This window comes from Ictalurus furcatus, chromosome 4 (genome assembly GCF_023375685.1).
Source record: "Ictalurus furcatus strain D&B chromosome 4, Billie_1.0, whole genome shotgun sequence".
Classification (NCBI taxonomy): domain Eukaryota; kingdom Metazoa; phylum Chordata; class Actinopteri; order Siluriformes; family Ictaluridae; genus Ictalurus; species Ictalurus furcatus.
The window spans coordinates 28,073,603-28,145,691 of record NC_071258.1 but is presented as its reverse complement, the minus strand read 5'-3'; the positions used below and the strand labels follow the sequence as shown (position 1 = coordinate 28,145,691).

Sequence of the window (72,089 nt, the reverse complement as noted above, 5' to 3'; positions counted from 1 at the left end):
TTGAAAGATTAGCTAAATGGGGGGGTTTCCTCTGAAGTACTGTATATGGTAGCTGGATAGCCATAAAAGGATGGTGTGCATGGAGGCTTTCCATTAGGATGAGGTAGATATCGGCTTTACATCGAAGAATGGGTTAGATGAGGGATCTCAGACTGTGCATAGAAATGTATGGGCTACAGTCAGCAATTATTGAATATACATACAAAGTGACCTACTGTACTGTATATGAGTCAAGCTTGACGTATGTGTGTGAATATCATTGGACTTTATTCATTAAAAAGTATTTTGCATCAATAATTCAAGTGGACTTGATACAGTATCCAAAAGACAAATTACTCAGAATGTAAAGCATAAAATTGAATGCTTTCCACGTTACCTTGGATTACAATGAATGTTGATTGCCTTTATTTAGCCGAGAGTGACTCATAGAGCGGAGTTGCAGCTGCTTACTGGGTCACACTGTCAAGTAAAACCATGCTACCAATCTCACCATAGATGGGTTACTTTTAGCTCAGCTCAGCTCTCTGTCTTGTTCCTATGGTAATTTGTCTTATCAATTTGGCAAAGCTCCCACTATTCTGCCAAACTAATGGACTTCATGGGCATATGTCTAAAGGCTAGATTGTGAAAAATGTGCTCAGCCACTCAAAATCAATTTCTCTCTATCCATATTACGTTAATAATAAAAGGTTTTCTTTAAGTCATATGTAACCTATTGCTGGTTCAGAGCTTGCGCATCATATTTAATGTGACAAATATATGCAATGAAATTTCATTATGACAGTGCTTTTAATAATGTCATTTATTTATCCACTTGTTTCTGTCGCAAATTGTTTCTGTAGAGCCATGTTAAGTGTAGACATGACACATACACTCACCTACCACTTTAATAGGAACACCTGTTTACTTGATCACCATGCAGGTATAGGTCCAGAGCTTCAAGTAATGTATACCACAAACCAAAATCAGAATGGGGAAAAATGTGATCTCAGTGACATTGACCATGGCATTTTGTTGGTGCCAGACGAGCTGGTTTGAGAATTTCAGAAACCGCTGATCTCCTGGAATTTTCATTCAAACACAAAAGTTTACATTTTCATTCAAACACAAGAGTTTCATTCAAACTAAGAGTTTGTTTCTTGTGTGACACCTTGGTAATGAAAAGCCTTTTTATAGACCATCAATTTACTAACCCAGCTGATATTAATTTGCATAGATAGGGGGTATAATTACTTATGGATTTCAGCTGGTTCTTTACCTTACCTTGCCTTGGAGAACTGCTTTTTCTTAGCATGTTCAATACTTTTTTCGTGTGTCACTCCACTTTAATACACATAACTTTATTTATGTACTTTAATGTTGTGAGTTCTTTATATTTTCAGATTTCTTGAGTTAATACTGATGTCTGGTGAAAATTTCATATGAATAGCCTCATTGGAAATATATTTACTGAAAAAAATGTTGACATGTCCAATACTTATTTCCCCTGAACAATACTTGAATTCGAAGCTCCAGATTGGTGAAATATGCACCTTGCTGAGCAAGACTTACGTAACACCTACAGTGAGGGAAAAAAGTATTTGATCCCCTGCTGATTTTGTATGTTTGCCCACTGACAAAGAAATGATCAGTCTATAATTTTAATGGTAGATTTATTTGAACAGTGAGAGACAGAATACCAACAAAAAAATCCAGAAAAACGCATGTCAAAAATGTTATAAATTGATTTGCATTTTAATAAGGGAAATATGTATTTGACCCCTCTGCAAAACATGACTTAGTACTTGGTGGCAAAACCCTTGTTGGCAATTACAGAGGTCAGACGTTTCTTGTAGTTGGCCACCAGGTTTGCATACATCTCAGGAGGGATTTTGTCCCACTCCTCTTTGCAGATCTTCTCCAAGTCATTAAGGTTTCGAGGCTGACGTTTGGAAACTCGAACCTTCAGCTCCCTCCACAGATTTTCTATGGGATTAAGGTCTGGAGACTGGCTAGGCCACTCCAGGACCTTAATGTGCTTCTTCTTGAGCCACTCCTTTGTTGCCTTGGCTGTGTGTTTTGGGTCATTGTCATGCTGGAATACCCATCCACGACTCATTTTCAATGCCCTGGCTGAGGGAAGGAGGTTTTCACCCAAGATTTGACGGTACATGGCCCCGTCCATCGTCCCTTTGATGTGGTGAAATTGTCCTGTCCCCTTAGCAGAAAAACACCCCCAAAGCATAATGTTTCCACCTCCATGTTTGACGGTGGGGATGGTGTTCTTGCGGTCATAGGCAGCATTCCTCCTCCTCCAAACACGGCGAGTTGAGTTGATGCCAAAGAGCTCCATTTTGGTCTCATCTGACCACAACACTTTCACCCAGTTGTCCTCTGAATCATTCAGATGTTCATTGGCAAACTTCAGACGGGCATGTATATGTGCTTTCTTGAGCAGGGGGACCTTGCGGGCGCTGCAGGATTTCAGTCCTTCACGGCGTAGTGTGTTTCCAATTGTTTTCTTGGTGACTATGGTCCCAGCTGCCTTGAGATCATTGACAAGATCCTCCCGTGTAGTTCTGGGCTGATTCCTCACTGTTCTCATGATCATTGCAACTCCACGAGGTGAGATCTTGCATGGAGCCCCAGGCCGAGGGAGATTGACAGTTCTTACGTGTTTCTTCCATTTGCGAATAATCGCACCAACTGTTGTCACCTTCTCACCAAGCTGCTTGGCAATGGTCTTGTAGCCCATTCCAGACTTATGTAGGTCTACAATCTTGTCCCTGACATCCTTGGAGAGCTCTTTGGTCTTGGCCATGGTGGAGAGTTTGGAATCTGATTGATTGATTGCTTCTGTGGACAGGTGTCTTTTATACAGGTAACAAGCTGAGATTAGGAGCACTCCCTTTAAGAGTGTGCTCCTAATCTCAGCTCGTTACCTGTATAAAAGACACCTGGGAACCAGAAATCTTTCTGATTGAGAGGGGGTCAAATATTTATTTCCCTCATTAAAATGCAAATCAATTTATAACATTTTTGACATGTGTTTTTCTGGATTTTCTTGTTGTTATTCCGTCTCTCACTGTTCAAATAAGCCTACCATTAAAATTATAGACTGATCATTTCTTTGTCAGTGGGCAAACGTACAAAATCAGCAGGGGATCAAATACTTTTTTCCCTCACTGTATCAAAGTAGAGGTTTTGTTTTCTGTCCATTTCCAAGGGTAAAAACAAATAATAAAAAAAAGTCAGCTTTGGATTCATCTGTGCAGTAAAGATAAACAGACACCATATTGAAAGATCCGTCTGTCAGCACAAAGGCGACTCATTCCATTTGCTGTTCAGTTATATAAGCTGGATTCAACAAAATTATAAGCCATGATTAAGAAAATAAATTTAACGAAAAAACAAAAGCCACTGGCATCCAGAATAATGTACTAGCTAGCCTGACAGTGGTAAACCATCCAAACCTTTCTTCACATAAAATGGGTATTAATATAAAGTAAATATTATGGGGAATCTTTAGGTATAACTAACCTTTAATACAGCTTCTATGTTAGCTGTGCCGGAACTCTATCAATTAAATGAATTTATCTTCACCAGCTCAAGCTGAGAGCTGCAACATTTTGAGTCAAGTTTTTTTTTGATTGTTTTGCAGTTTGTTGAAACAATTTAGCATAATTTTTAGCAAGTTTCTTTCTGAAAGTAAACTGAAGGCCTTGCTTTGGCTTTCAGTTCTTGCAAAAACTTCCAAAACAGAATTATGTTTTGTTGTATCCGATGAGGGGGCATGGCAGCTTAGGAGTTAGCATGTTTGTCTTGCACCTCTGGGGTTGGGGGTTGAATCCTGCCTCCACCCTGTGTATGCGGAGTTGCATGTTCTCCCCATGCTTCAGGGGTTTCCTCCGAGTATTCTGGTTTCCTCCACCAGTCTAGAGACATGCGGTGTAGGCTGATTGGCATTTCCAAATTGTCTGTAATGTGTGAATGTGTGATTGTGCCCTGCAATGGGTTGGCACCCCCTGCCTTGTGCACTGAGTTCCCTTGGATAGGCTCCAGACGTCCCTGTGTAGGATAAGCTGTATGTAAAATGGATCGATGGTATCCCATGACGCCATAGCAGCCATGACCAAACCTTGGTGGTGCTTGGGATTGATCCATTTTATCAATTTATCCATATGTACAATGGGGCATTTTAGTTTATTGTTATTGGTTAGAAACAGAGTTACGGAAATTTCTATATTTTGAGGTTTGTTTTGGAACAGGATAATTAGAAAACTTGCTTATTTATTTATTTATTTATTTATTCAATCAATCACCCATTGCCCCATTCTGGCCAGTGTGCAGGACTATAACCTGAATGGGACACCAGTCCACCACAGGGCATCACACACCCACACTTTTGCATTATAATTTACAGCTTGAGGCAATTTAGTGAAGCCAACCCACTTGCATGTTTTTGGCAGGTGAGAGGAAACCCACACAGACACATGGAGAACCCAAGCTTAGGATTATTCCCCAGAAACAGGAGCTGTGCTGCCTCTTATAATTATTATAATGACTATTATTTTTATTATTTGGAATGAGCAAATCCAAATTCCTGAATAATGCAATTAATTTATTTTCTTAGGAAACTAACTTACATTAAACATAGTAATTTGTGATGAAAACATTTAGTGTATCCAGGATGGTCTCTTTTTCATGCTAATGGAGCTTGTTTTCATTTTAATGTACAATATTTTGCATAGCAGTCAACCTGAGACACAAAGGACACAGTTCACACTGCAAGGATCCCTAAAGAGTGCTCCGCTCATTCAGAGGCTTAAAGAGGACAACTCCAGTCTGCACTCATCCTCTTACAGACTCCAAGGCCATTTGATCTGCTTACATAACACAACACACACACACACACACACACACACACACACACACACACACACACACACACACACAAACACACACACACACACACACACACATACACAGAGTCATCCAAGCTAGTTAATGTTCTAGAGAAAGTTTCACCTAAATTCATGTTTCTTGCCCCATCTCTTGCTCATTGGCTCTCACAGACATTAGTGTGTGAGCCCACAATTTCTCACCCACCAGAAACACTACAAAAAACAAAGTAAGGGCGTTTAATGGTGGCTGTTTCTTGGGAAAAGCTGCACAGCAACTAATTAATCATTAAACCTGAAATTAGCATACTGTGTCCTGCCTGTGCTGGCTGAATCACACAAGGAGAGGCAATATAGGAAGGAAATAGAAGAAAACGAGGGAGAGCATAATGAGAAGAGGGAAAGAGGGATACTGGGGGATGGGAATAGGCAGGGGAACTGAGATATATACAGATGCAACCTCAAATCTAAATCTGTACCCTCCACTCCTACTTACATTGAGAGGCTGACTCCATATGATGATGTACATGTCGCAATATCACCTTAGCTTTACTAGATATTGCGCAGGAAGTATGTCAGGACACATTTTAATGTTACAGTTATGGTTTTATTTATCAGACATCATTAAAAAAAAAAAAAAAGAAAAAAGAAAAAAGAATGGACTGATTGAGTAAAGGCGTGAACATTTGAAATGGGAATCCAACAACTTTTCAAGCATTAGGATGTGCCTGTCTCTGCATATCGTTTGATTAGAGAGCTGGGAGGGAGATTTTTTTCCCCTCAGAAATATGAAAAAGGACCCAATTTTGATACCAGCACAGCCTTTGAGCTTATGTAAAATAAAATGTAATGAACTGACAGAGTTCAACATCTATGACAGTCTTACATAAGTTGGCTGTTTATACATTTGATGACAGTGGAAATGGTTAAATGGAGAACACAGTGAAATAAGGGGGAAAACAAGACAGATGTAAGGTAAAGCGACTGGAGTTGGAAGTGAGGATAGAGAAGACAGGGCAGCTGAGACTGATATTTCCTCATGTATAATGAATTAATCCTTGAATGCAGGAAAACATGCTTGCTGTGTCAGCTAATTGGAGTGTGGATTAATTTTGGCACATACAAAAACACATAAACCCCACTGCACTTAAAGCATGCATGCCTCAGTGATTCTACCTAAACTCTCTTGGCCTTAAAATAGGCAAGAGATAATGGCTGGAAGTAATCATTTTGACACATCATTCAATGAATAAAGTAAATGAACAAAAATGGATAAAAAAGGATTGGATAACACACTCCCTTCACCAATATAAGGATGTATGGAATTTGCTTTATTCAACATGTGCTCTTAAAAATATGACATTGTTTATCTCTGCCACAATAATGAGGCTTAAAACTGACTTTGTGTCTGAAAAGTGGGAACAGCATAGCAACTTTTTTACCCTAATCCAAGTTTTGCATTGATATTATCATTGCATTAGACAGACTATGTTGCATTGGTGATGGGCATGGACTTACTGTTCTGCATCACTCAAACTACAGGCTCAAAACAAACTATTTAACATTATCTATGATGAGATGCTAAATGTGAATAAGGTATTAAAACAAACAAACAGACAAAAAAAAAACTAATATACAGTATCTCACAAAAGTGAGTACACCCCTCACATTTTTGTAAATATTTGATTATATCTTTCCATGTGACAACACTGAAGAAATGACACTTTGCTACAATGTAAAGTAGTGAGTGTACAGCTTGTGTAACAGTGTAAATTTGCTGTCCCCTCAAAAAAACTCAACACACAGCCATTAATGTCTAAACCGCTGGCAACAAAAGTGAGGACACCCCTAAGTGAAAATGTCCAAATTGGGCCCAAAGTGTCAATATTTTGTGTGGCCACCATTATTTTCCAGCACTGCCTTAACCCTCTTGGGCATGGAGTTCACCAGAGCTTCACAGGTTGCTTCACAGCTTCACATGACGACATCACGGAGCTGGTGGATGTTAGAGACCTAGTGCTCCTCCACCTTCCCTTTGAGGATGCCCCACAGATGCTCAATAGGGTTTAGGTCTGGAGACATGCTTGGCCAGTCCATCACCTTCACCCTCAGCTTCTATAGCAAGACAGTGGTCGTCTTGAAGGTGTGTTTGGGGTCGTTATCATGCTGGAATACTGCATACTGATCATGCTCTGCTTCAGTATGTCACAGTACATGTTGGCCTTCATGGTTCCCTCAATGAACTGTATCTCCCCAGTGCTGGCAGCACTCATGCAGCCCCAGACCATGACACTCCCACCACCATGCTTGACTGTAGGCAAGACACACTTGTCTTTGTAATCCTCACCTGGTTGCAGCCACACACACTTGACACCATCTGAACCAAATAAGTTTATCTTGGTCTCATCAGACCACAGGACATGGTTCCAGTAATCCATGTCCTTAGTCTGCTTGTCTTCAGCAAACTGTTTGCGGGCTTTCTTGTGCATCATCTTTAGAAGAGGCTTCCTTCTGGGGATGACAGCCATGCAGACCAATTTGATGCAGTGTGCGGCGTATGGTCTGAGCACTTACAGGCTGACCCCCCACCCCTTCAACCTCTGCAGCAATGCTGGCAGCACTCATACATCTATTTCCCAAAGACAACCTCTGGATATGATGCTGAGCACGTGCACTCAACTTCTTTGGTTGACCATGGCGAGGCCTGTTCTGAGTGGAACCTGTCCTATTAAACCGTTGTATGGTCTTGGCCACCGTGCTGCAGCTCAGTGTCAGGGTCTTGGTAATCTTCTTATAGCCTAGGCCATCTTTATGTAGAGCAACAATTCTTTTTTTCAGATCTTCAGTGAGTTCTTTGCCATGAGGTGCCATGTTGAACTTCCAGTGACCAGTATGAGGGAGTGTGAGAGCGATGACACCAAATTTAACACACCTGCTCCCCATTCACACCTGAGACCTTGTAACACTAACAAGTCACATGACACCGGGGAGGGAAAATGGCTACTTGGGCCCAATTTGGACATTTTCACTTTTTCACATTTTCACAGGGGTGTACTCACTTTTGTAGCCAGCGGTTTAGACATTAATGACTGTGTATTGAGTTATTTTGAGGGGACAGCAAATTTACACTGTTGCACAAGCTGTACACTCACTACTTTACATCGTAGCAAAGTGTCATTTCTTCAGTGTTGTCACATGAAAAGATATAATCAAATATTTACAAAAATGTGAGGGGTGTACTCACTTTTGTGAGATACTGTATATATACAGTATATATATATATATATATATATATATATATATATATATATATATATACAGTTGTGCCTAAAAGTTTGCATACCCCTTGCTGTATCTGCTAAATCTTAACAATGTTAACAAAATAAGAGGGATCATATCTACATATCTAGGAAACCAGCAAAAAGAAATAAACACATTTTTTTAAAAAGGTGGACTGGATATCTGAGAAAAAAGAATGATTTCATTTAATTCTGTGCCAAATTGAAAAGATTGGAATTTTATTTAGAAAAGGATTTTTTAGAACTGGAAATTTTTACATAAGGAGATTTGATTGTATTTTTGTCAGAATTTATGTTTATTATATTTATACTTTATCATTTATTATATTTATTATATTTGCAGTCTCATTCACGGTAGCAGAGCTGCCATGCAAGGCGCTAACTTGCTATCGGGAGCAACTTGTTGTTCAAAGGACACTTCAGCACGTGGCGTCATGTGGGCCGGGAATCGAACGGCCAACCCTATGATTAATGGACAACCTGCTCTACCAGCTGAGCCACAGCTGCCCCTTTTATAGCTTAGTACACTCAAAAAATAAATTATGGCTGCTGTTGGTCCATAGAATGTAAACTAAGTTTAAACTAAATAATGCACTTGTGTTTGTGCATTAAAATCAAAACAGCTGTGTTGAAAAAAATTCGAAAAAGTAATAATTCAAATTTACACAGCTCACTTAAGTTAAATGAATAACATAGTTATGTTGCTTCTGCAGTACTACAGGTTGGTCAACAGGTAGTGCAACATTTGCACATGAGCAAATGGAAAGCAGTTTCAACTCCTGCTTTAGCTCTTTTTAGTCTGATGCCATTTTGTGTGAATCAAATCTCACAAAAATCATTGTGCAAATGGGGACACATGCAAAGTTTTATCATTATCAGGACACACAGGTGAGATATTTTCCATCCTTATACATTAATATTGTGGCTGTCAGTTTATTAGAATAGTTAACCTTGGATTCTATTTTTTTTTTTTTTTTTTTTTTTTTGCTGTTTTATTGATGTTGCCATATTCCTCAGGTGTTTGTTTTTCACATTGTTGTTAGTTATGTTGATTTTTTTTTCACTTTATTTGATATTTTATACTTGTTGAACATTTGATAATAATTTAATTCCCCCATACAAAGACATCAAATGACTATAACTCTATTAAATTGCTAGTTTAGAAGAGCTTCTCCAGGGCTGTTAGCTGGACTGTTAATCATCCAGGGCTGAGCCCAGATTCTTCTAAATAAAAAGAATCTTTTAAAAACGTATTTATAAATAAACTGTTTCCATGCATTTTTTTTCTTGCATGTGAGGGATAATTGCTCAATAGAAGAAGGATGGATTTGTTTTGCCACATAATCTGCACATGAATAATCTAGCCACTCGAATTTCTTAGCTGTCAGTGTATTACATGTATACCATAAACTTGCCTCGGGTGTTATCACTGTTTGCAGGACTACCAGACCGATAAAACATAAAACTTTTTGGCTACACCAAACAGGCTAAAATAGTTTGGTGTCGCGATCCAAGTGGAGGCGCAACTAAGCTACAGTATCACTGTATGGGTTTAGCTGCTACAGTGCCATGTAAAGTAGGTTAGCTGTCCTTATGCTTTGCTCATATCATCTTCATGTAACTCATATAGACATTTACACACCTTGTTATCCTGCTCAGCATCCGAGGATATTACTGTTTCAGTTTTCAGAAAATCAATTTATATAAATTTTCCCTCACACTAACTTACTGTGTGAGCTAGCAAACTAATGTACGCTTGTTGGTTAGGCAATTCATCATAATTTTAACAAATTTAGTAGTTAGCAGTCTGGAAGTATTTCCTTTATTATTCTTTGGTGTAGCTGAATAACATCTTCATTTTAAAAAATATTTCTAACAGAGTTTTGGATTCCTGCCTTACATGTGGCTGTGTGGAGATCTTCACAGACATCCAGATCAAAACTTTTTGAAAGAACTTCAGGTTGGTACATAAACCCTATGGCCACAGACACACACATCCATGTGCATATTCTTACTGCCCACTTGTAAAAATTGGACTACTTGGATGGTTATTGTATGTAAATCCAAATTATGAATTGACATACTTTAGATGTAATTCAGGTTTATGTTCATCTGTGTATAAGTTCTGGTAAAGAAATACTGTAAGCACTGGTATGTGATGATATTGTAAGGATTGTCACGAATTTATCAGCAACCAACCAGGTTTGTCATTTAAAAGTTTTATTAGGTATATCAACCCAGCTCCACAGAATTTTCAAAAGAAAGGAGGAACAGGGGCACAGAAGATCACAAGCATCTAGTCAGTTGTGGATCAGTTACGTTCTTCTGAATTCATGGTCATTTAATTCTGACAATAATTCACAATAGATTAAAGGAATATTTCACCCCAAAATGAAAATGTATTCATCATTCATTCACCCTCATGTCGTTCAAACCCCCATACGTCTTTTTTTGTGTGTGTGTGTGAATTTTGGCTAGTTTGTCCTGCTCGTTTCTGTCCATACAATGACAGTCAATGGTGAGTTCCTCTTCTGAAGCTTCAAAAGCACAAAAAAGCATCATCACAACTCCACGTGGATCCTGCTGTATAATCAGTGTTCTGAAGGCATACAAATGGGTATGGTGAGAAACCATCTGAAGTAGTGTGTTTTTTTTTGTTTTGTTTTGTTTTGTTTTGTTTTGTTTTTGGGTGAATGCGTCCTGAAAGCACTTGCTGTTTACCCGAATGTAGAACCTCATGAAGGAGTACATGGTAAGTTATTTAAGTTGTTTTAAACCTTTTGCATGTTTCCTTAAAACAAACTCCCCCTTTCACCCCTGATATGTTGTTAATTATTTCTTTTTTTATTTGATTTTTTTAGTATGTTTCACATGATGAAGGCCGAACTTCTATGCACAAGACCACTCTTGTAACAAGGAGAGATGTGAATGCAGTCTTTATAGAGTACAAATTTTTCTGACTATTTGCCCTAAATGCATGTTAAACCTACTCAGTGAATCCATTACCTGCTCATACATCATACTCAGTGAATGTTTATTGAATGCATTATTTGTTTAATAAACTCTCATCAATGAAACTGGATTAGTTGTTTTGGTTGAAGGTAAAAATATTAATTTTAGGATAATTGGACTTAATTAACCAAAAGGTTTCGGACAAAATTAAGACAATTAACCTGATTCAACTAAACAGAGTTGGATTAACCTTATGAAATTAACTTAAATTTATTTAAATAAATAATGATACTCATATGTAAATTAACTGTTACATGGAGCCTGTTGACATAACAAAGTTACATAAATCCAACATTTAATTTTCTTGAGTAGTTATAATTATCAATATCGGGAAAAGAAAAATGTGGTATTGTGGTTTCAGTATCTAGATATCACACTTTCAAATTTTATTGTCATTTGCATAAAGAATGCTGTAAGCATCCTATATACAATGAAGTTCTAGTGCTATAGGCAGTCATGGCCAGAGGGGTGGCATTGGACACGCCTGACATCCCACTGGCCATCCCAACATTGTATTTGCTACTGACAGTTGCTGATGCTGATTGACACATCATTTCACCTCTTGTCAGGAGAAGAGTTTTTTTTTTTTATGTTTGCCAGCAAAGCAAGGACGAGCTGAGGACAAGAAAATATGATTGCAGGATACAGTACAATAAGAAAACATCATATTTGAAGTAAGTTATTAAGGTTTAGCATCAGGTTTGTTTGCTGAATAACTGTGTGAATTAATAAGGCTCCAGTAGGCTACCTGTAATGTTAGGATGGGACATATAAATGAGGCGATACAAGCGTGGATCCATTTAGTTCCTTTTATTAAACAACATCCAACAGCCTTTAACAACATCTGTGCTCCAACAGCTTCATCTCTGTGTCTCCGCTGATTCACCACCGCACTATCCCTATTAGCTACGCATATCACAAACAGTATACATGGTACTCTCTGTATTACCAAATATAACCATGCATGTCCTTATGCTACCATTCCACTACCAGTTCATCAGATTAGAGAGATCGGTTTGCAACTTAGCATAACAATACTTATGCTTACATCTGTGCTAGTAATACGTGCATATACCATGCAGTGTGTAAGTTACAGTATACAGATGTTTAGTAAATGTGGGGAAGTAGGCTACAACTGTCAGTGTTCAGCGAGTTAACATTTAGCAGTGTGACATCGATTAGCTAGCTCAGTTACTGTAGTTCAGATGAGAGATAGCAATGATCAAACTGATCAAACTTAGACTGGTAGGTGATTTTAATGTACAGTTATGAAAATGAGGATTTGTAATTAAGATAAAAATGTTGGTAATTGGATGACAAGATGTAACCATAGACTGTCATATTTTCACTCAGGATCAATTAAACATGAAAAGAAAGGGAGAGATATCGGAGTTATTTTTAAAGAAGCACAAACAGGCAGATCAGGTGCAAACAGCCCTGTCTGCTTGATGCATGCTATATATAATTGCAGTGTGTGTTTTTTGGGTTTGTTGTTTTTTTGGGGATTTTTTGTAAATGTGAGTTTATTTTTAAATAAACTCAGCAGTTCATGTTCAAGCATCTCCTTGGTACTTAAGCTTTATTTTCTGAAAATATTTTGGACGTTCAACACTTATAGACACAAACAGGGTGACCCAATTCTTTCCACTACTGTATGTGAGTACTGTGTGTGTGGGTGGGTGTGGGTGTGTATGTGTGCGTTATTACTATCAATACCAGAAATTTTTGGTCCCCAAGTGGAAAACAGCTTATAAATCATACTAAATCATACATACTACATTTTATAAAATGTAAACATGCATTTTTGTGATGTTTGGGCGATCGAAAATATAGTTTATACAGTATAAAAATCATGGAAATTCCCCATGAAACATGGAAACCCAGCATGGCCACCCCATGTATAAAACTCCACTAAAAAAGCCATAAAAAGCCAGTCCACTGGCTATAGGTGCACACCTACAAAGACACAGTATAAGAAGTATAAATAAATTTCAAACAAATACAAATAATAACAAATTGTAAACACTAAAAGATGGTGCAAAATTATAAATGTACTCTAAACTAGTGAAAATAGTAATAAACTGGAAACATTGCAAACATTGTATGCTATCAAAAAGTGACACAGTGGAGGATATTGCATATATATATCCATCCATCTTTTACCACTTACTCCTTCTTCAGGGTTGCGGGGGAACCTGGAGCCTATCCCAGGGAGCATCGGGCTCAAGGCGGGGTACACCCTGGACAGGGTGCCAGTCCATCGCAGGGCACACTCACATACACACTCATTCATACACTATGGACACTTTAGACACGCCAATCAGCCTACCATGCATGTCTTTGGACTGGGGGAGGAAACCGGAGTACCCGGAGGAAACCCCCGCAGCACGGGGAGAACATGCAAACTCTGCACACACATGGCCCTGGCAGGAATCGAACCCCGGACCCTGGAGGTGAACGTGCTAACCACTAAGCCACTGTGCTCCCTTACATATATATATATATATATATATATATATATATATATATATATATATATATATATAAATATATAAATATATATATATATATATATATATATATATATATATATATGCAGTGAACAAATCAAACAAAAGCAATTGAAATAGTTCAACACAACGAATGCCTCAAATGGTTTTCCCAAATTCAATTGAAAATGCAACTTATAATGACTTCTCCAGTTTCAAAATGATTCAACCCCCTGATTAGAATCCCCCACAGCAGCACAAATATGCAAAACAGGTTTTGTCTCAGACACACCTGATGCAACTAATCAAGGGCTTCATTGGTTGCACCAGGTGTGCTTGAGCTGTAACACATGAAATACCTGAGATGGCTAGGGGCGTAAAATTCATGAAATACCTGGACGGGGCAGAAAAAAGAAGTTATCAATGGCTGCAACCAGATTTCTGAGGAGGAAGGTTGTGAAAAACCCTCAAGTGATTGCAAAAGACTTGCAGCAAGACTTGGTGGCAACAGGCACTGAGGTTTCAGTGAGCACAGTATGGCTCATACTAAACACAGACGGTTTCCATACCAGAACTCCAAGACATACACCACTACTGACCCAAAAGCACAAGAAAATCGGCCCTCATTTGAGAGGTCACCATGTGTTAGACAATACAGCGGTGGTCTCATATATCGACCACCAGGGAGGATTATGTTCATGCCCCCTGTTCATGCAGGCTCAACTAATTCTTCTCTGGCAGAGGAGAAGTTTTGTCAGTGCGTGCAATGTACATTCCGGGCAATCTCACAGACATCCTGTCGATGCAGGGGCTGAGGCCTGGGGATTGGAGGCTCCATCCACAAGTGGGTGAGTCCATATGGCGGAGGTTCGGCCAAGTGGAATGGACGTGTTTGCCTCCAAGGAGACAACATGGTTTGCCCTCACTCCTACCACACCAAAAAAACAAAAAACAAAGGTCAGGGCTGGATGCCATGGTACACATGTGGCCGAGGTCATATCTGTACACCTTTCCCCCGATTGCTCTGCTCCCACAGGCTCTAGTAAGAGTTTGCCAAGATTGTGCTATGTCTGCTGCTAGTAGCACCTTATTGGCCATCTCAAATATGGTTCTCAGTGATAATATCCATGCTAGACAGCACTTCCTGGGAGATTCCCATTCGCAGGGATCTATTGTCTCAAGCCAGAGGGTTGATCTATCACCCTTGGGCAGAACCACGGAAACTGTGAGTCTGGCCCCTGAGGGGCACCAACTCCTAGATTCTGGTCTCTCAACCAAGGTTGTAGAGACCATGTTAAATGCTAGGAATGTCAGTGTGACCCAGTAAACTGTGCAATGGCTACAGTCCCAGAGTTCTTATCGGAACGTTTCTCAGCAAGGTTGGCTCCCTCTACAATTAGTGTCTATGTGGCCACAATTTCGGCCAGCCACGCCCCTATTGAAGGAGCATCTGTGACAGGCCATACCCTCCCTTTGAAAGGGAACGTCTGGGTTATGATAAGGGAATGAGACATTATGTAGATTTGTCATACTGGGGCATGACTGTGAATCATGTCTTTGCTTTAGATAATAGAGGCTGATGATGTGGTTTACAGGCTCCGTTTTATAGTCACACAACGTGTGAATGCCACATCACCTGACCACAGCAAGCCTATAAATAGGCTTGATTTAACACAGATTTCAGATACCAGTCTGTGTGAAGTGTGAAGCTCACGCAACATCTCATTCCCTTCTCAGGGAACAGGTTACATGCATAACCCAGAAGTTTTCCACTACAGCTTTCTGACTACATTTTTTTTTTATGTCTTATTGACCTCAAGAGAGACTGCTGTTTATAACTGTTATGGTTTAAGTGATAACAGAAACTAGTTAATTTCTGGAAATTCCACAACATGAAATTTAACTACAAACAGATGTGGATTTTTGAATTAATAAAAGTGTTAACATTGGCAAACTAATGTGGTATAAGAGGAATAAAACACTTCTGGACATTCTGTTAATGGAAAATAATCAAATTCAGGGTGGTGCACTGGGCTATATCACAGCATATATCCTATAGCAGCACCCCTCCCAGTATATTATTCTATACCTATATTTAAATATAAAGTTGATACTGGGAGAAGGAGTGGGTAATTCAAAGAATGAGTGTACCCCTGTCTGTGCATCATTTGAGGTCAAGCAGAGCAGAGTTGGGCTGTGCTGAGTGGCAACCAAAGCAGGAAAGTGTGTTTGTTTCTGTTACTTTTGAGTTGATGTGTGTGTAGTATGTGCAAACTGTGCAATGGTGTAGGTTATCTGAGAGAAAATTGCAATGTGGGGGTTGGAAAATGGGGATTACTGCTGTTGTGAGGAGTTCAGAATGTTAACTGCAGAGGGGATGAAGCTGTTCCTTAGAGGGTCAGGACAAAGTGGAGTGCCGTGGTGATGGCATCCTCTGTTGGGGCAGTAGGTGAACTGATACAGTTCCAGTGTTGAGGACAGACAGGATTTCAGATGACCAGCCAAGGCCCAGCCACTCAAAACACTTGGTGATGATGTGTGTGAATGCAACAGGATGGAAGCTGTTAAATGTTGTGCCATTTTTTCAGAAGTGGCACAATGGTTTCTGTCTTGAAGTGGGTGGGAACCACTGCTTAGGCTAGGGACTGGTTGAAAATATCTGTGAAGACCTTAGCCAGTTGTTCTATACAGGCCTTTCGCACACTGCCTGGAATGCCATCAGGGCCAGCAGCTTTGTGTGTGTTTACTCTGCTCAGGGTGGAGCACACATCGTTGGTGGAAAATATCCCTCAGAACACTGGAGGGAAGCTTGGCTTTGATGTGCCTGTGATCTGCATCTCCCTGATCAGAGAAGATGTTGAGCTCTTCAGGGAGGGAATCATTACTTATTGAAAGGGCAGTGTTGATCTGTTTGTAGTCAGTGAATGTTTGGATGCAATGCCACATGTGGCGAAGGTCAGGGTTGTTGATGTTGTTCTCTATCCACATTTTATACTTGTATTTGTCTTCCATTCTTCCCCTTCTTAGGTTGATACTGGATGAGGTGTAGGTTTCCTGGTCTCCAGACCTGAAATGAGCATTGCCTGTCTTCAGTAAGAGGTGGATTTCCTTGTTCTTCCATGCCTTCTGACTGGGAAAAGTTTTAAGTTTGTGTAGATGTTAATGTCACTGTGGGAGTTTTGGAAGCAAACACGCTCCTGGATGTGTATTAGAACTGGTGCTGTAGTGAAGAGACTGCTCCCTGTAGACACACTTTTAGAATTTTCACTGAGGGCTTGACACATTTGGTAATGGGTGTATTTAAAAGCAGGAATAGATGATCAGATTGGGTGGGAGAGTGGAACGGCTCTACAGGCTTCAGTAATATTGGTGTAGACATGATCCAAGGTATTGTCTCCTCTTGTGGGTCAGGATACCTTCTGGTGGATTTTGGGGAGAACAGTCCTTAAATTGGTATGATTAAAATCACCAGTGATGATAATATGCTCCATATGGGTGTGCAGTTTGTAGCTTGCCAATAGCAGCACAAAGTTCTTTCATGGCTGATTTGAAATCAGCATCTGGAGGGGCATAGAAGGCCGTGATTATGGTACATGTGAATTGACAGGGATGGTAGAAGTAGAAGTGCTAGAACACTTGATAATGCAGAGCTCAATATCAGCAGAACAGGGGGTCTCAGAAATAACAGTGTCCATGCACCAACCCTTGTTTACGATGATACAAACACCCCCACCTTTTCCTTTACTGGAGTCCAAAACAGTTCTATAATCCCTGAAAATGTTACAAGCTCAATAGTTCTGTTCGGCATACTGCTGTTGAACCAAGCAATGTTTTCACAAATAATGCTTATATCCAGGAGAGCATGTTGGCTGTATAAATTTTTCACAAAGATGTAAAGAACAAATTAACTGAAAAATGCTGGAGAGAAAATCTCTAATTTGCAAAACCTGGAAACACTCAGCCTTGCATTGTGCATGTGCCGCTATCTTGGTCTTGAACATACATACATAAATACATACATACATACATACATACTGTACATACATAAACAAATGAACTTCATCATGAGTCATTTGACCAAAAATTGGCCAGAAGTTTGCTTCAGCTCACAGATACATACAGCATATATAGTGTATATAGAAAATATACAGCATATATAGTATTTATGCTTTATACAGTGTTCCCATTCTTCTATTCTATTGCTTTTAGTAGCATTCCTAGAAACAGAGATACCCCAAAATCGCTCTCCTCATAGGGATCCACTTACATTTACCAGTAAAAGGTCAGCAGCTGTGCAAAGCTACACCTAATTACAGGTAAGTGAAAAATAGAACACTGAAGACAGACAATTCCTAACTGAACACAGCAACCTAATACACTATCATTGTTGCACTTACCTACAGGTGTCCAAATGCACACACATCATGCTTGTGCACACACACATACTTTCATGAGTAAACTATGATGACCAAAAGCATCTTGAGATCACCTCAATCAAATCTGAATAGACAATTACAGGGACACTAGATGATCATCAGAGACCAGTGAGACATCTAGCTTATCATATATACAGTTCAGTATGCTTGTGTGTAATATTACTTAATTTCATGTTCATATTACACCAGGCATCTGAGTTTCTTTAATCTCTATCTTCTCTCATGCATCAGTGTCTGTGAATCCCTGAAACTCACAGTCCTGTCAACATTGAGTTCATCACCCAACTGATAACCTTTACCTTTGGAACAAAGGGGAGAAGAGACTATGCTGGATGACTGACTAGCTGAAAACATGCACAAAACTCAACTGCAGTGCCAAACCAAATAAACACTCCCTAAAGCACATGACAAGTTGCTTAGCTTTATTGGATGCCAGATATAGCACAGCAGTAGGGAACATCCCCTCAGGATGAGGCTGGAATGGATGGAGTGGTGTTTGACCCTCATACTGATCCATGGATTTACATGCAATAGGACAGGGCCTGTAGCCTGAAGGATGGTGTGGAGAGATAGAGAGAGGAAAGGGTAAAGGGTATTTCCTTTGCATAGAAGATTCTGAAATTTTCAGATCCAAATGAGCAAAAAAAAGCTAAGTAGCTGACAGGATAGAGACTGTGAAAGGAAACTAGGTTGAGATCTTTTAGATATGTAGTTCCCCAGAGTGAGAAAAGCCCCCTAGACCTGGTAAGGAGAAGAATAGGAAGGGGAAAAGGCAAGGAAAAGACTGAGCTAAGCTAACAACATATTATTATCAGACTAATCTAAAAGGCACTACTGGAAAATATCAGCACCATCCTTATAAGTATACCATTAGTTGTTAAAAAAAGGTTCTTTAACCCTCACAGGAACTTGGGATATGAAGCGTGAGGCAGGGCAAGGACGGGCCAAATGAGATGTGACAGTGTGTGAGTAAGACGGAGGGCTGGTGGGACAGCAGGGAGAGCAGGACAACCATATGCCCTGTCCCTCTGGGGCTTCTGAGAAGAAAGAGATGAGGTGACACACTACACCCTCTCTACTCTGCAGGAACACTGGAGCATGATCAACAATTTCGAACAAACACAAATAAAAAACAGCCGCAGGAGAGGCATTCCTCACCTCACACAGATACATACAGTCAAATAAATGGGTATGGGATATTGAAATATTACAGTGGCTTAAGAAAATTGCTCATGCTAAAATGGGTTTAATTTATTCCATTTACTTTATACTTCTTTATCATGCCTTAAGTAAAATGCAGTATTATGCAAAACTAACTGTGGCAATGATTAGATTAAAACAGCTAGAATGCAAACAAATAAATATTTAGATTTCTCTCTGCATGTTTCTGCTCATTTTATGTGCAATTCTGCACAAATTATTAAGCTGTCATTAGAATTCTGTTATGATACACCAGCACACAAAAACACACATAAGTGAATAAGTGAAATCCGCTAGCAGTGAGCAAGTCATTCTCTTAGATCATAGGTTAATGTCTGGCCTCATTAGTGCTGATTAAGTCCATTAGCTGTTTGTGTACTGTTATAGGAGGACCACAGACTCTGCATCTCTGACTTGCCTCCACATCTTCTCCCCCTCTCCCCACTTTGATTAAATAATAAATGATCAATATCCACATGGCAATCGGTGCTGTGACTTAGTGCATTCATCGATCGAGTCTGGGAGCCGTGATGAAAAAGGGCCAGTGTGACAGGCTGCATCGTCATGCATCAGCCCCCCCACCCCACACTCCCCACCTTCACCTTCAGGGAGCCACTCGGGAACATCAGCAGCCATTAGTAGCTCAATGCGGCAGCTCTCTCATTGCATTCAACCAGGTGTATGGGTGCTCAAGTGTGTCTCCAGGGAATTCTGCATTTTTCTGGTGAAAATGTTGGTTCTACACATGGATGGGCCTAAAGGGTGAAGAGATTAGGATTTGGTCTAATGGTTGGTGATGTCTGATTGATGTGATTTTTATTTTGGTAACACTGAGGCCCAGGAAAAAAAATTAATCTGTTTTTTTTTTTTCTTGCTCTTTCTTAGTTCGTCCTTGACAACATGTTGTGAATGGCAGACTATCATTTCATATTCTTTGCTGCATCCCTCTTCAATGGCTGATTGATTTCAGACATATTTATCTTAAAATCCTCTCATCTGGCCATGATTGATTAACAGTTGATTGAAGCACAGTGATGAAGTCGACACACGAACTGAACACACGAGAGATATGGAGATATACACATTCTACTGATTACAATCTGTCACTCTCTCTTCCTCTTTCTTTCTCTTCTCTCTGATATACATACAGGCAGCAACAGAAAATCATCTCACCATACATACACTAGCTAAGATGTATAAAAACACTCTGAGGAGGCTTAATATTAAAGTCAAACTTGACGCAATAATTACACAAATTTCTCCTAAACGGAAAAACTTTTGTTTAAATTTTTTTTAATCACGCATCCATAAAAATGTGTCCGGTGTAAAATCTAGCATAATTCTAGCATTTATCATTATTTTGTACTTTAACATACATTTTTATAATTTCATTGTTCCCTATGCTGATTCATCCTTCTATACATTTCTTAGAATTAATGTGAGTCTGGAAATTAAACTGCATCACGTTTAACATAAAGGCTTATAGGATACTGCAGAATTATTGTCACTCCTCATTAAAAATTAATTAATAAAAAGTGATTCATAAAAACACTGTATATGTGCCTTTATTTTATTCAAAATTTTTCAAGTGGTGCATTTCTTTCTGCAAAACCCTGCTTTCACAATTAACAGCACACCAAACCGCCTCTCTTGTTGTAATGTCCAACAAGGATGGAGACTTTTAGAGAATCCACACAAAACATTCATAGGTTTGCACAATTCTCCTCAATTCAGCTTTTCAAAAAACAAACAAACAAACAAAAAAATAGCACATTTCCATGTCCCATAATTATTTCTGTGTTGCTCATATGTCCATCTCCTGGTATTTTTTCTAATAGTTCCAGATTTTTTAAATTTTTAAATCCTGAGTATGGTTAATGGTATTTTTGACTGTATTATATAAATTAGTTCATTTCCAGGTAAACAATTTCTGTTTTTTGTGCTTGTTGAAAGTTCTTTGGGTTTCCCCAAGGTAATGGATGACAAATTGATTTTACCTGTGCAGCCATATAATTATAACCCATGAAACAGACTGTGCTCAAAGCCAGCAACAGAGTTCCTGTAGAACTCTGCAATTTGTACATGTTTTGAGGAAGACAGTTCCAACTGATTAGTCAGTTTTTCATTGTGAAGTATATTCTTTAGCACTACAATAAATTATTGATTACCTAAAATAAAACTAATAGGAAATGTATGTTGTTATAAAATAATTTACGTCTGGCCACTGGCTTTGTCTTTGGATCTCAACAGGTTAGTTCCCTTTCAAAGGAAACTCAATGTTGTGTGAGCTTCACGCTGTGGGAAGCGCCATCTCGCATGACCGGCATCTGAAGCTTGTGTAACATCATGCCTATATATAGGCCTGCCATGATCAGTTGACGTGGCAATTAGGTGTGCCGCATGATATAAAAATGGCACCTGTGAACCATGCCGTCAGCCTTATTATCTTCAGCAAGACTGTATTTCGGTCATTTGTGTAGCACTCACAAAAAGACTCTTCATTTCCTCTTAATTTCATCTTTTAAAAAAAATAAAGAAAAATCTCCTTACTTTTCTGTCCCTATGTATTAAAGTATGCGTGAGAGAGAATTCAGGAAATGTGTCACGCCTTGCTCCCTTTTCATCATTGAGGGGGGTACTCATTTTCTGTTTGAAGTGTCTAAGGGTGGAACAGGTCAGGGCAGCCCTCGAGAGGTCTGTCTGTGTGCATTGTGAACCTGTTACAATTAGGCAGCTCTGCTCACAGCTCACTCTCTTCTTGGCCAAAAGGAGTTGGGTTTCAGAGCCTTGCGGATCTGGTCCTGGGGATCTTGTATGGATCTGGAAGAGGAGCCGGAGATGAGCGCTGATCTATTTTTTGCTCTGTCTTCTGGGTCCGACTCTCCGCTGGATTTTGGTGTTCACGTCGTGACTCCTCTTTCTGCTATGGAAAGCCAAAACACCCTCTCTGACTCCAAGAAGCCAGTAGGGGGTACCGTTGCACCAAAAATGGAGAGCAGCTCTCAAGCATATAAAGAGCTGCTTGAAGTAATTGCTAGGGCAGTTGAAAAGCTAAATCTAGACTGGGCCGGGTAAGAGGAAATGTCCCTCGCACTGTGGAAAACTCTCCTTTTTTTCAAGAAGTGGATGATGAAATATCACACTTCTGGGGAAAACCATACACTAGCCATATTTATAACCCAAGGACATTATAAATTCGGCCATCGTGGGGAATGAACGGCATGGCTATTTAGCTATGCCGAAGGTGGAGGAGGCGCTTGCGAGCTACCTCTCTCCACCGACAACAGGTAATTTAGGAGGAACAGCTTTGCCTTCCAAGCCACATAAGGCCACCTCGCCATTGATGTGCAAGGCCTATGTGGCAGCGGGTCTCACTTGTGGGTCACTGCAAACAATGGCAGTGTTGCAGGCCTACCAAGCAGACCTGCTGAGTGAGGTCCACATTGTGGAGGGAATTGGGCCCGAGGTAGTACCAGAGCTTCACCACACCATGGATTTGTCTCTCCGGGCGACCAAGCAAATGGCTTGTCATATCGGCCATTCAATGGGTAGCTTGGTTGCAGTGAAGAGGTGCCTACGGCGCAATTTCTCAAGATAAGGTCTCCCTGCTGGATGCCCCTGTTGAACCTTCCGGCCTGCTCGGTGGTGTGGTTAATTCCATTGCTGACAGGTTTCGCGAGTCAAAACAGCAAACAGTGGCGTTCAGCCAGTTCTTTTCTTGTTGTGTTGAGTTCGCCCAGGCATCCACGAGTGGAGCCCGGGCCAGTGTTAGTGCGAGGGAGGCACAGAAGGTAAGAGTGGCAGTCCGGCTCCCCTCACAGAGAGCCAGTGTGACCGGGCAGCTACAGTCGCAGCCTGCTAATAGGCCTGATCTGAGAATGATCAGAAGGCCAAGCAGACAAGGAAGGAGCGGACCTGTTGGGCCATGGAGGGATGTATAAGGGGATATGAGGTTGTTAGGGAGGTTAGCCCCCAGTACTACTGTAGGGCCTCCCCTAGGCTGTACCAAGTCTTCTTTGGTCAGCGAGCTGTCACAGGCAAGAAAAATCTGATGCATCATTAAAAGACCATCTGGCAGCATGAAAACTACTGCTAAATGTATCTCCATGAGTTATGTTTACCATAGAAAACGGTTACCGGGTCCAGATCAGAGCTCCACCACCCCCAGTTCAGAGGTGTGCTCACCAAAGTAGTCAACACAGGGCAGAGCCCAATGTTAGCACAGGAAGTAAGATCCCTCTTGGACAAAGGGACCATAGAATGTGTACCCTGTTTCCTGAGGGACAAAGGTATTTACAGCCATTATTTCCTGGTCTGCAAAAAAAAAGATGGGAGTATGCGGCCAATTTTAGATCTGCATCATCTGAACTTTACTCTTCTGATATACAGGTTCAAGATGCTGACGCTCAAACTTATCAATCCACAGGTTCAGTTCGAGGTCTGGTTTGTTACAATAGATCTAAAAGACGCATATTTCCACATAGAAATATCGCCCAGTCACAGGAGGTTCCTGAGGTTAGCGTTTGGAGGCAATGTATACCAATATCGGGTTATTCCCTTTGGGCTAGCTTTATCCCCTCACGCCTTCACAAAGTGCATGGATGGTGCACTTGCTCCTGTGTGACTCCAGGGCATCCATGTACTAAATTACCTGGACAACTGGTTAATTCTAGCATGATCCAGGGAACTGGTGATTCAACAGTGGAGGAGCTTGGGGCTCAGGTTGAACCTCAAGAAAAGTATGCTTTCTCCAGGGGACAACTTTTCTAGGGGTTATATTGGATTCTACAATTATGAGGGTGTTTCTATCCACAACACATGTAGGGTCAATCCTATCGACAGTGAGCAAGATAAAGCTGGGTCTTGGCATCTGCTCCAGTCTCTACAAGAGACAGTGGGCAGTGGTGGCTTAGCGGTTAAGGCTCTGGGTTACTGATTGGAAGCACTGCCAAGCTGCCACCACTGGGCCCTTGAGCAAGGCCCTTAACCCTCTCTGCTCCAGGGGCACCGTATCATGGCTGACCCTGGTCTCTGACCCAAGCTTCCTGACAGGCTCAGGTATGCGAAGAAAAGAATTTCATTGTGCTCTACTGTATATGTGACCAATAAAGCAGCAGCAGCCAACATCATACCGTTGCACCTATTGCACATGAGACTGTTCAGTGGTGGCTGAAAAGTTGGGGGTTTCCGCTGAGGAGGAAACCTCTGAGAGGAAACCTCTGAGAATAATCGGCGATGCCTATGGGCTCTGAGAATTTGGAAGTGTCCCCGGTTCACAGTCTAGGGGTGTCTCCTTATCGCAAGACGGTAATGACAAACACCTCCCTCACAGGCTGGGGCGCTGTCTTAGATGACTATCCAGCTCACAGTTTCTGGAGTGGCCCTCATCTGGAGTGACATATAAAGACTGAGGTTCAGCCATGCGGGAGTGGATGTGTTCGCCTACAAGAGACAACACACTGCCTGCTGTGGTTCGCCCTTACACCACCTGCACCATTATGGCTGGATGCCATGGTGCACACATGGCTGAGGTCACATCTGTACACTTCTACCCGATCGCTCTGCTCCCACAAGTTCTAGCGAGAGTTGCCCCTGAGGGGCATCAGCTTATAGACACTGGTCTCACAACTGAGGTTGTACAGACCATGTTGAACGCTAGAGCACCATCCACGAGGAAATTGTATGCACTCAAGTGGCAACTTTTTGTCTCGTGGTGTGAGGAATGTCAGCTAGGCCCAGTGAACTGCACAATAGCTACAGTCCTGGAGTTCTTACAAGGATGTTTCTCAGTGGCGTTGGCTCCTTCTACAGTCAGGGTTTATGTGGTTGCCATTTCAGCCAGCCATGCCCCTATTGATGGAGCCTCTGTGGGGCAACATTCTCTAACAAGGCCTTCCTATATCCTAGGCCGGATTATATTCCTAAAGTGCCTACGTTTGCTGCCCAGCCAGTAGTTTTTCAGGCTTTCTGCCCTCCTCCTTACATTCCACCCTGGGCTGGAGTATCTTGCAGTGACTATCAGGCATGGACCTTTTGAACAGCCCATGCCCTCAGCATGATGGAGTGGCTATTCTCCTTCCCACAGTGTGAAGCTCACACAACGTTGTTCTCAGGGAACATCTAGGTTATGCATGTAACCCTTTTCCGTGAGAAGTGAACGAGACATTGCGTAGCTTTGTCATACTGGGGCATGCCTGTGAACTGCATATTGACTTCATATAATAGAGGCTGACGGCGCGGTTCACTGGTGCAGTTTTTATATCATGCGATGTGCTTAATTGCCATGTCACCTGATCATGGCAGGCCTATAAATAGGCATGGTAGAGTATAGAGTATCATTTACTTACTATATTGCCACCACTGACTGCCAAAAACTGAGCGGTGCAGGACCCAAATCAGTTGGAGGTGCAAGACCCAAGTCAGTTGAAAATATTGACTGCAGAAGTGCAATCAGTGCTAAAGAAACAGATAATGGAATAACTGAATAGCAATCTATCAGTACATTCAAAATGAAAGCTTTGTGGCTAGTTTTGCACCCTTTCCAGCGTGATGTACATCACTCTGTCTGGTATTGTAGGACTCTAGTTGCTAGATTTTTATGCTGAGCCATGCACACATTTTGTGAGTGCAGATCACAACTGCAACTAAATGACATGAACAGTGAATGTAGAACTGTAAGAAGGTGGGCTGGAATTCTGGGCTGCTTCTTATTTGCTGTAAATGACCCTTCCTGTCTGTTCAATCCCCCAAAAGTCAGCAAGTATGAAGAGGTATGGCACCCATAAGTTGAAGGTTTGCCTGACTCAACCTGATTTTGGCAGGTCAAAATTAAGGTAGTTCAGTAATTTAAGGATCGATAAAATCCATTTTCCCTTAAGCTAGCAAAAGAAGGTGAGGAATATTGTTGAAGAGAAGGTGGATTTAGCATGGCCAGGGAAGGAAGAGTTACTTCAGAGTGCTTCTATAACAGAATTGTCCTGAAAATGTCCTACAGTATATATACTACATAGCCAAACGTCTATGGACACTTGACCATCACACCCATATGTGCTTTTTGAACATCCCATTTCAGATTCAGTCCCACTTTTCTGTTATAATAACCTCCACTCTTCTGGGAAGGCTTTCCAATGGATTTTGGAGCATGGTTGTGGGGATTTGCCCATTCAACCACGAGAGGAATTGTGAGGTCAGACAGTGATGTCAGGCAAGAATGCCTGGATTGTGGTTGCTATTCCCATTCATCCCGAAGGTGTTTAGTGGGGTTCAGGTCAGGGCTCTGCACATGCCACTCAAGAGCTTCCACTGCAAACTTCATGGCCTTTGCTTTGTGGGCAGTGGTGGCTCAATGGTGAAGGCTGGGTTCATTGATCAGAAGGTTGGGACTGCCTAAGGGGTGCTGTATCATGGCTGACTTTAGCTTCCTAACAAACTGGGATATGCAAACAAAGGAATTTCACTGGGCTGTAATTTACATGTGACAAAATAAAGGATGCTGCTTCAATTTGTCAATTGTGCACAGGGGCATTGCCATGCTGCAACAGGTTGGGGCCCCTTTGCTCAAATGATGGGAAATTGTAATGCCTATACAATGGTGCACCTCCTACTTTGTGGCAACAGTTTGGGGAAGGCCCACATATGGGGATAATGGTCCACAAACCTTTGGTGATGTAGTGTATCACACTGCCTTAACCAACAGTAAGTAAGTTTGGTGCAACAGAGGCAAGGAAAAAAACCTAAGGGAAAGGAGGTTGGAATAAATAGTGAAGACTGGGATGAAGTAGAATGGTTACCATTATTTAGAAAAAGAGTCTGCAATCCTAGAGCATGACAAAGAGAAAGGGTGTCCTTGAGGGAGACAGTGAGAGTGTCTGTGATCCTTGGGAGTGAAAGCATGTCTGTGATCCTTAGGAGAAAGTGTCTGTGATGCTTCAGAAAGAAAGTGTCTGCAATCCTTCAGAGAGAGGGATAGAGAGTGTGTCTGCAATGTTTCAGTGGAAGGACAAGAAAAGGGACATCTGCAATGTTTGAGCAGGAGAAAGATGGCATCTACAATGCTTCAGGTGAAGAGAGAGGGTGTTTGTGAGGCTTCAGAGGGAGCAAGAGATCATCTGTGATGCTTCAGGCAGAAAGTGAGTGCATCTAATGTTTCAAGGTAGAGAGGGGTGTGTGCAGAGCTCCAGGGGAAGCAGTAGGGTATGAACAATGCTTCAGGTGGTTCTTGTATGCAGATCTCCCAAGGTATGCTCTGTTTTTGTTTTTCTTCTTAAAGGGGTCATATCATGATTTTTAAACATTTTTAAACATTAATTATCTTGTTTATTTGGTGTAATAGAATAGGTTGACATGTTTTAATATTCAAAAAAGGCATTATTTGTCACATACTGTAAATTATTGCAGTACTTCTATTCCCAGGCTGCGTGAAACGCTTCAATTTCTCCAAAGCCCCTCCTTCCAAAAAGCCCAGAATGTTCTGATTGGCCAGCTGACCCGTTTCGTTGAGATTTGCCAAAAAAACTCAAGCATGTGTCAGAAATGTAATGGCCTTTGGGATAGCTTCAGCCGAAAAAAAAAGGCTTCTAAAATGCAATTCTAAGCTCCTAAGCAACATGTCATCGATTTTACTGTACCAGTTTTATCCAGTTTTAGATTCAGAAAATGCTGATGATCAAGCAGAACCAACATTGCAAACATGACTTCAGCAGAACGTTCACAGTGATAGGTTTTTATTTTGTAACTTTCAGATATGATGTAAATTCCGATGCCCTGCCAGCAGGCCGGCATGTTGTTAAGTGCAAAACTATGCTATGTACACAGCTTCTGTGTATACATAGGTACTCCTGCGATATATTATTGGTGCACTTATATACCTTTGGAAAGCTAAGATTCTAAGATTCTTGTGATTCGATTGATGTAAATTGTTTCAAGATACAATCACAACAGCAGCTAAAGTCAATGTCTCTGTCAGACCACTGACATACAAACAAGCACTTAAAAAACTGAGACATCTTAGCAAACTTTAGCTAGCACATTAGCAGAGGTCTACAACTGAACCCTGGGCCACAACACAAAACTCTGCATTGGAACAGTCAGTAGAAGCTACTTCATAAAATAATCAAGCATACTTACAGGTTCTGGTTCATAAGCAGAGGATTGTCCGAGCAAAGTGGGAATTGCCCAACTTTTCAGAAGTAGCCATTGTGTGTAGCCTGCCTTGTACTCGCCAGGTTCAGGAAGCTTTCATCCGTATATTGCTCTGTGCACAAGCAAATATTTGGGTTGTACTGCTCAGGAACAGCATTATAAATAAACAATAACCACTGATTCCAATGAAACAATGAACTAGACATAGAAGTCATCCCCTTGATATGGTCTGTGTGGTGATGATGTCTTACAGCGGGCATTTTCGTGCAGTGGTGCTTTCACACTATGTGGTGGACCTATACTTGTTTAGGTTGTGCTAAAATGACTCATTTAAAAATATTTGTACACATTTTTGTTTGTGTGTACAACATTCAAGAGGAATTCCCTGATTCTTTAAACATCTGTGGTGGTTCAGTTGGAAATGCAGGTAGAAGAGTACTGGAATGGGGAAGCAGGTGAATGGACCAGGGCAGCTTTTGAGAGCACAGTTTCCCGATAAGGTGCACAAAGTGGTAGCTGTTTACTGCAGACTGAAACATGGTGCAGTGAGAGGATATCAAATGGAGCAATAGCAAAGTACCAGTGGCTGGAAAGCTCTTCATCTGATGCGTAGATTTTCGAGGTAAGCAGGAAAAGTTTATTATGAACAGATGTGTATTTGGTGTAGTCATCACAAAGATCTATCATGAGGAAGCTTTTTCATTAGTAGAGACAGAGAGCGAGATGGACATTTAAAGGAAGTTAACTAGAAGCTAAACGCATGGTCTTTTGCCAAAACTTCGGTTCAATTTGCACAAAACAACTGTGGATATTTTTTAAAATCACAGTTTCCTTACAGTTGAATAGATGCCTTTCAGATGAGCACAATCTCTAAATTAGTTATTAAGGCAGCATGCTATGATCCAAAATTATTAAAGTAATTCATAAGTAGTTCACTGCTGTACTGCATATACATAATTACACAAATAAAGAGCAATGTGACTGGGTGCGTTTTGCTTAAACTCTGGTAAGTGAATAAGTACCAGTGACCAGAAGATGATTGTTTTTCTAGACTTACTGAAAATTCTTCATCATATGTAAGCATTAAACTGTAATGTTATGTAGGAGGTGACATAAAAAACCACAGCAGTGCAGAAACAGAAAGAGACACTGATGAGAAATTAGAACAATATAAAGAGTGATGTGATTAGGGTTGAGGTGAAGTACATTTGAACACTTACTCTGAAGTAGAATTGGATCTGGTGACTAAAACCATCTCATCATCTTTTAGACAGCTGAAGGTGTGACAGACAGACAAGGAAATGAATACAGAGATAATTAAAGTTTGCTGGTGCTTCCTGCAAGCAGAACTTTCTGTGCTCTCAATCAGACACCACATCCTGACAGCTTAACAACTGCACAAATTAATCCATTTCACTACATAGCAACATACTTTTTGAATTCAAGATTCAACCACCAAATCTCATGTGATAGTAAATTCAATTAGCTTTGAAAAGTCTGAGTCCATTATTGAGTGGACTGTTGGTATTTTTGCATTTATTAATGTTTTTAAAAGATAACTGAGTATGTTTTTTTTTTTTTCATAGTTAATGGTTCTGGCTTTCTTAATGGGTTTTACCTATTGACATTTTCAGGGATGTTTCCAAGTGGAAAGTAGGGTTTGGCTTCTTCATTAAGGATATGGTGAATAGGAAGTCAAAGGTTTTCTTTCTACCCCCATTAAGTACATTAAATATCAGATCCCTCTGCATATTTGCATCTGGATTATGGTTATCTTAGTCAGGAATCTTGGGTATTGCTGAATACAAGATAAAACAGAACTGGAGAAACCAGTTTGATGAAGTAGAAATAATTTAGTGGAGGGTTTAATAATTAAATAATTTAGTGGAGCATAGCCAGAAATATACATTTGTGTGCCTATAGAGAAACAAAGTAATAAAAACTCTATGTAAATCTAAGAAAATACACACTTGTTAATGCTTAGAGTAAACAGTGAACTGGGTAATCCTGATATATTTTCAAGTTTGGCTAAGATTAACCATCCATCGATCCATTTTCCATACCGCTTATCCTACACAGTGTCACAAGTCAGTCTGGAGCCTATCCCAGGGAACTCAGGGCACAACGTGGGGACACCCTGGATGTGGTGCCAAACCATTGCAGGGCACAACTGCACAATCATTCACACACTATGGACAATTTGGAAATGCCAATCAGCCTACAATACAAGTATTTGGACTGGGGGAGGAAACTGGAGTACCTGTAAGAAACCCCCAAAGCAAAGGGGAGAACATGCATACTCCATAACACACAGGACAGTGGCAGGATCTCAACCCCCAACCCTGGAGGTGCGAGGCGGCAAAAATTAATTTATGTATAAAATGGACTATTCCACAAATAGTCCATATGATTCTTATACACATAAAACCAATGCATTTTTTTTTTATCTGTCACACTTTTCGATGAACCACCTGCAGATTAAGTGGCCCAGGCAAGTGACTAAACTAGTGGGGGGGACTAGGAGGATTAGAGAGGATTTGAATATTTATGCAGTTTTACATGTCCTTTATGGAGTAAAAAAAATAATATGACTAATTTATGTAAATATGTTTGTTTCCAATTCAAAGTTTTTTGTTTGTTTGTTTGTTTGTTTGTTTGTTTTTTGCCGAGACATTTTCAGCATAATAGAAAAAACATACTGCCAAAAACAAGACTCTAGGAAATGTACATTCTGCACACTTTGTTAAATTTTCCTAGGCAGAATCAGTAGTGAGACATTATGTAAGGTGTTCTTAAACCTAATTGTATATCTAACTGACTCCATAGACCCATAGAACCCTCATTAGCTTTGCTCATGCCATAATAAAAATACATTAACCAAGAGGGTACTATTAGATTTTATTCTACAGCTCTGGAGCACTACAAAGGATGTTGTGCTTTATAATCTAAGGACAGCAACTTTATATAGTAATAATCCAAGAAGGATTACTTCACTAAATGTCAAGGTCAGTGTATATGCAGCTGAAACAAAAACTCAACACAGTGTAATTTTTACTGACTGGATGTTGAACATTTTTTTCAGTTAATTTCAGTAGCTTTTTTTTTCTACAAACCTTGTCACAATGCAGAGTGATTAATGGCACCTTTCCACCATGACTTCCCTGTCAGCTTGTTCATGTGGACAGTAGCAGGTTAGAAGTACCAACAATGGCTTTCATAGAGTTGACATGTAGCAGACAGAGCAAAGGCTGCAATGTGAATTGGATATTCACTGAAGGACAGAATCATTGATGGAATGGAGTAATTCAGAGACAGATCCCAGCAGCAGCCCATTCATACAGCCATATTAAAGCTACGCACAGGGACCCGACTTGGCTTTTACTTAGCCCTGAGAGTTCTGCAACCACAGGCCAACATAATAATCAAGGTCTCCTTTTGTAATCTTTATGCCACCGCACCACTTATCTTAGATGCTTAATCAGTTCTAGTACTGAAAACACTCTAGTTCCATAAACCTGATGAAACCCTTCAGATAAGTGGTGATACATTTTCAACATTATTATAACGCATGCCCTGCAAATTTCCATGACTAGACAATGAAATTTCAACTGGAAGGTATTTCTTCTATTTCTTTCTAAATACTATTTTAAGAGCTTTTCCTACTGTAAATTTTTGAATTCCAAAGTACTTTTTTCTGCCATTTTACCAAATCACAGGATCCAATTAAATTCATAACAATTTATATAGATCTAACAACAAAGGAAGCCTTATGCCAATGGCCTTATAGTAAGTCCTCATAGATAGTGTCAGGAATCTGTTGTGAAGGTGGATACAAGCCAGGCTTTTAATTCAATTAACAAATAAGACACAAACAAATAACCCGAACAAGACTTTAACATGTTCAACTAATATGGTACAAACCATACCATGGGTGATATACAACAACAAACAATAAAGCTAGATAATGAGTGCTCTACAAGATGTGACATATTAGTGCTCATTAAACATAAACGTGAATCAGGTGCCATCATGTGATGTAAGTGTCGTGATCATGTGATGTGCTGTGGCTAATGAGTAGTATAGTTCAGTGCCATTATCGACACTACATTGACAGATGGAAACAGTTTCTGAACTACCACTGCTAATATAACATCATAGACAAATTGTTATTAACCCTTAAAATACATACAGTATATCCTGAAAGTATTCACAGTGCTTCACTTTTTCCACATTTTATGTTACAGCTTTATTCCAGTATGGGTTAAATTAATTATTTTTCTCAAAATTCTACAAACAATACCCCATAATGTCAACGTAAAAGAAGCTTTTTTGAAGTCTTTGCAAATTTATTAAAAATAAAAAACGAAAAAAGCACATGTACATAAGTATTCACAGCCTTTGCCATGACACTGAAAATTGAGCTCAGGTGCACTGATCATCCTTGAGATGTTTCTACAACTCGATTGGAGTCCACCTGTAGTAAATTTAAAAAAAAAAAAAAAAATGGCACACTTATATAGTGCTTTTATCCAAAGCACTTTACACTGTCTCATTCACCCATTCACACACCAATTGTAGCAGAGCTGCCATGCAAGGCGCTAACTTGCCATCGGGAGCAACTTGGGGTTCAGTGTCTTGCCCAAGGACACTTCGGCATGTGGAGTCACGCGGGCCGGGAATCGAACCACCAACCCTACGATTAGTGGACAACCCGCTCTACCACCTGAGTCACAGCTGCCAAATTAAAAATAATAAATATTTTCCAGTGCATCCGGAATATTTTCCGGATGCACTGTACCTCGGGTCATTGGCGACCGTGGACATTATTCAGTACCCTCCCCCTCGTTAATTTGTACACATTAGACCTCCACCTTCTTAGTATTCCTCAATCTAATTATTATCAACAATATAACATGAAAAAATATAACATTATTGAATAATATCTGTTTTATAATTAATTTATTGTAAAAAGTTTATAGGGTCGCTACTTACCAGAGGTATATAATAGTGTAAATATATATTTCTGTGCAAAAATACTGAATCTCTCATGGCTCAATAAGTGCAGTTCTCTTTTATTCCTCAAGATGGGAATGTTTGGAAACAATGATGATGTAACGTATATCATAATGACCCCAGACATAAAATAACATTACAAAACTTGACATGGCTCAGCGATTTACTGCAGAACAAGTTTCTAATCAAATATTAGTGTCGTTTGATGGTGGATGTGATGATGAATATCAGAGAACAAAATATTGATTTTGATGATTATGATCACGGTAATACCCTATTGAGAGTAACATATTGAATGATATAGATCCCGAATATAGCACAGAAGGTGCCACATTTGCCTATCATAATATTACTTGATAATATTGTTTTTAGGCAGGGGCGTAACCTGGCCTGAGCATTCAGGGCTGTAGCCCTAAAGATTTTTTCTTTAGCCCCGAATAATTCTCCACTTAAAGCTGTTTGTCACTATGTAACTGAACGTCAGTAGAAGAAGACGACATGTTGTAATTTTAAGTTACCTTCAATGAACGGAGGCGAGACCAGTCATCCAGGATTTATATGGAAGCACTTGTGTCTTATTGGCTGACAGCTCTTAATTCTGCCAAAGGCTAGCTCACACAGTCTCTGTGAGGAAAAATTTATATACGGCACTGATTTAGACCAGTGATATACACCAATTATTTGTTTTGAAACACTAACATCCTCTCTTTCTGAGCAGGAAAACAAGGTGTGTAAATGTCTATATGAGTTCCAGTTTACACAATACATGATATGAGCAGAGCATAGGGCAAGATAATGTACTTTGCATGGAACTGTAGCAGCTTAGTTGTGCCTCCCCTTGGCTAATGACACCAAACTAGCCTAGTTAGAAAAGTTATATATTTTATTGTTCTGGTAGTCCTACAAACAGTGACAACACCCGAGGCAAGTTTTATAATAAATCCAACTTTTTCTGATCATGTCATACATTGACAGCTACATTACCTCAGCTTCCATAAAACAAAACTTAGGCTACTATCTGAGCTGGAAAAAATGCATGAAGAGGAATCTGGGCTCCAGCTAACACCCCTGTTTTTAGCCATGAAAATTATATGTGATAAAATTTGTTTCATTACGAAAATATTAAATATTGTAATTATTTTAATTTTGTTATGGTGATTGAAACGATTGAATGAAAATGCTACAATGCTTTTACTATTTCAGCGCATGAATTATAAGTGTGTAATTTTAACGGTGAATATATTTTTATATGTTTATTGACAAATAAAATGTCAAAATATAATGAAATATGCTGTATTTTATTATTTAGTAATTGTTAATAAAATATTAGGGCAGTTTTATACTATTGGGGCAGTTTAGAGATCCATCCGCGTTAGATATATACTCCGGGTCGCTAACGACCGGAATATGTAATAATGATTGGCAAAACATGTATGCATTTAAGGATTAAGAAAATAATGCAAAAGGAAGGCAACTAGAAATTGTTAGACAAGTAATATGGAAGTTGGGTGGCACAGTGGCACAGTGGGTAGCAGTGCTGCCTCACAGCACCAGAGTCCTGGGTTTTATTCTGATCTCAGATTACAGTTTGTGCACATGTTTCATATGTACACAAACTGCACAAACATTTTTTCACATGTTCTCCCTGTATTCTCATAGGTTTCCTTTGGGTTCTCCCAGTGTCAAAAAACATAGGCACATATGCGGATTGGCTATGCTAAATTTCCCCTAGGTGTGAATGACTGTGTGAACTTGTGTGTGTGTATGTGCCATGCAATGGACTTGTGAACCTGATCAGGATAAAGTTGTTCATGAAGATGAATGAATGAATGAATGAATGAATGAGAAAAAAATAACACCAGCTGGCAAACATGGTCTATCAATTTTATCAGCTCGACCTGTGTTTTGGCAGCTGGTAAACATCAGACCATGCTGGAATTTTTAGAAGAGATATAAGCATCTTATATAATATCAGATAGAAGGTAGAAATATCATGCAAGAGTTTAAATGCTAATGGGAAAATTTTGTATTATAATCAATATAAAACAGGAAGCCAATGTAACTCATAAAGTCTGAATTTCATTTATTTTAAACAGGAATCCAGCACTAATGAAAAATGTACTTATTTGTGTATTCATAAAAGTTCTAGCAGCTGAATTTTGAACATAATTAAATTGATTTAAAGCTCTTGCCAGAATATCAATAAGGAGGGAATTACAATATTCAGGATGAAATCTTATAAATAATTGAAAAATTTGGGGGTCTTTTAAATTTAGCAGAGGGCAAAGATGTGCAGTATTCTGAATACGGAAGAAAAGCTCTTAGTGAGCACCTTAGGTCTAACATGAATTTTAAAATTAGAGTGGGGTCAGAAAATACACTAAAATTCTTGTATAACAGGAGCTTTACAAAAAACATATTTAATATCAATAGCAAAACCTGAGTGCCTTCAAAATAGTGTTTGACCACCAGCTGCAAAGGTTTGTGTTTTGTCAGGGCAGCACATTCACACATAGTGACATGTACAGATTAAATACACACAGGCCTGACAATAACCACATCCACTAACCTACCTGAACTAACAGATTCTCCATGCATGTCAAGGACAAAGAGAATATTCGAGGTAGAGAGAGGGAACACAAATCTCCAGTTCCCATAGTGATCTGGTTGCATTAGGTTTGGTGCAGTATGACAGCCAGGCCTCAAAGCTGACCCCAAAGCTGTCAAAGCTTATTACCATTTCACTCATTCCGGAGTAATGCGAGGTCAGCGTGCCCTGGAGCCCTTTCCCCTGTCAGGGAGAGCAGGCTAGTGTTGCAGCGCACAGCACTGTAGGACTTGAACTATAATTACTGTTGAAGAAGTGTTAACTGTGGAGAAAGAGGGGAGAAGGTTGGTGTGCAGATGAGCAGAGCACTGATGTTCGTGCTTAGTGATTTATTTATTTATTTTATGGTGGTGAATGGAGCTCGCCTACCTGTAAGTTTGAACAGCATGGGGTCACCTCAGTGCAGAGTCAGTGGATAAAATCTCAGTGGATGATGTGAGAAAGATTAATGGACTAGGGGGGCACATGGTGCTAAAGTTCATAACTGGGTGTAATAGCAAAAATTCAATTCAAGTTTCTTTTTGCACTCTTTCTTTTCATTGCTTACCGAGTTTTACTTGTATGTTTATACTTTATTCAGTAGGCACACTGTCAGAAAAAATGGTACTAAACTACACCTTTCCTTGTCACTCAGGTGGTACCCTCCAGGATAAATCTTTTATACAATTATTATTTATATTTTATCTAGAAAGCTGCATGTAGTGTAGCTTTAAGGTTTTACTCTAAAGACTACATTAAAGGTACAAAAGATGTACACTTGAGGGTACCACCCCAATGACACACAAAAGAACAGTTTATTAGTACTATTTCTCCTGAGTCTATCAATAATATTTTTTTTTCTACCTCACACTTCCTTTAACCATAATGGTGTTTTCACGACTTAGCAATACACATCCCACAGAAACTAGGATAATATGTGAATATTGCAATATATAGCAATTTTGTGAAATGCTAATTTTCTTGTTAAAAACAAGAACATTTTCACCAAGTTGAATCATTGACAATATAATATGTTACCTAACATTAGCTTGCTTACTCAAGTGGTTTTATTTACACAGTCAACTTGTTCAGGTTGACCAACATGGATTCAACTGTGTAATTACACAATAAAATAAGTATCCTAATATTAGCTAAATTTCTAGGAAACTACTAGCCAACTAATAATGCTAATGCATAAAGAATGGAAATGGAATCATTGAAATAGACTTATAAACACCTTTATATTATGGATTGTAAAAAAAAATATATCTGGACATTATCTCTATAAGGGGGAACTATAAGTTCAAATTTGCAGAGGAAATGTCAAATCCAAATTCAGTTAAGACATTATATAGCTCTCATTCACCTGAGTACCGACTGCACTTGTTTCCTGTGTACCTTCACTCAAGTCAGTGTATTTATGCTGAGTTTCACTTAACTCAGACTTGGGACTCAGAATTATGCCTTTAAGTTGAGGGGGCATTTTTGTTGGTTATTCCTATTCGGTCAGAGTTATTATTATTTCAAAGTTTTAGTCAAACACAACATTAAACCCGTTCACTCAGCACCATTCTACCCAGTGTGTAATTTGCTCTGTTGCTATCTCCAGTTTGAAGTTTGATTCTTCCCTTGATTTAGGTAGCCTGGATCATTTGACCCTTGCCTGAATTTTGACCAGTGCCTATATCAACTGATTTTGATTTTGATTAAACTTGCATTTACATCTGCCTAGCTCTGCTTCATGAGAGGAAAAAAAAAGATTTTTCATTTTCTTTAAAGACGTGATGCCAAGTAGATAATGTCATGTCAGATTTATTTGTTTTTGAGTACTTTTCTGTTTTTAATAACTTACTACAGAGTCAAAGTGTGAAATCTTACTGTGTCATGAGAAAAACAATTATGTAATAAGATGCTCTCTGTATCAAAGTTCACAATCCTTATATCAGGGCAGTTTTCAATATTTTGAAACCTTCCATTTTAGACTTGGTCATGCGCCTAAAATGCAACTTAATAAGTTCTAATTTTATGGTTTTAATATTGAGAATGTTTATCAGTCTAACATTTTTGTGGCAAAACCATACAAGTTTAATACTTTTAATATACAAGCCATACAGCAAATGCCTACAGTGTGAAATAAAATGCCAACTGTAATTGGTCATTATGCAAAGTTTTTAGTAAGAAGAATCTGTGTCTCCAATTTTGGGAGCAGGAATTGCCCCTCAATCTGCTCACTGTTTACATTTTTAAATCCAGTAGTGATTGCTTTGGGTTGTTAAATGTGATGGCTGCCCATGATATTAGATGAGATGGCTAAAATCCTAATATATATCAATAGCTTGACATTGAAACTGTTAGTGTTCAGAAATGTGTTATATTGTATAACGAGGTCGCATTGATGGCATAATAAGTATTATCTGGGGCAACCTATTACACACACACTTAAAGAGAGCTATAATCTATAATGTCCTGCTTGCTTCATGCTATCTATGCTTAATATACATTGATAAATCTAAGCTAAAATATATTTGTAGTTTAATGCATGACAATTATGAGTGGCATATAATATAAGGGGTCAACCAAACCAATTTTACTGAAGTTGACATACATGCATGAAAACTCACACCTACACAAACAGACATTACATTGCAAAGCACCATGAATTGTGACCTCTAGTCAGTCATAGTTAATATTGAGAAGGGAAGGACAACATGACACAAACATTAACCTCTTTGCCTTAAATCTTCTTTGATGAAGTGTCTCTTCATGACCCAAGATTATTGTGCACAAAAAACGGTTTCCCTCACCCTCTGTGATGTTAATTCCTTCATATTGTATCAATATCTTTAAAAAAAAACAAAAAAAAAACACTGTCGTAAGACCTTTTCAAACAGTTACAGTATACATGATTGTTTACACTCTACTAAGATTTTTGGCAAAGATCCAATTAATGCACACTTACAGCTTGAGTGCAAGGACACCTCCTTCTTAATCAAACTGCCTCTTGCTGTACACCTGTGCTGCATTGTTGTTGTTGTTTTTTGCAGAATCACCATGTTGTCTCTGTTAAAGCTGTCTGATAACATTATTAGTGTTTTCAGATAACAGAGGGCAACTCCAGGTTGGAAAACATCACCTTTGTGCTTAAGAAAACATTTCTGTTTCATATCCCAGTTCTGCCCTCACTGTCTGTCATTTTCCTGCTGCCCGCTCTCTGTTGATAAGCACTCCCAGCTCAGATGAATTAATGGTGCAGCCATTTTGCAATCTCGATTTTTCATCCTTCTCTCCCTGTCCCATTCATACTACACTCGACTCCAGTCGGTTTTGAAAGGATACACGCACCAAGAAGCCTATATTTTGCAGGAACATTAAATTCTATGGTTCATTGCAAACTCCCACATGTTGATAGCTGGCTCTATCTGTCTCTCTCTCTCTCTCTCTCTCTCTCTCTCTCTCTCTCTCTCTCTCTCTCGCTCTCTGTCTCTCTTTCTTCCTCCCCCTTTCTGTTTATCTCTCTGGTAATGAAATGATGAGTTGGTCATTCTCATTCACACAATATTAAGTGACTATTTGCAGCAAGATGACCTTATGACATCCATCACCTGGCCCTCATCTCCATGATGATCAGCCTCTAAAGCACAGGCATGACTACTATAACCCAAAAAGCTGAACTGCACACATTTCACCTGCCTTGATTATTTGATGATCAATAGCATTGTAGATGTTTTCAAGTATGGATTTTTCAGTTCTCATCCTCAGACATAGGGCACCAGAAAACATAAAAGGGCATTGAGTGGACTTGCAGGGGGAAAAAAAGGAGAATCCAATATAATGTCAATTGGAATGGGAATGGCAATGATAGTGGTGGTGATGAATTCGATAAAAGTAGAGAGATGATGATGATGATAATGATGTTTCCATCTCAGTGCTGCCTATATGTGGTCAAAATAGTCATGGTTGCACAGTGCACTGGACTTTAATTATTCCCTCGCTCTTTTAGTATGCTCCATAAGTGTTCATGCAGCCTGATCCAGATGGTCACCACATGTTTAGGGTGGTTGCAGGTTAACTACTTGTCTTCAATATAAACAGCCACTGAGAGCCACAGCTCTTCACATTAGGCTCAATATCTCCTATTTAACACATCTGTCCTCTGCTCAAATGAATCTGCTTCTGCAGTGTACTGCCTGCAGTCCCAGAGTTCAGCATGCTGATTAAAATCAAAGCAGAGCAAAACATCACACAGGCTACACACAAACACACACACTTGAATGGTGGATAGAAAGATGAAAGTAGGTTGATCACTCCCATCCACCGGAGATTAGGTTAGGCTTGAGGCTGGATATAGACAGAGCAGGACTGATCATTTTGGATTTTTCCCCGCATTGGCCAATCAGTTCATCAAATTGGAGGCTCTCTTTGTTCCTGTATCAGTAGCACCACCCAGTGGCTGTTGGTTGATTCAACACTTCAAAACCAGTCATCAGATTTCTACAGGTTCTTGATGGAAGAGCTGAGCTAATTAGGTCGGCTGGTTGCTCTCTTGCGTTGTCCGGCCCTGAAGACCAATAAAACCTTAAAGCCATAGTCAGGATGTGCTGAACACAGAGGAAGAGCCCAACACTAATCCATACCAGGAGACTGCAGCCATGCTCAGCCCCTTCTCTTGCTCCTCTTGCCATAAAAGTCCAGCTTAACACCTCCACTTTATGAGCAAACTCGCTGGAGAAACAGGTCAGCGCTTTTCAAAAGTGGTTTTATTCAGCCCTCGGGAGCTGTTTGCAGTTGCTTTCAGGAAATGGTGCATTCAGCACCCCAAAATAAAGCCCAAACTAGCCTCTATAACACTGTGAAATTGTTTTTCTTCCACTTTGAGTCTATAGGATTATGAACTTATCTTCTTTATTACTCAAGAAACTGGCAGGTTACCAACAACTAGAATTCAAAAGCACCAGAGTGCATTGCATCCAATTCATAGTTTTGTGCTATTGGGTGGTGCTTCTTACCCAGAGCTAACAATCAAATAATTAAAATCATTAACATGTGTCTATTTATGCCTAGCACAAAAAGGAAAAATAAAAACGTTCCTTTTCTCCAGCACACCAACATCAACCAACATCTCCAACAAGCCCGTAAAGATCTTATAGACTCTGCCAAGTCTCATATAAATCTGCCTCCCTGGTAGGGTTTAAAGAGAGTAAAATACAGCAGGGCAAAGCAGTTTTTGCCCATCAGGAGAGCAGAGGCCTGAGTGAGGGTCTGAAATAAAACACTGAAATTGGTAGGGCTACATTTAAAGGCATCTGATCAGCAGCTTCCACTTCCCTGTCAAAATTATTTTAAATTCTGGACAGGTAATACTGTAGGTTCGGGATTTTGAAACACTGCAAGCAATTTTCTTTATTTCTCCAGAAGGTGATATTGTAACATACCTTCATTAAAATGTTTTAAGCATGAAGGGCAGGGTTTTAACAGAACCCCATATCTCTAAGATAAACTCAGTAGCCCAGTACCCAGTTAGATCTAATGTGTAATAAACATATTAGACTCTGAGTGAGTTGCCATACAATTTATGCAAACCAAGGACTTCTGAAATCAAGACTCTGCTCTGCAAAGAGAGCACAGATAATACAACACCAATTCCAAAAAAGTTGGGATGGTGTGTAAAATGTAAATACAAACAGAATGCAATGATTTGCAAATCTCATAAACCCATATGTTATTCACAATAGCACATAGAAAACATATCAAATGTTTAAATCGAGTAAATGTGCTATTTTAAGAGAAAAATAAGGTCATTTAGAATTTAATGGGTGCAACACGTGCGCAAGGGACAAGGGTGGAACTCAATATTGCATGCCCGTGATCTTTGGGCCCTCAACTGCATTAAAAACTGCATTAAAAACAGGCATGATTCTGTAATGGAAATCAATGCATGGGCTCAGAAACACTTCCAGAACTCATTGCCTGTGAATACAGTTTGCCGTGCCATCCATAAATGCTGGTTAAAGCTCTTCTCTGGACCAAATCTCATTTAAAATGGACTGAGGCAAAGTGGAAAACTGTTCTGTGGTCAGATGAATCGAAATTTAAATTTTTTTTTGGAAACCATGGATGCTGCATCCTCTAAACTAAAGAGGACTAAAGAGGAGAGGGACCATCCAGCGTTTTATATCAGCATTCAGTTCAAAAGCCTGCATCTTTGATGGTATGGGGGTGCATTAGTGTCTATGGAATGGAATGGGCAGTTTGCACATCTGGAAAGGCACCATCAATGCTGAGAGAGGTATAAACAGGTTTTAGAGCAACATATGCTTCCATCCAGATTCCATCCCATCTTCACTTCTGAGAGAATCTGTTTCTCTAAGATACTCTTTTTATACCCAGTCATGTTACTGACCTGTTACCAATTAACCTAATTAGTTGCAAAATGTTCCTCCAGCTGTTTCTTTTTAGTAACTCTTACTTTTCCAGCCTTTTGTTGCCCCGTCCCAACTTTTTTGAGACGTGTTGCAGCCATCAAATTAAAAATTACCTTATTTCTTCCTTAAAATGGTACATTTCTTCAGTTTAAACATTTGATATGTTTTCTATGTTCTCTTGTGAATAACATATGGGTTTATGAGATTTGGGGTTGTAATAATAATAATAATAATAATAGATAACTACCTACAGTATGATTACCCAAAACTGAGATGTGGCTGACATCAGCTTGTTGAGATATCTGCCTGACAAGTATGAGAAATCTTTACTGGACTATTTTTTTAGTGCAATGGCTTCTATAAACCAAATTTATGGAGATACCACATATGGAGCATCATTTAAATCTTTTCTCGCAGCATCTGCCGTGTAAATTTGCGTTGGAAAGAAATGACAGTCATCATTATGTTCACATCATTCCTATCAATTACATTCTGCATTGCGTTTGTAGAAGTTACTTAAGCAGAAGTTGTGGAAGTTACTTAACTCCTGTGCGTCAATTAAAAAAAGTTACATGTAGGTCCATAGAGGACAAAAATGTCCATGTCCAAAAACTCTCATAAAAATATTATATTAATACTTTTTTCCACTTCCTCTGACATCGTTTTTCTTTTTCTTTTTTACCAGCATCAGTTCTAAAAAGAAAAATAGTAATTATTTTCCATATACTAAATACAAAACAGAATTTTTAGAATTTGATTATTACACTCTTTGATTTGTCAATGATTAACAACAACATTAATTTTGATGCATTCATATATTTTATGTCAGATTTAAAAAAAAAAAAAAAAAAAAATACCATACCACTCAGGTCCATAAAGGACAAAAATGTCCATGTCAAAAAACAGTCACAGAAATATTACATAATATTTTTTCCACTTTCACTGACTTCCATTTTTTATCAGAATCAGTTCTGATCATAACTACCAAACATGCATTCATTTTCAGAATGTTAACCCTTTAAATGCTGGTTTCTTTACATAATGCAAATAATTTCAAAACTCAGTAACCTTCTTTGACTCATATACATGGGGTGGGATTTGTGATTTCCAGTACAATATAATTTCTTTCTTTCTAACTGTTCACACACACACATAAAATTTTCAGTACACACATACAAACCACAACTCTGACAGCCATACAAACACACCCACACAATTATAGCTGCATCATTTATTCAGTTGGTCTGCAGTGCTCTATACTACAGCAGAATCAGAAAAAAGGAAAAGCATGTGTTTTCCCCATAGGCTAAAACTGAGAAAATAGTACATATTTCAGAATTTAAAAAAAAAAAAAAAAAAAAAAATCAATGTTTTGAAACCTTGTCAACAAAATAAAAGCCTATTAACACAGAATGCATGATTTTATGCTTCATGCATTCTGTCCTTAAGGTCCTGAGTGTAACTATTTTGTGTACCTAGTTTAAAATAGATTTCTGAAAGCAAATGAGGATGAAATATTAAAATTCCAATAAAAATACACACCTTTTGTAAAAGTTACGCTGTTTAACACAGATAAAATGATATTTTAAAAAAATGTAAAAGACAAAAAAGTCCATATGGATGGACAATGGTTAAGCAGACTTCAGTTTTACTACCTAACTACTAAACAGAATTTACTATTAAATATGATTGTCCAGTTATAGAATTCTCCAGGTTAGAATCTCAAACTGATCCCTACACTCTATATAAGTACACTATATATGAAATAATATACACCCCTCTACACTATTTAGTGCACTTTGGGAGTCAATCAATAGATTTTTACTGTACTATTATGTTCAAAGATATGGAAACAATTTATGTAGGATAATTATAACACAATTATCCTACATAGCTAACAGTTGAATGAATGGATGAACAAATGAATGAACGAATAAATATATACCGTACATTCAGTATTCATATTCTTGAAGGCGGGGCTAACAAGGTAAAAATCTGTTCCACCACAAGAGGGAGTTATGGATTTGTCTGAGACTAGCGTGAACAATTTGGTAGGCAAAAATGTACTGTACAAACTGGCTCATTTTGTTTAATAACATTTTATTTTTAATTTCAGACATGGTAAACATGGTAAAGGCACATAAAGGAGTCCTAATGAACACACAATGTAAGCGGATAAATACAGCTGTCAAGCTAATTCAGCATGAACCATACAATACAGGGGAATAATAAATTGAATATGAATATCTCCATTCTAGGAGTGTATGTATGCTGTACACAGATGACATTTACAACCTTCTATTGTAAATAGCAGCACTGTACATTCATAAAGGTGACACATTTACATCAAAAAATAAAATAATAAAATAAACAACATTAAATTCCTAATGAAAACTGCAGAGCTGGTTGACTTATATAGGTCACCTCAGTGTAAATAATTCTACATTACATACCAAGTTTGCACAGAGAAACTCAATAGTTTGGTATGGAATCAATCAGCAAGTCTTATGGTCTAAATATGGAAAGAGATAAATCTTATAATCATAAAGTTATCACAGAGTAAGATGTTTACATGGTTTGTCTTGACTGTTTTTCAGCTCATGCTGAACATTCCTGGTATTGCCTAATATAAAGATCTCTGCCTTTGGACTCATACAAATTAAAATCATCCTTCATATAAACCAACATTAATGAGTATCAGGAGTGCTCGGAAAGCAAGCACTTAGGAGCCATCTTTCAGCATGGTATTTGCTTAAGCTGACATGGTTAGGGGGGTAATATTCCAAGCTGATTGTTGTTGGATGCAGTCCAGAGTGAGAGGTCAGGAACGAAAAACTTGCATTCAGAGCAAACCATGGCCACACACAACAACAGACTCTGATGGACGGGTTTCATATTTTTGCCCAACTAGGTATGTTTCTCCACTAGATCAAAGAAGATTTATGTTGGCTTCTTTGTTCATGGACCCCCCCCACACACACAAACATTAGTCATATTATCCTTATGACCTTCCACAGACAGTCAGGACCTTCCACAGACATAGTTATTAATGCAGCTAGTTAATGCTATTCCTACACTTAAATCTTACCCTAACCTTAAATTCAGTAACCAAAATAAAACATTTTGACTGTTGAAGCTGTGGTTTTTAAAAAATAAAACAGTTTGACAAAACTGTCAAATATTTCTATCATTCTGGGGATCTGCCTAGTGTTTCCACAGGGTCAAAAGTCATATATATTTTATATTTGTGACCAAGATATAAACACACACACACACACACACACACACACACACACACAAAACTCTCTGTCCTGCAGAGCTGCATCCTGCCAACAGCATTGCTGACAAACAACGAATTATGCCACACACACACATGGTCCAGCACACTACACTCTTGAGAAGGTTAACTGATAATAACGACAGAATAGAACTAAATTTAGCATCAACTCTCTTTTTGATCCCAGCTTGCTTTCAACATTTTTTATTGGCAATAATGTCTAGTGATCAAGATTATGCCAAAAAAAAAAAAAAAAGAAAAAACATAATATTTTACAACCTCCATAAAAGGTCTATGAGACCTACCCAAGCATCGGGAGTGATGACTACAGTATTTACAACGCATAACCCTTCTACGGCTTCTGATAATAATTCAAACACAGCATATGTTGGGGATACATTTACATGTTATAACATCTACAGAGTTCACTGAACATGACATACACACCTGCATAAAGCAAACTGAACCTTCAATACATGACATGAGGAAGTGCTGTTGGAGCAGACAGTGTTTTGTTGCATGAGTGTGTATTCAAGTATTATCAGGAGCATAAAAGTAAAAAAAAAAAAACCTTCAATTAATACTACTATACACATATTTTACACATATACTATACACAACTTTCTGTAACATATAATACTGCAGGGTATGTCTGGAGCCAAGATGACTATATGAATGTGTAAATTGACAAGTCTTTGTTTTGTCCATGTATTTGTTTGACAGGAAAAAGAAAGAATATTTTCTTGATACTTTGTGCCAAAGTTTCTACAATTGCTACAATCACTAGATGCAGATCCTTATCTTTCCTTATAATCCAAATAAATTCTCAGAGATACAGTTTCTCTGCTCTTCTTTCTACAATTCTAGTGTACACAACATTCACAAATCATCCACAGATTTTGGGATTTCTTTTTCCCCAAAACAAGGTCTCGTGCTTCAAATTTATAACAATTTCCACAATCTATATAAAGAGTTACAAAGCTTGTCCTTGATCAGGGTTTAGGCAGCTGGCCTTCGTACCTTTTCTTTCAACTTTTCTAACAATACACATGGAATTGAATGAAATCCAGCCATATCACCTTCACTTTTTCATGAAATCAGAACATTCTACGTAGTTTTCATAAACTTTGAATGTATGTAAGTCACTAATGTGGGGCACCTTGATTTTGTCTCTAATGTTTTGGATCCTCAGGACTGCTCACTTCCAGGTTCTCTCTTATTGAAGCTCAGCTTTAATAATTATAGTCTGAATATGGGTATGTTTTGAACACCTTGTGTATCCATCCTGTATACTGGGCCACGCTGACGAAGATACCTGGCCGGTTGTGTCGGGCGCATCCTCTGCCATGGATACTCACTCCCACTATGACCTTACTGTCCTTTTCCTGACACACCAGTGGACCACCATAGTCTTTCTGTTGAAGTGACAATGGAGATGTATAAAAAAAAAGAACAGTTATAATGTATGACTTTTTCCCCTATAAAGCTGGCAAATATGTCAAGCAAACAATATCAAAGTAATTTTAAGGCTGGATCACACAGGAAAAAAATTAACCATATGCAAAAATAAGTAAACCATTATAAATACACATAAATACAATACACACAAATACATATTTTTTTTTCATGTGGAAGTTCAACAGGCATATTGAACCATATAATGTTGAAAAGCTTTCCTAAAACATAATGTTGAATAGTCCATGTTTAGGTTTTTTTTCCTTTCAAGATATGATTCCTGGGATTCATTTTGTTTACCAATGTTATATGTATTAGGTGTCACACACTGGTTTTAAATCCATTTCAATCCATTAAATCCATTCAAGTTTTTATGTATTACTTCATATTCAGAAATAAAATATTATATTAATATATAGTTCCAACAGGTTAAGTCTCATTCTGATACTTTATATGCAAAGCAAAAAATATCAAATTAAAATATAGGCCTATTAAGATATGGCTCTAGGATAAGATATCCTATAGTATGTGAATCGTCTCACCTCACACACTCCTTCATCTCTCTTACCGCCAGCGCACACTTTAGCGTCAGTGATCTGTAGCGTTCCTCTGTGTAACTGCTGGCAGCGTTCATTGCTAACAATGGGCAGCTGAACACTCTTTAGTGTGCCTTCATGTCCTGTGCCTTGAAGATTATAGTTCTCATTATTACATTGTACTCTTACTTATTGCACTGTGTTACATTAGCTCTGTGAAAACCTGGCTCTGATTTGTGCAATGTAAGATAATGTGTACCTTTAGTTTCCCCCCAGCCATATGTTGAACACACGGTGCCCTCTGCAATGCTACAGCCAGCTACAGGAAGCTGAATGAACCTCACATGCTCAGTGATGAGAGCAGGCCTGAGATACAGAGAGAAAGAGAGAAACAGCAGTGACATTTAACTCACTGGACTATGCAATATACAAGTATATCCTAATGTTAACTGTCTAATTATTATTATTATTATTATTATTAATATTATCCATCCATCCATCCATTTTCTATACCACTTATCCTGCAGGGTCATGGGGAACCTGGAGCCTGTCCCAGGGAGCACAAGGCAGGGTACACCCTGGACGGTGTGCCAATCCATCGCAGGGAACAATCACACATTACGGACACTTTGGACACGCCAATCAGCCTATCATGCATGTCTTTGGACTGGGGGAGGAAACCGGAGTACCTGGAGGAAACCCCTGCAGCATGGAGAGAACATGCAAACTCCGCGCACACAGCGCTGCGGCGGGAATCGAACCCCCAACCCTGGAGGTGTGAGGCAAACGTGCTAACCACTAAGTCACCGTGCGCCCCATTATTATTATTATTATTATTATTATTAGTTGTAGTAGTAGTAGTCATTATTATTATTGTTGTTGTTTTCTATTTCCTTATCCAATATAATATATAAAATATGATGCAGTATATACAGGCATTCATGTAATTATTCAATAAGCCAATCATGTGACAGCAGTGCAATGCATCAAAATCATGCAGGTACAGCAGCTACATATCAAACATCAAAATGTGGAAAAATTGAGAACTCGGTGACTGTAACCATGGCACAGTACTTGGTGCCAGACAGGCTGGTCTGAGCATCTCAGAAACTGCTGATCTCCAGGGACTTTCACACACAACAGTCTCTAGAGTTCTGTTCTATGGGCGGAAATGCCTTGTTGATGAGAGAGAGGTCAGAGGAGAATGGCCAGACTGTTTTGAGCTGACAGGAAGACTACAGTAACTCAAATAACTACTCTTTATAACCATGGTGAGCAGAAAAGCATCTCAGAACATACAGCATGTTGAACCTTGAGGTTCACTATAGTAAGTAAGTATAAGAAAATAAAATGTTTTATTTATTTATTTGTTTGCTTGTTTGTTTGGCTTAATTTTTATATGATGGATTGACGGGTCTTACTGTGCCAGTTGTAGCAGGGCAAGTCCTGAGCCTTCTGGGCCACAGACAACGTGAGCAATCCTCCTTTCCTGCCTGATCCAAGTGTTCTCTCCAGACTCATTCAGATGCGCAGATCCAAGCCACACTCTGTACTCAGACAGATCAGGAACACTGAGAAAGACACACAGACATTTGGTCAATGCTTGAACCCTGCCATATGACCCTGCCATTTAGTTTTTATTTGAGTTAATGCGTACAAAAATAGTTTAACTACTATGTATATGAGATTTGTATGCAAAGTAATCCATAATACAAATAAACTAAAGAAATTCTATCCCTGATTCTCTGGCTTACATCTTTTCACATGGATAGCTTGTGAGAACATACATACTGTACATGGCGGTGGTCTAATATCTTCGGTTCTAAAAGCATCCGTAGCTATGATTTGTTATGTTAGACATGTAAGACAAATCGTGTGAGATCTGGAGAAAGACCTTTCTGACCTCCACAAATGTAGGGGTCAAATCGAGGGCGCGACATTGCTTGTGTAATGCGACTGCAGATAAATTACCACGAGGAGAAGCACTCTCTGTCCGTCAGCACCCACTCCTCACGGACCAGCGAGCCTCCGCATGAGTGAGCAGCTCTGAAGACAGACCATGAACACTCTCAGCATGGCTGCATATGACTGTCACACTTTATAAACCACAGATGATCCAGGCAGACATTTACATCATGCATTTCACATTTATCATATATTAACTTCTAAGCATCTTTGAAAGGGAATTTCCAGTTAATTCAAACTGGCACGGTGACACAGCACAAGTACAAGCGACACATTGTGTAAAACAATATTTAGATAAAGTTCCCACAAAATGCTGCCAACAGTATCAACATTTATTCCTACAAAATTTACTGTGACCTTTTGCAAGTGCTCAGGTAATTAAAAAGTAATGAGCATTGAGCTACCCACCCTTTCTGAATGCTGACCATCCAACTACCCTCTTTAATCGGAACCGGGCCACCGCCCACTATCCTCACTTGCTTATGGACAAAACAGGAGACGCCCAAGGGTTCAGCTACAAAGGCAAAAACGGGAATTTATTTATTTTTTTTTCATATTCTGAAAAGCTCAAACAGCATTTCCAACTAGGACATAATCAGCAAACATAATCTACTGTATAATTACCTTTTCTTGGTAGACTGTTCTGTAATTGCTCACCTAAAAAAAATACACAGGGTACAAAATTATTACTCCAGTTTTCATTTCATAATTAGCTAACCGAAGCTGATCAATGTTAGATAAACTAATGAGCCTATCTACACATTGTTTACAGTGTAATGTGAGAGAAAATTTGTGTGAGGTCTTCTGCATTCATTTAACAAGCATGTGGGACTGTTTAGGTTACATGATGATTGAGCAAGAATTTTAAACATCTCTGTGAAACACCTCTGCTCGGGTTTTACTCAGTGTTGTGTGGGTATGAGAGATAGAAAAAGATAGAAAGACACACCCAGTGCTGAAATGCAGACCAGACCAAATGGACTTGACCTTCTTTAATTAAATGTGTGTATGTAGACATGGGTTGTAAGTCCAAAGTGTAAGAAATCTAATCAACACCATGTCAGTGTCATGGTGTGGCCTGACACAAAGCAAAGTTACTGTTACCACCCTGAACTGCTTATTTATTAAAAAATTGCATCATACGTTTTACCCATTCATTTTTACCCATCATACGTCACTCCCTCACCAGCCTCTCCTTTTTCTCTCTCTAATGAAATCAATAAGACAAAAATGCAACTTGTCATGTTACCCAGAAAGTGCAAAACATGAAACCCTCTATCCTGAAGACATTCTCATGTCAGGAAACTTAAAGTACAGGCCTTACCTCTGCCTGTTACAAAGCACTGTCACTGAAAACTCATTCAAAAAATATTAAATAAATGTCTATTACAGAAACCTTCACCACATCAACAATTACATGTCTTTTAATTTGTTTATGTAGAAGCAAGTCTGTTTATATGTTAGAAATGATGGCTTACTAGAACAGCCGCATTAATATAAACCCGCCTTCAAGCAGTCACTAGCATCAAGAGCTGCTGTTATAGAAAATAAATCAACACCCTCTGACCAATCAGATTCAATTATTCAAGTAGACATCAAGAGTGAAGATCTGACTCAGTTTTCTGAAAATCTGCTAAAGCTTATGTATAATTATGACAATGTAAAGACTTAAATGAAACACATAACTTTCAAAGGATGAGATTTTTTTTGACAGGTCAATGTTTGGAGACAAATTGCTAGCTGGTTAGCTAATATTGTTGCAGATTTCCTTACTAATTTAAGATAACATTTTGTGTTTTAATATTCAGACAAACTTCACTTTGTCCGGTCTCAAAGCTACAAAAAATTTCCACAAAATGAGCACACACACACATCTAACCAATGCTGACACAATGTGTGCAGTTGCTACATATCCCCACAACATCGCATGAAGGTTGTTTGATCATTAGGAAGGCATTTTTGACACGTATTATTTTCCATTTTATAGCATTTGATAAGTCTGAATGTTTAGTTAGATACTGACATTACTCAATCATGTGTTACGGTTAAAATTAAATATATCGTTATTAAACGCTGGGTTTCAGTTACACATTAAACTCAAGAATGTCTGAAAGGATTGTTTCTCATGTAACAGGTAAACAAACACTAGAAGCTATGAATAATTACAAGAATATCTTACTAGGTAGTGGTAGCTTGATGCATACAGTATTTCTTAGCAGAAAGATACGGTTGATGAAATAATGAATATTTCCAAATTAATGAAAAATATATTTTTTTAAGTATTTGGGTGAATCAGATATTAGTCCAAACATTTGATTTGATGCAAGAATGTAACTAGTGAGATTTTATTGCAGAGTAAATCCTTTTCTTCACAAGTGAGGTATGTAAATGTGTTTTTGAAAAAATACTTATAAGTAAGTAGTTTTAATATGTTTTTCTAGTTATTTTCAATGTCAGTAAGATTGAATATTAAGACACATTGTTTCAAGTATTGTACAATCCAAATATATTTTTGTAAAATCATTTTCCCTTAGGACATACCATTTAAAATGTTTTTAGATCAAGTAAATTTGCCATTTTTGATGTGGGAGAAATACGCAAGAGAAATTGTGTAAATACAGTTTCATAAGTATTCATACCCCTTGAACTTTTACAGATTTTGTAGTGTTACAACCTGGAACTGAAATGCACTTAATTGAGATTATGTATGTCGTCAATATTCTGATTACACCAGAACTAATTTATGGATTTCACACCAGTGGGGTAAATACTCATGCAATATCATGCTTGTATATTTTTTCTTTTTTGTTTATAAATGAATTTGTAAACTATCTTGATTTTTCCACCCACTTTAATAGTATAATGTAAAATAACTATGCAGTGAACAGAAAGCTGTGTGTGTGTGTGAGAGAGAATGAGTGAGTGAGTGAGTGACTCACAGCGCTTAACTGTGCAGTAATCCCAGGGGACGAGGGAACTGTTGGTGTAGCACCATGGCCCGTGCTTGTCCTTGTCTGGATTCCTGCAGAAATTGCCTTCCAGTTCATCATTCTGGGTCACCATGTCTCGCGCTTTCCTGACAAAAGGAGGATTAGAAAATATTTGCATATTAACATAATAGACATAATAGACATAAAATTCAGCCAAATCCGTAACAGAGGCAATGTTCTGTAACCACAGTAATATGGAAGCAGTGATGTTGAGGGAGTTTACAATACATCAAAAAATTATGTTTGGGTGTGCATTTATGAAATGAAACAGCTCACTTTAGATGTCATCATTAACCTTAGGATTTGTAATCATAATGTACAGTATGCGTAAGTATTAAGGCGCTTGTGAGCTCTTCTTCCCCACCCTGTTCTATACAGCTGTGTGGTTTGTTTCTCTCCAGAGACAAAGAGAAGCATTTGGCTTCAACATTAATCGTGACATGACCCCTTTCTCTCAGCTCTCCCACAATAACAGCCAGGGTTCCTACATATTCGGGGAATACCACAGTCAAAAGACTACAAATTTTCCAGCAGGAATTCCATAGGAGTGAAGAAATCCAAATGTTACTAAGAAGGATATGGGGCTGAGGAGTTGGATGATTTCCAACCAGGTTCCTCTGTTCAGATCAAATTGACCCATTTAAAATTTTCCTTAAAGGTGGGACAATGATAAATATGATTTTTTTTTTTCCCCAACATGGAATTTGTCTCAGTTTCTCTAATGGAAATGAAAAATTGTTTCAAAACTCACATTTATGTATCTATATTATAAAGGTTATGTTCATGATATTATGAACTGAAAGTAATCAGGTGAAGTTAAGGCATTAAAAATGGTCTCAGTGTGAAAGATTAAAAATGTAAATATGAAAACAAAAATAGTTATTGTAGTTGCAAGTATGTGAAAAAGGTATTCTACAGTATTACCATAAATATTGTGTGTATTGCTAAGAAAATAATATGTAGAAGTTATTTAAAATACAATTATCCTTCCATAACATAATGAGACTGTTAAGTAGTGAGGGTTAACCTCAGGTTCTCACACCTACACACCTGAGTGACCTTTGACCTAGCCGTGATGTCTGGCGGAGTGTAGGTCAATTTAAGAACCAGACCCTCTTTGATGTGTGTATGGCAAGACGTCTGAGTAAGGACTGAGCATAGGGAGGTCAGAGGTCAGCCTTAAAGCTTGCTGTTCCAGCTGCAAGAGTCTGCTGTTAATTCTTGGAGAATTAAGTCACCCTGACTGCTGCACACTGCCAACAATTAGAGCACTCTCAAAAAGGGGTTTCTCCACTAAACTGTGTTTTTCTTGCACAAAAAAAATGCAAGGAATTTATTTTCCCAAGCAAGACAAATACACCCTGACAATCCAGGGACCCATGTGCTTTGTTTCATTGTGTTCGGGGGGGTTATGCAAAGCCATGGGGGGAGTGAACTTTGACCTGGAACTTGTTCATGAAAACAAGGAAGTTATTTAACGCCACACATTTTGGGGTCAGCATGGACAACAGAAACTGCATAATATGTCCATGATTGCTGTCTACAAATCACTCAAGACCGTTTTAAATATGAAAATGTACACATAAGGCCATATAATTTATTTATTTCTAAGCTACAATGTCTATATTTTTTATTATTTTAGATCTATTTTGTATGATACACTACATGAAAATAGTCTTTATTTTTTTGTTTGTTTGTTTGTTTGTTTATTTTTTGAGGACTAGACAAATGTGCTCATTTTTAATGCATTACTATTATTAGGGGGCAGTTCTGACCTTAGAAACCGCTACATGCCTGCCTGCATACAAACAAATATATGTATGTAAGAGGTTTATCATAGATTTAACACTACGAATGGGAACCTCTCTTTAATTTTTCATTTCAGATTCTTCATTGATATTTGTGTGGTCACACTGAGCTTAAAAATCAAAGCCCAGAAATGTGTGGGTGTGAGCTATTTCTGCTATCCTATTAATGTTGCTACCAAGCTTTACCCTTGAACCACAAAGATAAATAAATCATTCAAGCAGCACAAGGAATCAGGGGACTGTCCTTGAGATCCCACAATGCATGAAGTGTTAATAAGCAGACTCAAATCCGTGACCATGGAAACTAAATAACTGAAAAGATGTGCTGCACGATTATAAATATATTTTGTAATGTCTTATAGTAAGATTGGGCAGGCTTTATAGAAAAGAGTTCAATGAAAAATGTATCCAGAATCAGGAGTTTGTATTTAGGGGTTAGTTTTTGAAGAAAGCTTGTTTTTATGGCCTGAGTGCACTCAGTATGAGTGAGCGGGTGTTTCTACTGAGTTTGAGGCTTCAGGATCTCACCTCTCAGTATGGTCGCTCCATGGTGCACAGGGGATGCCTGAACGAGTCTTCATCTGCCTCCCTCTGTACATCTCGCCACTTCCTGTATAACACTCTGAAACACAAGATGAAAATCGAGGAATATGTTTAGAGAGACCTGACAAACTTGAAAACGAATAATTAATAGTTGCAGTTGGTTCTGCATCAGCGCCACTGTAGAGACCACATATTATGTTATATACATAACATAGTATATTTTCAATATACCCTTTTTACAAATTGCCTTCTTTGAAATTGTGAAATGGTTCCATATGGCTGACATTTTTCACCATTGATCTGCAAAGCACAGAACAGGAAACAGTATTTTTATCCACTTACAGTTAAAATTATTGTAGAGTGTTATATTTGACACCTTGTTTTAGGTGTATTTACTTTTACTTTTTATTTAGTTTCTTCAACCGAAAATTTTCAGTGTCATCCCTAATGAATATAGTCAACTGATGTTAACTTATGTTAGCTAAGTCGAACATACATTGATCAAGTTTATTTCACATGAATACACTCAAAACATTCACATTTACTTTGCCATAAAGCGAGAGAGCTGTGTCAGTGCATCTTTAAAGCAGAAAAAGCAAGCGCCCAGCCAAAACATTACTAAAGTGAGACTGGGAAGGGGGTAAGGCTTCCAGAGGTCAGTTAATATCAGAGAGTTCAAAAGACCTATGCAGTCATTGCAAAGTTCATATGTTGATTAGCTCATCTGCTGGTTTTATTGGAGTGGAAAACAAGGCTCATTTGGCGTATTTTCAAGTGATACGCAACTTTTTCAGTGACTCATACAAACATACTCCAATGTTAAAATACATAGCTCCTACGCAAAATGAGTAAAGGTTGGTGCATCTGGGTTACATAAATCTTGCACTATGTATGTCAATGTCCCTACAAAGACAATACATCCAATATGTCTACACATGAGGTAAACAATGAGCTAGCAGTGCTTACAGAAACACACCACAGCTCCATTTACCCCATATGCCCTTATCCCAGTGGCCCCAATCAGAACTGTGGCTAAATTGATTTTAGCATCAGCACCTAACCATGTCCTCCCATGCGCCCTCCCTAGCATTGTTAGGCACACAAAGCTGTCAATGGTGATTAATGTCTGAGGCTTACTGTCATATTCCCACACTACCGTTCACTCCCGTTGTGCATGCCTCAAACTAGAGCCTATTTTAGTGGCTATGGAGATCGGACCACTGGGAGCACTCTGCACAAATGCCAAACCTCGGTAATGGAAGAATGAGAGCATCTCAGAAAATGCTGCATTACAAACGAACAGCTTATGTTTCATGAGGACAAGTGAGCCCAAAAGAGCAAGAGATATCAAAAGCAAAAAAAATGCCCATCAATCTTTTACTGAGGTTATTTAACATTTTTGGAAAGACAACAATCACAATGTTGTTACAATTAGTAAAAGATCTTGTTTTTCCCCCCAGTCACTTATATTGAAAGCATATACGGAAAGTTCACAGCACATTGGTCTATATACTTAAGCCCCATTAGTGCTGCGTGAAATGCACAAAAAATAGTATATTGCAATTATGAAGTTACATGTTTAATGTCTGATGCAATACATAAAAAAAAAATCAAACATAATATTTAAACAAACCAGTGGACCTGGTGTCAGCTTTAATGCTTGGTCTTGATTAATTTAAGAAAAATTCAACCTTTTTCTAGGATGACAACAATGCTCTACAATAAAATAAAATTTAATATATTGAATAGAATAAAAATGTGGTTTGTAAAAATGTGAATGCATATCTCAGACTGTCATATTAGCACTGGATAGGTCAACATGGCCATGACATGGTCAGTGAGTATAGTACTTTTCACTACTCCTACATTCTCCCACTCCCACACTGCGGTTGCATTCAGATCAACTTACACCATTGCGGTTTGCACATGCACATCCCTACTTATGCATATGGACTACCATTAAACAGTTTGTAACCCATACCTCCATTTCACTGCACTGTACTGTCTTCATTACTTTAATCCATGTCTCCATACTCCATGTGCACTGTTTTTTTTTTTCTTTCTCATGCCTATATGGCATTTGCACGTCACTTGCACTTTATTATCACCCTACCTCATTGTCTCTTTGCACGTTTTACCCCTTGCGACTTGCTGTTTTGCGCTTCTGGTTAGATGCTAAGTGCATTTCTTTGGCTTTCTATGTTTACTCTGCTCAATGCCAATAAAAGGAATCTAATCGAATCGAATTTAATGTGGCCAAGAACTACCTACATTTATAGACCAACTCTATTTACTTGCCACTAACTACAGTACTGTATTTCAAACAAAATTCGTGAATAAATTTTTAAACACAGGAATTTATTAACATTTTTTAATCCACTACACCTTGCCCTGAAAACACCTTATCATTGTGTTTAAAAGTTTGTTTTTTAGTTTTAACTTTTGTATAGACATGGAAAAGGATGTATAGCAGGGAAGTCTGAATAAACAGGTTGTAACCAACAAGATTCTGAAGCTTGTGTCCAGCAAAGTGTTCACAACATTTCAGATAGAAACTGAGAGTTATATGGTGATAACAACTGACAAATAATATAATGTGCACACCTATGCCCTGTGTATATATCAGTTACCTTTTAAGGCAATGCTGACTCAAATGTAGGCTGTGACATAAGTCCATTAGATTTTGGTCCATTAAAACATAATATAACAAAGGGTGCACTGAATGTAAAATGGAGCTTACCATCAGGTTCAGCTAATATTGCTTCACAGCCTGGGATGCTCGTGCAGAATACCCAAGGCACATTAGGGTCAGTAGTGAGGCACCACGGGACATCACGGCCATCAGGATTTCTGCAGTAGTTTTCCCTCAGGTCCCTGCAATGCACACATACATAAAACAGTGTAGAACATAATGTAGAACTAACTAACATAATGGATTTTGTATTACTGTTTAACCGATCTGATCCAGCCAAATAAGCAGTTTGAACAACACTAGTAATGTGTTGTTTGTGAACAAGTCAGCTATTTGAGCCAGTTCTTCTAGATGAATGTTGAGAGATGATCTATGTGAGAACTTTTTTTTCCTTCAGCTTCTGAGCTGTTCATTAGTGTGAAGTGTGTTTGAGTCAGCTGGGCAAATGAGGCAGCATGATGGAAGATCCGCTGCACTGCTGCTTGTTAAAGATGTACTGCATGTCAGAGGATTAGGGGAGGTGACCAGTTATCAAGATAAATAGAAATAAATCTTCTTAATGAAGCACAGCCACAGTAGGCACGATAAAATTAACGCAGGGATACTTACTGTATTTATCATTGCACATTGCTGATTTTAACAATTGTCTGGTTTATGTTACAGTTGTCTAAACTTTGTCTGGTTTGTAAAAAAAAATAAAAAGTGAGTGATCTATTTGGGAACCAAAAGAGTCGTGTTTTATTAGTGAGCTGAGATAAATTATTTGATTCACAAAAAAAAAAGATACCATTTCCATCACTAAATTTAGAAATGTATTGATCAGAAATATTTAGTAAAATATTATGCTGTGTTCCAACCACTTTGTTTAATTTCTCATGGAGGAGCTGTATTAAAGGAGCAGTCTGTGATATTTAGAGCCCTCTGCTGACAGTAAGATGAATTGCAATTGCAAAGAAAATATTCGCAAGCTTTCCCCTTGCTCTAAATCAAGCACCCTTCCTGTTGAAATTATGTAAGCCTCACAGGTTGCCTCTTAATGAAAAGGAATGGTGTTGAGCAACTGTGTTCATGCTGGGGATGAAGCTCATTTCTGGGCTGGAAAATTTTTTAAACAAACTGATACAATCTATTGCATGAAAATATTGTAAATCATTTTATAAGGTGTGTTTGAACAAGGTGTATGACTTCATCAATTCTGTACCCAAACACCTAGTAACTGGACCTTCCAAACTGCTCTAGAAACAGATCAGAACTTCTTATTTGTCTTTGCAAAGCTGTACCATTACAGGCTTCGCTTCCACTGTCAATAATTTGTTCTCACTTGGCCATTATACTTTACTCAGTAGTGTGTTTATGCCTGAGCTTGTTTCTTGTTGCTCACCCATGTACGTCTTTAGAGATGCAACTATATTAATGTGTCTTTCAGGCCTGAGTTTCCAAATACAAGATGACTCAATAGTATTAGTACTCTTACCCCAGGAGTGTAGGCTGTTTTAAATACCAGCACAAGATAAATAAGGGTTATTACAAGATATTTGTAGGGTTAATTTATACTTCTACAAATGTGCACATGTATTCCAGAGATTTTCAAACAATCCACCATGCACATCTGCAAAATCTCAAGTAATCATTATGCAAATCTGTAGTGTTGTGCACCAAGCAAAGTTAATTGGCCAGCAATGAAGTGTATCTGGTAGCACAGGGATTGGGACAAGGCTCAAACAAATGCTCCATCAAAAACCCAAAACTAATGCAAAAGCAAAATTGGTTGGCTGAAGAGATACAACAATATAATTACTTATTAATTATCATTATAAAAGTGAAGTGACACTGAATTCTTGCTGGGAGACAAACTTTGTTCAAGGTCAGGTTGTGTATGAAAAAAACAAATGTGGTGCTAAAGAAGCTTTTAGAATAATATTGCCTCGGGGCATGCAACACTGGCCCCTAGAGCATTCATTCACATCATTTTTAAGTACTTAGCCACCTATGACACCTATAAAATGCCTGGGCATGATGCACACACATGCTTGAAATTTGGCCATTTCACAATGAACTCTAAGGGTGTACAGAGATTGTGGAGATAGAGGCGTTACACTAGCAGCAAGGGTATGAGGCATATACAGTGAGGGAAAAAAGTATTTGATCCCCTGCTGATTTTGTACGTTTGCCCACTGACAAAGAAATGATCAGTCTATAATTTTAATGGTAGTTGTATTTGAACAGTGAGAGACAGAATAACAACAAAAAAATCCAGAAAAACGCATGTCAAAAATTTGATAAATTAATTTGCATTTTAATGAGGGAAAAAAGTATTTGACCCCCTCTCAATCAGAAAGATTTCTGGCTCCCAGGTGTCTTTTATACAGGTAACGAGCTGAGATTAGGAGCACACTCTTAAAAGGAGTGCTCCTAATATCAGTTTGTTACCTGTATAAAAGACACCTGTCCACAGAAGCAATCAATCAGTCATATTCCAAACTCTCCACCATGGCCAAGACCAAAGAGCTCTCCAAGGATGTCAGGGACAAGACTGTAGACCTACACAAGTCTGGAATGGGCTACAAGACCATTGCCAAGCATACTGGTGAGAAGGGGACAACAGTTGGTGCGATTATTCGCAAATGGAAGAAGCACAAAAGAACTGTCAATCTCCCTCGGCCTGGGGCTCCATGCAAGATCTCACCTCGTGGAGTTGCATTGATCATGAGAACAGTGAGGAATCAGCCCAGAACTACACGGGAGGATCTTGTCAATGATCTCAAGGCAGCTGGGACCATAGTCACCAAGAAAACAATTGGTAACACACTACGCCGTGAAGGACTGAAATCCTGCAGCGCGCGCAAGGTCCGCTGCTCAAGAAAACACATATACATGCCCGTCTGAAGTTTGCCAATGAACATCTGAATGATTCTGAGGACAACTGGGTGAAAGCGTTGAGGTCAGATGACACCAAAATGGAGCTCTTTGGCATCAACTCAACTCGCCGTGTTTGGAGGAGGAGGAATGCTGCCTATGACCCCTGGAACACCATCCCCACCGTCAAACATGGAGGTGGAAACATTATGCTTTGGGGTTTTTTTTCTGCTAAGGGGACAGGACAACTTCACCGCATCAAAGGGACGATGGACGGGGCCATGTACCGTCAAATCTTGGGTGAAAACCTCCTTCCCTCAGACAGGGCATTGAAAATGGGTCGTGGATGGATATTCCAGCATGACAATGACCCAAAACACACGGCCAAGGCAACAAAGGAGTGGCTCGGGAAGAAGCACATTAAGGTCCTGGAGTGACCTAGGCAGTCTCCAGACCTTAATCCCATAGAAAATCTGTGGAGAGAGCTGAAGGTTCGAGTTGCCAAACGTCAGCCTCGAAACCTTAATGATTTGGAGAAGATCTGCAAAGACGAGTGGGACAAAATCCCTCCTGAGATGTGTGCAAACCTGGTGGCCAACTACAAGAAACGTCTGACCTCTGTGATTGCCAACAAGGGTTTTTAAACCAAGTACTAAGTCATGTGTTGCAGAGGGGTCAAATACTTATTTCCCTCCTTAAAATGCAAATCAATTTATAACATTTTTGATGTGCGTTTTTCTGGATTTTTTTGTTGTTATTCTGTCTCTCACTGTTCAAATAAATCTACCATTAAAGTTATAGACTGATCATTTCTTTGTCAGTGGGTAAACATACAAAATCAGCAGGGGATCAAATACTTTTTTCCCTCACTGTATAGGTATTATAATGTACTATACACTGTATTTAGGAGGTGTCTGTATGAGGCACACTCACTTGCAGCGGTACTTCTGTGGTGTGAATGAGTGTGAATGAGGAAACTGGGCATCCCATCTTTGACAAATTAAACCATCCTTGGGGACTGCGACCGTCCCACGATATCCTTCCCCATTCCCCCGGAAACACGTCGTAGTCGTTTCAACATCACTGTGGCTGTCAGATTCTGTGAAAGTGGAAAAACACAGAGAAGGAATGACGTAAAACAATCAATACACAACATTACTCATTGAGCATGACAAACGATGACTCATTCTCTCTACAACTGTGAAAGTTGATAATGCAATAACAGTAGTTATGTTTAGTTTTGGGGTTTTTTCTTGTGTCCTGAGTGAGTCAAAGCAGCTGCTGAATGCAATCAATAAAAACAAGCCAAATATTTCTTAAACAAACACTTGTTGAGTCAGTTAGCTCTCAATGTTTAATCACAATCACTAAATGAATAAAATAGGGATCTTCATATTCCTATAATGAAGAGTAAGAGTGTAATGCAATGCCAATAACCATCGGTATTTGTATTCCGATTTAAACCTGAAGTGGGCATGGCCTAAACTGGAAAGGGTGAGGTTTTTTGGAAAACACTGGAAAAATCTGGCTCTGACTGTTCCACAACCTCAGCTACATCATTCGAGTTAATAAGTTATCTAAACTGCAGATGTACACTGTAATAATTGATCTAAACTGCAGATGTACACTGTACTGTTTTTTTTTCCCCTGTTTGCACCCACATAGATGTTTGCCTGTTACTTTTATTTGTATCTGATATTTTCTAAATTGATTCCATTTCTAAGTATAAATTAGTTCCCTAATTTAAATTAAGGATACAATAATGAATGCGGTAATTTCATCACTTTTTAATAATTTAAAAATTATTTGTCCTGCAAGCTTCATACAGTATATCATTGTATGAATATATGTATACTGATTTGCTGGATCCAAGTTCTGACCCACACCTCTAGTATCTACCAGATGCTATGTAAACTTACTGCCAAGTTTTTTTTAAAAAAATAAAAATAAATAAATTTAAAAAAGAATAGTATGCCTACTATTCATATCTGTATTTGAGCTCTTCATTCCAAATAATGTATTTATATTCGGTTACATCACTAATTCAAAGGTGCATTGGCCCTTACACATGAATGCCAAAATCACTCTTGAATTGGAACGGCATATCACATTCAATTCAAGCATATCCGCTCATACTACATAGGGCTTTCTAATGTCATGTTAACATTATTTATCATTGCATACTCAGGCAGTGTCATGTAGGATCAGCTTCATTAGCAGCAATGCAGAGTTGGAAAAACAACACAATACACTGCTTCATGCTTAGCTATGTTTACTGCAGAGCAACAGCGTAGGTTTTAAGAGCCTTCTCTGGCCTTAAGACCAGGGCTCGGGTAGAGAGGAGGTTCACTTTCCAAGTGGACCTATGCCATCTAAATCCGCACACAGATGCTCTGATCGTTTCTGCAGATCATTTCTGCATCAGTATCCACACAGATGGGACGCACATGGCTGAAGAACTGTGTGGAGATTTTGTAAAGAGAGAGATGTAAGAAGAGTCTACAAGTTGTAGATCCACAGCGTCTGAGAGAACTAGTAAATCAGTTCTGTTTAAAAAAAATGTACAGCATGGATAGAACTTGTGAACCAAGCACGAGCACAGTTCCACCAGGCAGTAAGTCTTATTTATAAAATTTAAGCCAAAGCTAAGTCTGATATCATGCTTCATTGCTTCCCCAGTCATTAAAATATCCCCAGGAAGAGTGAGAAGGAGCTCAAGCAGGAAGAGGAAAAGGTGAGGAACTAAGGCTACTCATTAATGTAACCAGTTACAGTGCTGTGTGGAAAAGCCTGTCTGAAAATATATGTGTGTGTGTTTGTGTGCAAGGCTGAAACCCACACGTGTCTCATGTCTGCAGAGCAGACACAGGGTTTACAAAGCAATCCAAAGCACAGGGCCCCGGCTCTCATTCAGATAAGGCCATGCACCAGTGCGCTGATGAGGAAAAACAAACACTTGGAGACTCTAGTTTACAGCAGGAGTGAGGGAGCGTAACGGAGGAAGAAGAAGGTTTTTTTATGGACAGACCCTCCTCTTCTCTGTTCGCCGCAAACAACATTCCTATGACAGTCCCAAATGAGTGGGGAGCTACAGGAAGAGGAAGCTGTAAATTTGGCAAATTCCTTTTTTTCGGTCTCCTTTACTTGCCTACACACTCCCAGGGAGAACCTGTATATACTCACACACATAGACAATCACACTCACCACATTGTTTGACATCGCAGTACTCCCACGGAGTGTCAGGATCAGTGGTAAAGCACCAGGGTCTCTGGCGTCCATCTGGGTTCCTGCAATAGTTATCCTTAAGTCCTTTATCTGGGTACCTGTCAGAGAGAGTAGAGTGAGCAACACTGAGCAGCCTTGATTTACGACAAGAAGTACCCACAGTCACCTGCAGGCTTTCTGCATAAACCAATTTGCGCTACGGATACAGTCAGCTTCTGTGCAATCTCTGTGAATTGCTTGGACCGTGAACCCTAAAGCCTCTAAAGCTTAAAACAGCATGGCCAAAACTTGCCTCTTTGGCAGATTCATGAAAAACAGTCACTTTTTAAGGATACACCATTTCCAAACCTGAAAAGTACTGGGAATATACTACATTGATTTCACAAATGCTATTTAAAGTCACTGGCAGATGCCATTCCTCATGAGGTAAATGTACTTGAAGCATTTCCAGTGTTCGATGAAAGCGCTATCGTGAGTTTATCGACTCGAGGAAGGGTAGCTCAACAACTCGCATCCATTTCTCAACCCCTACCCCTATGATTTTTCAAGACTTGTTATGGGTTGTTAGGCAGTACATCAGCTTGATGTTAATTGAGTGTAATATTGATGAATATGATGTTCATGTAGAAAGACATAAGTACAGGATTGCGCACATACAGTATACAGCAATAGAGATCACATGCCTTAGAGGTCATAAGCTTCCCGCCAGAAATTTTCGGATTTATTTCTTGTGCATAGTTTCACCAGCAGGACAGACATGTCGTAATGTACTCCAGAAGTGTGAGTCACAAAGGTGTGGATAAGAATGAAACATCAATTTTCAGGTAACTTTTCTTTAACAAAGCATTTTTGGAAGTTTGAACTGAGATTTTATATATACACATTACATTAAGTTCCTCATGAAGAATTTACACAATATTGTGCATGATGTAAATATTTAAAGTAACTGCTAAAGGTGTAGATTTATACAGCAAGGTTTCAATGTATCAAAAGGATCTGATCTATTACTCAGAAGTGCTTAATACACTGTCCCAAAATGTATATAACATGCACCTATGGACCATGTTCCCACCAGGAGGGGTTCGTACCTTTTGGGATGGAAGAGATGTTTGTGAGGTTCATCCAAGTCCCAGCGCTGGCACTCTCTGCCACTCTCCGTGTGGTCCATGGGCCCGCGGTAGCTTTCTCCATTACACATCATACATTCCACTGTAGATCATGAATATGGCTGGTAAGAATCTTAGTCTTGAGAAGCAAGCCCAAAGGAATACTCTCTCTCTCTCTCTCTCTCTCTCGCTCTCTCTCTCACACACACACACACACACATGCACACACACACACACATGCACAGCTGAGAGACTTTAGCATGCTCAGAAAGGAGAAAATGACTTTAACATGGATGTCACATTATACAAGAGAAATAAAAACAACTGATGATGGAATGTTGAATTCCCAAAGCACATTGTATCAGGAATTAGGTTAATGTTTATTGCAATCAGTCTCTTATATCTTTCTCATCTAACATTATGTGAATTCCTGTATGTACCCATTAGACTGAATCCTACATCAGGTAACACCTCACCTTAATAAGCTGAAATACCACCCATTAAGCTGTCAGTACATCCCCAGGGGCAGACCAGAGCTTCTAACTGATTTCAAGTGATCAAAGGTTACCGAAATGAGTAATTGAAAATCTAGAGGCTTAGTCATAATGGCCCGGCGAACGTCACAGCAGAGAGAGGTCACCTAAGCAGCAGTGCACCCTCAAAAGCCTGTTATGACTGTTGTACTCCCCTATAAAGACTGGAGCAGCATATTGGAACCAGATGTCCAGCCCTGGCCATTTTCGTGAAACCTTGATTTTACATCCATCTGTGTGTGTTTCTGATTATGGGAAACTAATTTATTAACAAACCCTCCCAGCCGTATTTCAGCACAGTACTCTGAGAATAGACAGAAGGCTGTCTCTGTTTGCCTGATCGCTATCTCCAGAGAAAGCTCTCTACATTGCACTCCGCATTTTCAGCCCACATTCTCCCATGTCCTGATTTAGCGAGCAGAGAAGTGCATGCAAAAAAAAATACTGGCTCGTGACTAGTTCACTAGCAGAATGTCTCCTTACCTCAGAGAAAGAATCCTCAAAATCAAATCAAAAGGCAGCTCAACAGTAAATTATTCAATGAGTTTAACTGACAGAACGTAAACAGAAGCTTACCTTGCGAGCACTGGGGAATGTTGCAGTTTTGATAACGTATGCTGGGATTCTTGGTAAAACACCACGGCCCTGTAGTGCTATTGTCTGGGTTCCGGCACAAGTTCCCCCGAAGGTCCTTCTTCTTATGCCGCCGGGGTAGGAAGCTAAGTGTGTTTGATAGGTAAAGGAAGAGCGAATGAGGGTAAGCTCAAGGGATTCTATCATTCCATCTGTATATTCTGGAAATAACAACCAGCTGTGCTACTGAGACTTCTGTATGTCTGTTAACTCTGGAAAAGACTTCCGCTTTAAACAGATAAAAAAAAAGAAAAAAAAAGATAAATGGCAACAGGAAGACAGACAGCCATCCCAGATACTGATGTCACCCACTTCCAGTCCTCCTCTGCACTCCCACTCATATGAGTAAATCAAAGACCATAAAGCAGGTTCAGATCAAAAGAGGGAGAGACACTCAGACTCAAAGTGAGACAAAAAAAAAGGAAAAACCAGCCTCCTCTGTCTATAGAATATTTTTCGCACATCATAGAAGTCCTTTAGGATTTATAGAGAAAATAAACATTGTTACAGATGTGGAAAACCTAAACACAATAAGATATAAAAGTACTCTTTATGATCCATGTGAGTCTGCTCTATCAAATATTTAATATTTGGAATTGGGTATTGATCTGAAATTTGGTTGCCTTTACCCATATGTGAACTGAGGGATTACCAGACAAAGGGGTAGATACCTGCTCACAGAAAAATGTAGAGGTCAACAACCCTGTGCCAGGGGGCCAGAGCAATTCTCTCAGCGGAGGTCTGAAAGTGAGCAGGCCCATAAATCCCATATAAAGTCCATACGGTCTAGTCAAAATGTGTCCACTCCAGTCAGAAACTCAACTAGACCGCAATACTAAGTTGTGCTTTAAACCTGCTTTAAAGCTGTCAATGATATCAAAATGTGACAAATTAGTTAGACTCCTTTTTCCAATGTTCAGATCCAAAACTGCTGAAACAGTTTCAAAGCAGGTTTTTTAACCTTATGGCAGTCCATCAGGAAATATAAAAAGTTGAAGGGGAAAGAAAGAACAAGGGGAGGTGAGAATTTAAAAAAAAAAACCCTCAAGGTCCCTTCAAGGTAGTCATGTTTTCATGTGTCGGCAGCTTTGTGAAAGTCTGAGACGTATAGCTCTCTTGGCACCGAGTCACAGTCTCACTATTCTCCCCATCCCTAGTAAATGACAGGCAGTAAACCGATGGCTTCATGCTGTTTCAGCATCCTTAATGAACTCACCAGCCATAATGAACTCTTGGCAAATAAGCCCTTCACATTAGCTATCTTATCTAAGCCTTGTGCTGCATTCTGTCAAGGCTCCCACCATTATGCCGACCCTCCATGCTAACTTTTTTAAAAACAACTCCTCCTGCTCAGCATAATTATTTATAGAAGTGTGAGTATATAAATGCAGATTTAAGTGCAGTTATTCACAGCTCTATACAGTGTTTATAGCTAGAGTTGTGGATGATGTTAGTAGGGCTGTAGGACTCGAGTCTGGTGTTGAGATATTTTCTGTATTAACTTGTACTTGTCTCAGACTTATTGTCATTTTTAGATGTTTGACATAGAGTAATTTCTTCTTCTAAAAACAACATAGCATAATAACTGGTGCAATTCACAAATGAATCCAACTGGCTGGAGTAAAAATAAAAAGATGGTTCATGGCTTGACTCTGTCTCACTTTAATTTGGATTTAGTCTTGACTTGGTCTCGACCCCCTGTAGACTCTGTCTTAATTTGATCTCAGCTAAACTTGGATTTGAATAGTGGCTTTGACTACAGCCCTAGATGTTAGTGCAGAATAAGCATAATAAAGAGGGAATTAAAAAGGACTGGTGAAATTGATCCAGACACAAAAAGGATTTTGAAAGAATGTCTCTGACAAAGACAAACTAAAATATCAGGAATTTGAAGAAAGATTGCAAAAAAAAGCAGAGGGAATAGATGGAGAATCTTACTGATGTTCATGTGGCGTGTTCAGATCCCAGTTCTGGCACTCAACACCACTCTCGGTCACTGATCTCCTCCCTTTGTAATTCAGGCCTGTGCCAATGATGCACTCTCTTACAAAGTCTACAAGAGCAACACAGCAAAAGTGGTCAGCTATTTCATGTCATGCCATGTGCCCTACAAGCAAGGACAATTGCACTCACTCTATTTTGTGAAGAAAAAAAAACAAGATTTGCTGACAAAGTCACAAGACAAGTTGTCAGTGCTGTGTCATTTCATTTCACTCGGGTGATGAACTCCTGACGTGCATGTCAGTGTGTATACAGATCATCCACGTTTCATCTAGCTTTAACATTCCAAAGCAAGCCTTTATAAATTAGGCCTCTAAACAACGTTAGATAAGCAGTTATATAAGCTGATAAAAGTGGAAGAAAGTGTGTCTTTAGCATAAAGGACCCCCATGAAAAACCAGGAACAGATGTATGTTACTAATCAAACCATATGGAAGTAAATTCCTTGTCAAATTACAGCATCAGCACAGCAACTGTAATGCAAGAAAGCTTTTGTACCTTTTTTTTCGTAAAGGTCAAAGCTGAAGTCAGTCTCGGCAAGGACGCCCACTGTGAGGCTGTCAAAGGAGAGTAAATGACACTTTGTGCCATTTTGATCAAAGATGAAAGCTCTGGAGAGAAAGATTGCATGCAAATTAATTCATTCATTCATTTACTTGGTTTAGTTTTTTTAATAGACAACATTTGATGAATTAAGGACAAGGGAAAGAGAGTGTGTGTGAGAGAGAGAGAGAGAGAGAGAGAGAGAGAGAGAGAGATGATAACCAGCTGTTTGAGTTTAGAAACAGCTGCTACTTTTTCTACCTGACAGAATTTGTGACACTGATATTTTAATCTCTAAATCATGCCGTTTCTATGATAAATGTCACTACAAAGTATGGCTGATATTTCCGAGCTTGCCAAGGTGCTATTTGGCAAATGGGCCATTACACAAGACATCAAAATAGGAAGTGGTTGATTTGCTGATCATGCATTTCCAGTTGTAATGTAGCTTCCAGCTCCTTCCTCTGAGCACACTGTGCAATTCACACTGAGCCAAAATTTTTTTGTTTTTGTTTTTTTGTTTTGAGAAAGTTTTGTATGAGATTTGCAAGATGGCACATACTATCCATTTTTTCCATTTGGTCAAAAGCCAATGTTCCATCATGGCACAAATATTTTTGCCTTGATCAAATCGACACACTGACCTTCATATCCCACTATGGGAAGGCTACAGGTGGTTCCCTGTATAGACTGCACATGCTTCCTGTGTATTCATAAACTGTAGGAGATTGACTGCATTTAGTAACCCTGACAGGCCCCCATACCTGCAGGTGAAGGGGAGTTTTCTGTTGCGGCTGCAGCGGCGCACACACTTCCCCAAGCTCATCTTCTTGCTTTTCATCATGTAGGAGGAGTCAGGCGGAGCGACCAGACGGACCCCGTCAGTCTTCTGGTAGTCCTGAAGCGCATGCCTCTTGCTCTCTGCCATATGAAACAAATTTGTCATAGGTCATATACATTTCTTTAAAATAAACTCCTAATAATAATGAATAAAGGTTACACAGAACAAAGGGTATAGTAACACCAAAACTACCTCTAATAAGACTATAACTGATTAAGTAGACTAGACACCGGCAGCACAGAGCAGAAAATGAGCCAATACCGCGTGCTTTAGTGCAAGATTAATCCCGTTTGTGTAATAAGATGCAAGGATATCCATCATTTTCTGATTAAGTACAGTGACTCAGGTTGAGTGGATTCATTGTGAGGGCCACGTGGAAATGTGCCAAATCCTCACTGATCGGGTAACAGAACTCCTTCAGAACCAAACCAGAGGCAAACTTCCACATGCATGAACAAGCTCTAGTGTCTAAGGTCATTGGACATGGTTGCAGTCCAAGTTCTTAATGGGCAGAGGAAGGAGGAGAGGTTTTATTTATTTTTTTTTTAAAAGTTTTTTTTTAAGATAAGCACACTGGACTGGTCTGTTTGTAGCCTAAACCTGTCTTGAATGTTGAATGGAAATACATGGCAGCTGGGCAAAAAAATTCACATCTGCATCCTCATTCCAGGCAGCATTCCCCGTGGTACCAGTTGAACCTTTGCCCATCAACATTTGAAATTTAAATTGAAGTAAACTCGTGCATATTTTTACTTTTAGACCAATAATTTTCTTATCAGTGAATATATCACTAACCAAGAAGCAAACATTCTTCACATACCCCGGATTAAAGATTAACTGTATTTTATTTTATTATTTTAAAGAGATGTAAGGCACACACAACACACTACACAGAGAGAGAGAGAGAGAGAGAGAGAGAGAGAGAGAGAGACCTGAGTTTATTAAACCATCCTGACTGTTTATTATTATGAATTTTGCATCTCTGAGCTATGACTGTGAGGAAGCTCAGTGTTTTTAGAGCCTACAGCAGTTCCACAACTAAACATAAGTGCATCTTGCTTCTTTAATTCCCAGCTCCGTGAGTCATGCGTCCAGATGTAGGAAAGCTAACGGAGTAAGTTCTTTCGCCACAACATCTTTCCAGAGCTTGCGAAACTTTATTTAACATGTAGTAAAAGTGTCCCAGCAAAAGTGCGACACAGAGACACAGTTCAGATTAAAAGTGCCCGAAACAGGATTTTTGTTGCGCATGGGCTCAACTCGTGCTTCACCTCAAACCAAGTTTATAATCTGATCTATCCAGGATAATCGGAGCTCTGGTAATAAATAAGAGCTCAGTGTATAATCTGGAGATTTATTGGAGACAAAACTGCAATCTCGAGCGGAGAAGAGGCGCGCAGCATCAAACTAACTTACCCGAATAGAGCAGGACAGAAAGGCAAAGCAGGAGTTTATAAATCCACATGGTGTAGTCGTGTGCTGTGATCGAGGCTGCTTCGAGGAGAAATGACGAAGTGTTTTGCGCGCTGAAGCTCAGAGAGGAGCCGAGCTGCTGGCTGTGATGTCCACTGAGCGGAGGCTGGTGATGATGATGATGATGATGTTGATGTTGAGGAGGATAATGAGGATGATGATAAGGCTGATGAGGATGATGATGTTGATGAGGCGCGCGCGCGGAGTCCTACACGGCGCCGTTATCCCTCCCCTCTCACTCCATCAGCCATTTAACGCGATCCCAGCGTCCAGGATGAGGAAAGCCCCCTTTATCATAGGCACAATTTCCTGGCCAGTGCTCTTAAGACTTGAGGTTGTTGAACCAGAGCGGGAAGTTCATTTAACACGAAGCACAGCTTTGTTAATGTACTGACTGGTATCAGATCAGTCTACAGGACGGGATCAGGTCCAAGTCTCCAGTCCTGTTTGCTCCCTGTTTCTGAAATGGGAGGATCTGTGCAAAAGATATATATATATATATATATATATATATATATATATATATATATATATATATATATATATATATAGTTAGTTAGTTAAATCACTTTCATACTAACCACTTTTAACATGTAGTCATACCATTTTGGATTTCATGATGTCTTTGGGTTTCTGACATAACTTAAGGTATATTTGTCATGTCTGTGCAAGGCAAACATATTTTACCATGAATATTTTATGTTCTTGACTTTCCAACATTTATCATTCATGCTCAGAGAGAACTGTTCTCTAAACATCTGTGCAGCAAATGTGTTTGTTTCTGTCAGAACATGGAGCAATTTACTATGGCCTACTTCTCCAGCAGTTATTAAATCTCCTGAGATTGAGCTGAAATAATGTTTTAATACTGTTTAATTAAAGTGATATGACATTAGAGAATGTGCCACTTACTTTTCCTTATGTTTCGCCTGTAGTGCACATTAAGGGGGGAAAACGGAGCCCCTACCGGTCCCCTCCCACCCCAACCCCCCTCTCATTTTTTTTAACCTAGAACCCCGCTCTTTCTTTGGGTTCCCCTAGAGCAATAACTGTAAGATCCCTTGATCCCTTAACGTTAAGACTTGTAGATTTGATCTACTGTCATGAAACGTCCTGTTCCATGTCTTTCATG

The 72,089-nt window shown here is 39.1% G+C and overlaps 1 protein-coding gene across 1 annotated transcript; it reads right to left on the bottom strand.

The window, feature by feature from the left end:
• Positions 1-44,558: 44,558 nt before the first annotated feature.
• LOC128606939 (hepatocyte growth factor) lies at positions 44,559-71,281 on the bottom strand. The gene is made up of 18 exons (XM_053623502.1): positions 70,901-71,281; positions 69,408-69,564; positions 68,599-68,711; positions 68,038-68,152; positions 66,043-66,185; positions 64,916-65,036; positions 63,807-63,925; positions 61,535-61,700; positions 57,794-57,927; positions 55,039-55,132; positions 52,652-52,788; positions 50,337-50,369; positions 50,121-50,226; positions 49,719-49,793; positions 49,169-49,318; positions 48,007-48,113; positions 47,754-47,896; positions 44,559-47,171 (listed from the first exon to the last, which is right to left on the bottom strand). The coding sequence occupies exons 1-18, from the start codon at positions 70,947-70,949 to the stop codon at positions 46,989-46,991; spliced, it is 2,145 nt and encodes a 714-aa protein (XP_053479477.1). The 5' UTR covers positions 70,950-71,281; the 3' UTR covers positions 44,559-46,988.
• Positions 71,282-72,089: the final 808 nt, after the last annotated feature.

Coding starts and splice junctions, on each gene's coding strand:
- LOC128606939 (XM_053623502.1), bottom strand. CDS start 70,949: ATGTGGATTTATAAACTCCTGCTTTGCCTTTCTGTCCTGCTCTATTCG. Junction 66,186..68,037: donor AACACGCCACATGAACATCA/GTAAGATTCTCC, acceptor AAACACACTTAG/CTTCCTACCCCGGCGGCATA. Junction 47,897..48,006: donor TGGCTGGGGGGAAACTAAAG/GTACACATTATC, acceptor ATAATCTTCAAG/GCACAGGACATGAAGGCACA.